The sequence below is a fragment of the Primulina eburnea genome, chromosome 7 (genome assembly GCF_022965805.1).
Source record: "Primulina eburnea isolate SZY01 chromosome 7, ASM2296580v1, whole genome shotgun sequence".
NCBI classification, from domain to species: Eukaryota; Viridiplantae; Streptophyta; class Magnoliopsida; order Lamiales; family Gesneriaceae; genus Primulina; species Primulina eburnea.
Window position 1 is genome coordinate 29,786,851 of NC_133107.1, and position 72,089 is coordinate 29,858,939.

The window sequence follows — 72,089 nt, forward strand, 5'->3', positions numbered from 1 at the left end:
CAATTGTTTAGCCCAATTAATTGGTCAATGACCCAACTTGGCTATGGGGCAATTTGTTTAGCCAAAATCCTTCAAGCCCACGAGCCACAGTCCAACGGATAAAATCATATAGTTCCAAGCCATAGCCCAACGGATAAAGCCCAAGAAGAGTTGCAGTTTGGTCCAAGAAAAGCACGATGCCGGGAGTTGAACCATGACCCAACGTGAGTGATCGTGGAATGCAGTTGAAACTTCCCTGTGGAGGGCGACAAAAACAGAAGGAGGAATCAGAAAGAAGCCCCGACAAAATCAACACAAAATCTACAGCATAATTTCTGCAGAATTCCATCAATTCTATGTTCATTTATTTCGTTTTCCAATAGTCAGTACTTGAATTTTGATGTTTTCCTCCGACTTTCTTGTAAAAATGTCGATCAAATTCATGGCAGCATAATGAATGTTGATGTTGTTTATGAATTGCACCTTTAATTTCAGTATATTCTTCATTTTATGTTCTTATTTTTGGAGACATTTCGAGGGAATTAGAACGAACGATCGAATCGAGAAACACAACGTTTGGTAAACGAAGTCAGATTATTTCACAAATTTGGCACGAACACGTGCCTGGCACGCCCGCAAATTTTCGTGACAAACAGGTAGATAAAACACTAAAGATTTAAAATTTAATAATTAAGAAATATTTTCTCCTCCATTTTTATTGTAATTTTCGGCCATCACCTTTTAAGGATTTAATTAATTTGTCAACTCATTTCCTTTGATATCTTTTCTTACGCTTTTCTTGATAGATAATTCCCTAAATTTTATTCACCACTAATTAATATTTAAGCAATATTTCTACCATGTTCATCTACCAATATTTCATCCCCATTTATCATAAAAAATCGGCCACCTTGATGAGATTTGATTTGGATTTACAACTCACCAATATTTGATATCATTCCTTAATCTTTTCTTGGAGATAATTCCTCACCTTTTTAATCACCAATAATGAAACAAATAAGCAATTTTCTACCTTATTTTGGATGAATAAAATCGGCCACCCCTTCAATCAAATAACTCCTCATTCCTTATCTACCAAACTCTAGGATAGGAAGTTGTGTCTTGCCATTATTCTCTCCCTTTTATCTTGCAACCTTCCATTTATTTTCCTAGACTTCCCTCCCCACCATTTCCACCAAAATTCAGTAGGCTTCAGAGAGAAAAAAAAAAATCGAGAGATTGCTAAAGGGAAAAGCAAGAGAGAAAAGTAGAAAAAAAAGAAGAACGCTCCGTCTCCTCCGCGCCGCGTCGTCGTAATCGTTTGTTTTCTTCAAAACAAAAATCCAAGGCATGTCTAGATATTTCTTTGCTCTTCAATCAAGTTATATTAACATTTTTAAACATTACATGATCATGATTTTATGGCAAAACCGAAATCAAGACAATATTAGTTTCGAAAACATGTACAGATTTTTGGCTCTTCACTTGTGCACCTCACGGTTTTGGCTTGTTTTGTTGTTTCAGGGTTGGTTCGATTTCCATGGGCTCAAGGCTGATTTTAGACATGATATAGTGTGTGTTAGGAAGGGAGATGTCCACTGGTTTCAGCCTCCCCCCCACTTGCATCACGTTTGACAGCAACTACCCAAGCATGTCATTTTGTGTCTCAAAATTTCTTTTTTCGGTTTGTACAAGGAGGTTCGAATCGTGGTTGGATCTTGGGCCTCTGACCATGGTTGGAACCCTTCCTTGACATGTCTATGACGTGACCAAGGTTCCCTTTCATGGCTTGGTTCACGTTCCCATCGGTCTTAAAAATAAACAAGAACATCCCCCATCGGTTTCGTCTTTCTGGTTTTTGGGTGTGTGAGTTGGTGTTCGGTTTTGTGGTGTTGCTTGGATCTTGGTTATCTCCTAGCCCTTAGCCATGGTTCATTCAATACCCCTTGATGTCTAGATCATGCCACGGTTGATCATATGGCCACTGGAACGACACATGACAGCAAGAACAAGCAAGACACCCCACGCGTGTGAGGAGTGTTCTCGGGTAGAACGTGTGAGTTGTTTCGGGTGTTGCTTGGATTGTGGCTGGCTTATGGCCCTTAGTCATGGTTCAAGCCATATCTTAGGATGTTGGTAAGAGGCTCCGGTCGGTCGTTCAAGCTCCAATGGCAAATAGCCTCGCAAACGAAGCGATGCAAGCGCTGCTGCTGTAATTTTTGACAGCAACTTGGTGCTTCGGTTTATAGGCTCGTTTGAGTTCTTGGTTGGCTTTTAGCCTATGGCCTTGGACTGAACAGTACCTCATCAAGTTAGGAAGGTCATGGTTTTGGTCGTTTGTGATTCGGTTAAGTTTAGAGGTCGTACGAGAATTTACGGTGCAATGTGCCAAAGTGACTCTCGAAAGAGCGTTTCATGTTTTGGCCTCCATTTACCAAATTTCGACTTGTACAATTTTTAGGAGCATTATTTCATCATTTTAGGTGTATTTTAATCATGACTAAATGATGGTTCGATGTTGGTTCGGGTTGGTACGGAGTCATGGTTAGAATTTAGTTGTTGGTCTAGTTGGCCCCGTTTTTGGGTTCAATTACGAAGTCATTCTCAAGTTAAGATTATTTGCATTTTTCTCATGTTAAAATTAGGTCGCAGCGAGCCTGGGAACAAACCAACTCATTCGGTAAAATAATACAGGACATTTAATTATATTACGTGCATAAAAATATAAAATGTTCATTTTTGAGATATATGCGATATTGCTTGTGGCCACCTCACGTTCATGAGATTTCAGCTTGTCATGGGATTATTACTTCATACGGTGGTCACTGACCGGTTCATGTTCATGTATTAGTACGGATATCAAGTCCAAGGGCTGTGATGATCTCTACCGCCCAGTATACTGTGGTTAGTTTGATCAGACGATTCATTTCACGTTATGGGTCACTTGCGTAGAACATATTCTCAACAGAAAATTATTATATGCTATTTCATGATACGGATCTATCGAGTAAACATTTCACTTACGATTTTCAGTTCAGTTATGCACGTATTTATAATTACTCATGACAAGATATTTTCACGTTATGCTTTACTTCATTATATCTTTACACGACATGAAATTTTATGATATATTTACTTGTTATCTACGATATATACATGCTGAGTCTTTAGACTCAATAGACTTGATTGTTGTAGTTACTGATGAGGTCGGGGCCGAGGGCGGGGACCAGTGAGTTAGCTTGGGTCGGCAGTAGTAGGAACCCGAGGACCTCATTTATAAGTTTATTTATCATTTTTATACAAACTCATTCTTACCATGATGAATTATTTTAGGTTGTTGTTTTGAAACAGATATTTACTTCCGCTGCTATTTCGATATTTAAAAATTTTATTCCGCTGTTACATTAAACATCAAAACTTTTATTCAGTTTATTTTATGCATGAGGCATTTTATTTATTTAAAGAGAAAATTTTAAATTTTCCCGCAAATTTCAAGTACGAATTTCGGGGCTCTACAGTTGGTATCAGAGCCTATGTTCTTGTAAAGGGTTGTACTACTACTGACCTCGAGAAGCTCACGAAGTCATGTTTTTGGTCTGTAAGTTTTAAATTTACGCATTTTGTTTAAAGCATGAAATATTTTAACAGCATGTTTTCATGAAATATTTTATGTCAAGATTATGATTATGCAGTATTTATTTAAATTTAAAGAAATAATAGAGATTATGCATGTTAGTTACTTATGAATTTAAAGAAATAATAGAGATTATGCATGTTAGTTACTTATGGCTTATGTATGGAACAGTATGCCTCCTAGACGCATTCTTGAGCGCACTAGGGATGATGAGCCTCGCCAGGAGGACGGTGAGAATCAGAGGCAGGAGAGAGATTTACCACCTCCACCTCCACCGGACATGAATGCCGAGATGTTAGCTGAGATGACTCAGTTCTTCGCACAGTTTGCAGGGAACAACGCTGTGACAACCAGGCCGGCAGGGCCCGAGGCTACGTATGAGCGCTTCATGAAGATGAGGCCGAAGGAGTTCTCAGGGACTTCCGATCCTATGATTGCCGAGGGCTGGATCAAGTCCATCGAGGTTATCTTTGATTTTATGGAGCTTGGGGATGCGGACAGAGTTCGTTGTACGACATATCTATTTGGAGGAGACGCATGCCTATGGTGGGAAGGAGCATCCGTAGCCTTGAACTTGGCTACTCTGAGCTGGACGCGCTTAACGGAGGTATTTTACTCCAAATATTTTACTGACGAGGTGCGTGCCAGGTTGACCATGGAGTTCATGACCTTGAGGCAGGGAGACTTGACTGTTACGGAGTTCATCCGTAAGTTTGAGAGGGGTTGCCACTTTGTGCCATGATTGCGAACGATGCCGGTGCCAAACTGAGGCACTTTCTGGATGGTTTAACGATGCCGGTGCCAAACTGAGGCACTTTCTGGATGGTTTACGGCTGATCTTGCACCGCGATGTTAGGGTGGCTGGCCCTACTACCTTTGAAGTCGCTGTTTCCAGAGCTCTTGCTGCAGAGCAAGATCAGATTGACATTGAGAAGGATTGCCAGGGCAAGCGACAAGTCCCCGTGCCACACCGCCCTCCTCCTCAGCAGCAGCCCCAAAATAAGAGGCCTTTCCACGGTCCACCCAGGAACAGAGGACAGCATCAGCAGGGGGGACGCGCCGATCCTATGATTGCCAAAGTCAGTCAGAGGATCGAATGCTATCTGGGTGATTGTTGATCGCCTTACCAAATCAGCTTACTTCTTGTTTATCAAGACGACTTTCACCATGATTCACTATGCAGAGTTGTATATCTGAGAGAGAGTCAGACTTCATGGTATTCCAGTTTCTATAGTGTCTGACAGAGATCCTAAATTCATTTCCGCATTTTGGAAAAGTTTGCATTCAGCAGTGGGTACGAAGTTGTTGTTTAGCACATCTTTACATCCTCAGACAGATGGGCAGTCAGAAAGAGTTATCTAGATTTTGGTGGATCTTCTTCGTGCTTGTGTCATGACTTTTCATGGAGTTGGGAGTCGAATTTGCCATTAATAGAGTTCACCTATAACAACAGCTTCCAGTCGTCTATAGGTATGGCTCCGTTTGAGGCACTGTAGGGTCGTAAGTGCAGATCGCCTGTTCATTGGGACGAAGTAGGGGATATATCAGAATTGGGTCCGGAGTTTATTCAGCAGGCTGCCGATATAGTAGTCAAGATCCGTGATAGGATGAGAACTGCTCAGAGCCGACAGAAGAGCTATGCGGATCAGAGGAGGAGAAATCTAGAGTTTGCCGTTGGCGACCATGTTTTTGTGAAGGTAGCACCTATGAAAGGTGTCATGCGGTTCGGGAAGAAAAGAAAGCTCAGTGCAAGATCCATCGGACCATTCGAGATCCTCAACAGGGTTGGAACGTTAGCTTACCGTGTTGCTCTTCCGCCGAATCTGGCCGGAGTACACAATGTGTTCCACGTCTCTATGCTGAGAAAGTATGTGTCAAAGCCTTCGCACATCTTTAACTTTGAACCGTTGCAGCTCACTCTAAACCTGTCTTATGAAGAAATACCAGTGCAGATCTTAGACAGACAGGAGAAGAAGCTTCGGAACAAGCTGGTTAAGCGAGTGAAAGTCAAATGGCTTAATCATTCAGATGAGGAAGCTACGTGGGAGTCTGAGCCAGAGATGAGGAGTCGGTATCCCGAGTTATTCGGTAAGTTTTAATTTCGAGTACGAAATTTTTTTTTGGGGGGGGGGGGGGGGAGAGTTGTAGAACCCGTAAATCAGACTACGTATAAGCCATGCATAATTACTATTATTTAAAATAAAATGATTTTTTATGCATGAGGATTTAAATTCTCTTCTTTAAAAGTTAATTATTTTATGCATTAGTTTAATTGTTATCTTTTAAGTTAAATAAGTGAGGCCGGACTGGAGTTGGAGTATTGAAATAAAATCTAATATTAAGAAAACATTCCTAGAATTTATTTAAGATAAATAATAAGTTAAATTAATGTAAAAGAATGTTTAAGGAATTATTTAAGTAATTTGAGGTGAGTAATAAATAAGTTCATTTATGTTCAATAATTAATTTATTAATTCACTAAAATATTTAATGGATAGATAAAACACTAAAGATTTAAAATTCAATAATTAAGAAATATTTTCCCCTCCATTTTTATTGTAATTTTCGGCCATCACCTTTTAAGGATTTAATTAATTTGTCAACTCATTTCCTTTGATATCTTTCCTTACCCTTTTCTTGATAGATAATTCCCTAAATTTTATTCACCACTAATTAATATTTAAGAAATATTTCTACCATGTTTATCTACCAATATTTCATCCCCATTTATCATAAAAAAATCGGTCACCTTGATGAGATTTGATTTGGATTTACAACTCACCACTATTTGATATCATTCCTTAATCTTTTCTTGGAGATAATTCCTCACCTTTTTAATCACCAATAATTAAACAAATAAGCAATTTTCTATCTTATTTTGAGTGAAGAAAATCGGCCACCCCTTCAATCAAACCACTCCTCATTCCTTATCTACCAAAATCTAGGATATGAAGTTGTATCTTGCCATTATTCTCTCCCTTTTATCTTGCAACCTCCCATTTATTTTCCTAGACTTCCCTCCCAACCATTTCCACCAAAATTCAGTAGGCTTCAGAGAGAAAAAAAAATCGATAGATTGCTAGAGGGAAAAGCAAGAGAGAAAAGTAGAAAAAAAAAGAAGAACGCTCCGTCTCCTCCGCGCCGCGTCGTCGTAATCGTTTGTTTTCTTTCAAAAAACAAAAATCCAAGGCATGTCTAGATCTTTCTTTGCTCTTCAATCAAGTTATATTAAAATTCTTAAACATTACATGATCATGATTTTATGGCAAAACCGAAATCAAGACAATATTAATTTCGAAAACATGTACAGATTTTTGGCTCTTCACTTGTGCACCTCACGGTTTTGGCTTGTTTTGTTGTTTCAGGGTTGGTTCGATTTCCAGGGGCTCAAGGATGATTTTAGACATGATATAGGGTGTGTTAGGAAGGGAGATGTCCACTGGTTTCAGCCTCCCCCCCCCCCCCCCTTGCATCACGTTTGACAGCAACTCCCCAAGCAAGTCATTTTGTGTCTCGAAATTTCTTGTTTCGGTTTGTACAAGGAGGTTCGAATCGTGGTTGGCTCTTGGGCCTCTGACCATGGTTGGAACCCTTTCTGTGGTGACCCGGACGCTAATCCAGTTCTTAATCATTATCGGGACTAATTAATCAATTATAAAACAGGGTCTAAATTTTTTTTTTAAAAATACAAAGCGGAAACGTAATGTAATTTACTCAAATTACATATTAAACATGAATATGCAAATCTTGTGTTATCTACAAGAATTCAACTAGGTTCAACTACACATCAGTGCTGAATCCTATGTTGCTCCGAAGCCCGGATCTCCACGCTATCTAATCTTCTCTCATCATCTTTTTGACCCTGATCCAGCCCCACCTGTTGTCATGCACACATACAAAACAAGACAACAGCCGGATAACTCCGGTGAGATATAAATATCCCAGTATAAACAATGTAAACATGCAATCATATAAAAGCATATACGAAAGCATATAAGAATTATTCATAACATGTCTCAAATCAGAAACATAAATCCATATCAAACATTCAATAATCATAAATGGTATAAACAATGTAAATCAACATGTCATATCAGACTCAACTCAATCGACGCGTCGTCTCAAACTCGACTCAACTCTAACCTAGGGATCCCGATGTCTGGATATAGGTAATTATATCGAATCTCAGTCGATAGGAATGAATCAATTCCTAAACGGCATCGATATAATTAATATCTCCAGTGTCTGGGCGAATCAGCCGCAGAATTGACGACTCAGTCAATAACCTGACGAATCAGCCGGTAATTAGGCGAATCAGCCAATAATCAGACAACTCAGCCTGTAATTAAGCGAATCACCTTAAGTTTAGACGAATCAGTCAATCACCAGACGAATCAGCCGGTGACTAGGTGAATCAGCCTATAATAAGACGAATCAGTCAATAACCCGACGAATCAGCCGGTGACTAGGCGAATCAGCCTATGAGTCAACGACTCAGTAATCAATACATACAGTCAGTATCTAAGCAACTCAATCAATGACTAGCGAATCAGCAGTCATTACATGCAGTGGCTATAAATCAATAGACTACAATCAACAATCTCATCAATTACAAGAATCAATGTAATAAACTAAGTATGTGATTTAGGGAAACTCGAGTCAAACCTTCCTCGAGTTGTGCAATCCCAACTCAACATTAATTTATACATTTCTTTCTGATACTCTGACCCTGTCGAAGTCTCGAACTCAAAGCCTGTCAATACTCAATGTCCAGTTGTAGCCTACGTCGATAGGAACTCGATATCAAAGTCGGATTCAAAATCAGACGGACGGATTTCTCGCAAAAGGCGTAAGGATTTTCTCCTTTCTTCTTCAGACCCTTTTCCTCAATTCTGAATTGTTTTCGAAGGAATTACAGCACTATATATATCAGTGCATGCATATCATGAGATGTCCTCATTTCCGCGCAACACGTCGCACCGCGGGTGCGGTAGGTGTAACACCGGGGGTGCGCTCATGCTTCGACAATCTTATCTATTCTGAAATTGCACGACCGCGGGTGCGGTCTTGTTTGCACCGCGGGTGCGGTCCTGCACCGTGGGTGCGGTCTTGTTCGCACCGCGGGTGCGGTCCTGCTTCGATAAAACTGACCAAGTTTCTGTCCATGCACCGCGGGTGCTGTACATGCAAGGGCGCGGGTGCAGTGTTGCTTCGGCAACACACTCTGAAATTCAAAATAAATGGCCACACATTATCTTAAATCGTGTCTCAGTTGGCCCTTTCGTAATCACGTTAAATTATAAATCAATAATCCTTGATTAACCGTGATAATTTCTCGGGCATTACATTTCTCCCCCTCTTAGATCTGAGTTCGTCCTCGAACTCATAAGTAATCAATTCAGATATGTCAGAAGATATGTATACAGAGTTTAAATCAGAAACTCATCTCAATAAATCTGTTCTGAGATCTCAATCTTATATCAAATTCTATTTCTCCAAATAGCTCTGATAAAGTCAATCTCGCAATACTGGTTATACAACATCTGTATATACTCATCTAACAGTTCGTAACAGCTCAACACCATCAACTGTTATTAAGTCAGTTTATCTCAATCCGAGATATATTCGATCTTTAATCTCAGTTACCAACAATCATCGTCCGACGTTGGCCTATTCAGTCTGATTATCATGAGCTATTTTCATTTTCTTCTAAATTAGCTTCATCTTTTCAGTCATATCTCTGATCATGTCAGGTCGAATCTCAGGACCCTCAGAGATATCATTTCAATAAAGAGGGAATCTGTACTTCTTAACGTACAACGTTTCTAATAGTGTCATTCTCATACTCATTTAATATCTGTTGTGGTATAAAACAAACTCAGTAACCCCGTCAATACCATATCACCAGATAACAGTTACAATCCATAACCCATATTCCATACAATCCGTAATTCAATCACAATTCAAATCTGTCTGGTATAAATCAATATACCCTAACAATTCATAACAATTCCATAATCAGTCCGTTTCTTAATCTGACTTCGATTCTATGATGTCTAATATGTCAAGAACATCATATATGAATTCCATTCAATTCTGACAATATCATAATTCTAAAACATGTCAAAACGTAGCAAAACTTACGTCAAGTTATAGCCTACGTCGATAGGAACTCAGTACAGAAGTCAGATTCAAAATCAGGCAGACGGATTTCTCGGAAAAGGCGTAAGGATTTTCTCCTTTCTTCTTCAGACCCTTTTTCTCGATAGTTCAATGCTTTTCGAAGGGGTTTCATGCTATATATACTCGTGCATGCATGCTAAGAGGTGTCACCATTTTCCGCACAACACGTCGCACCGCGGGTGCGCTACATTCCGGACCGCGGGTGCGCTCAGCTCTCGGCAGTCCTATCCATTTTTCCAGAAACCATGACCGCGGGTGCGGTCGCGTTAGTACCGCGGGTGCGGTCTTGCACCGCGGGTGCGGTATTGTTCTCACCGAGGGTGCGGTCTCCGTTTTTCCAAAAATTGCTACCCTACTGGAATTGCACAGCGGGAGCGGTATATTCCTGAGCGCGGGTGCGGTGTTGCTTCGGCAATACATGCTGAAATTCAAAATAAATAGCCGCACATTCTCTTAAATCGTGTCTCAGTTGGTCCCTTCGTAATCACGTTAGATTATAAGTCAATAATCCTTGATTAACAGTGATTAATTCTCGGGCATTACATTTTGGCAATAAATCCTGCCAATTAGTGTTAAATCAAACAATACAACTCTAAGCCTACGTTCTGGAATCTGGATACTCCACTCTGACTGTCCGTCAAATAGTGAATACTATTCAGTATTCAGATATAATCTAGTATCCAACTCTTACTGTACATTCTGTCAAATGTGCAAAATCAACCAAAATCACGGTTTAATATAATCAATTCTCAACACTCCGTGAAATCTAATCACTTTTCTGACAAAATCTCAGTTATATATCATATTTGTACATCTTCATGTACAAGTTAGCACTCGCAGACTGGGTCAGTCTGTCATTCCTAACTCAATCAATACTCAATTTCGAAAGAAATGTAGTAACTTCATCACGATATCCCTGGAAATGTAATCTCATTTCCATTCAGGAACCGACAAGTTACATAACCAATCTCTTGGTTTATTTTCTTTCTATCTTTATCTGTCTGTAGTTCAGACATTTCAGTCCAAACTCTGCCATATCTAATCTCATCTGTTTCTATCAAAACATTTTCTGCTATCAGGCTGCCTACTGAATCAAGTATTGCACCTTTCTAACAATCTATGTCATTTCACATTCGAGATATCAGACACAAACAAATCAGTTATTAACATACAATACAGTATTACTTACCTGATATTTTGATCGACACTCTGTTCTGACTATCGATATTAAGTTCTAAACATTCTAATCAACTTTTTGATCTGCTTAATGTTTCAAAATCAGCTCTGGTTTGGACGGTACAATATAATCTCCATTGTCTACAATCTGTCCCAAACACGTATTCAGAATGACATCAATATTCAATCAGATTCAAAACATGCTGAACTCATAAACCGCAACTGTCCGACACTGATGTCAACCTCAGATGACTAATCACGGTTTAACTCTGTTAAAATCAACGAATATAAATCATCTTCAGATATAACACATCCTGAATGCAATCTGTCTCAACCAGGATTCCAAATTTCAACAATTTCTAATATCAGTTCAAGACTAAAATCAATCTCTCTTATTGGAATCAGATCTGAAGTCTTATCAGAGAAAACATCGAGAACTTTCTTATCATTGGTAAATCAGCCAATGATAGACTCAACTTCAGTAAATCAACTGAATACATAAGGAGTCACTCTGCTCCTTTCTGTAATAATCGAGTCATAGCTAGTACGAATATCAAAAGAAGTCACAATCGATAATTCTTATCGTACAATATTCATCTCTTGATCATCTTAGATCTGATTCTCACCATCTCCTGGAATTAATCTATGGTAGCTCTGTACTTGATCAGCATATCAATATCAATAATGCAGTTCCAAAATCATAGAACACCAGTACAACACAAGCTTCCACACGATCTAACTCGATCTCATTCTCATCCTACTGTAATATACAAGATCTAACAGAAATCACTGATACAAGATCTTTTCCCAAAAGGAAAAGAAACAAATACTACAGTAAATAGGGATTCAACAGATAATGCATACATCATTGCAAATCTTTTAGAAATAGAAGTATGTGAAGCACCGGTATCCCTCAATACACATGCAGGAAAATCAAACAAATCAGTTACCTGCAACATCATCATCTGGTGCTTCCTGAGCCTGTTCCTCGGTCAAAGCAAATACTCTGGCCTGCTGTCTAGGAGGCTGGCCAACTGTCTGGCTTCCTCCCGGCCTCTGCTGTGACTGAGATGGTGCTGGCTGAAATGAAGGAACGGCAGCTGATCGTCTACTCCACTGTGCCGCTGGTCCCGATGGTTCAGCTCCCTGGAATCTTTGGGAACCCCTCTGTGGACATACTCTGGCAAAATGTCCCTGTTGCTTGCAGAAGTGGCAACTACTAAGTACTCCTTGGCATTGCTCAGTGGAATGTCTCCCTCCATAATTTCCACAGTAAACGCCGGTATAACTCTGCTGAGAACCACTAGAGCTAGAAGAACTACCGCCAGACTTCTTAAACTGCCTTCCTCTAGCTTTCAGAAAATCTTTCGTTCCACCACTGCTACTGCCACTTTCAAATCTGGGAGGTGGTTGATGTGGTCTCGACACTGGAGGAACAAATTCAGCTCCTCTCTGCCTTATCAGGCCTGCTTCAGCGCCCTTTGCTCTATTCATGGCATCAGCAAAGTTATTCGGTCGCCTTGTGTTCACCAATGTAAAAATATCAGGATTCAAGCCATTGATGAACTGATCAGCAACGGCTTCGTCATTTTCAGACACATGTGGAGAAAACTTCAACAAGGTAGAGAACTTGGTCACATATTCTTCAATGTTCAGCTGACCCTGTCTCAAATTGGCAAACTCCGCCCCCTTGTCTTTCCTGTACGACACTGGGAAGAATCTTTGATAAAACTCAGTTTTAAATACATCCCAAGTAATAATCGTACCTCGCTGCTCCAAGGCCCTCTTCATTGTTACCCACCAGCTTTGTGCAACATCAAGCAACTGGTGCCCAATCAATTTAATCCGGCGCTCATCACTGTACTCCAGTGAATCAAACAGCAACTCAATACTACCTAACCAACTCTCACACTCGACCGATGTCTCAGTACCTTTCAGAGTGGGTGGTTTGAATGACTGAAACCTCTTCAGCAAGGTTTCCATTGGAGTCGGTGTTACATCCATTGGAGGATTTGAGGTACTCCCCTGTTCTGGCATTCTTCTCGGAGGCATATCTGATAACCCAAAAGGGTTAGCAATTCCAACAATAATCCTGTTTCAATCCCCCTCGGATCATCTTACAGCTGATCCATTCCAATAATATACAATACCATATCAAAATCAGATAATTCAGGTAGCATATATTAAAACAGGAATCATGCTAGCAATCAAAAGCAGGAAAGAAAACACATTCTACCCCGCTCATTAGCTCCTATCTCAATCTAAGGGATCTATCGCTCTGATACCACCTGTTGTGGGGACCCGGACGCTAATCCAGTTCTTAACCATTATCGGGACTAATTATCAATTATAAAACAGGGTCTAATTTTTTTTTTTTAAAAATACAAAGCGGAAACGTAATGTAATTTACTCAAATTACATATTAAACATGAACATGCAAATCTTGTGTTATCTACAAGAATTCAACTAGGTTCAACTACACATCAGTGCTGAATCCTATGTTGCTCCGAAGCCCGGATCTCCACGCTATCTAATCTTCTCTCATCATCTTCTTGACCCTGATCCAGCCCCACCTGTTGTCATGCACACATACAAAACAAGACAACAGCAGGATAACTCCGGTGAGATATAAATATCCCAGTATAAACAATGTAAACATGCAATCATATAAAAGCATATACGAAAGCATATAAGAATTATTCATAACATGTCTCAAATCAGAAACATAAATCCATATCAAACATTCAATAATCATAAATGGTATAAACAATGTAAATCAACATGTCATATCAGACTCAACTCAATCGACGCGTCGTCTCAGACTCGACTCAACTCTAACCTAGGGATCTCGATGTCTAGATATAGGTAATTATATCGAATCTCAGTCGATAGGAATGAATCAATTCCTAAACGGCATCGATATAATTAATATCTCCAGTGTCTGGACGAATCAGCCGCAGAATTGACGACTCAGTCAATAACCTGACGAATCAGCCGGTAATTAGGCGAATCAGCCAATAATCAGACAACTCAGCCTGTAATTAAGCGAATCACCTTAAGTTTAGACGAATCAGTCAATCACCAGACGAATCAGCCGGTGACTCGGCGAATCAGCCTATAATAAGACGAATCAGTCAATAACCCGACGAATCAGCCGGTGACTAGGCGAATCAGCCTATGACTCAACGACTCAATAATCAATACATACAGTCAGTATCTAAGCAACTCAATCAATGACTAGCGAATCAGCAGTCATTACATGCAGTGGCTATAAATCAATAGACTACAATCATCAATCTCATCAATTACAAGAATCAATGTAATAAACTATGTATGTGATTTAGGGAAACTCGAGTCAAACCTTCCTCGAGTTGTGCAATCCCAACTCAACATTAATTTATACCTTTCTTTCTGATACTCTGACCCTGTCGAAGTCTCGAACTCAAAGCCTGTCAATACTCAATGTCCAGTTGTAGCCTACGTCGATAGGAACTCGATATCGAAGTCGGATCAAAATCAGACGGACGGATTTCTCGCAAAAGGCGTAAGGATTTTCTCCTTTCTTCTTCAGACCCTTTTCCTCAATTCTGAATTGTTTTCGAAGGAATTACAGCACTATATATATCAGTGCATGCATATCATGAGATGTCCTCATTTCTGCGCAACACGTCGCACCGCGGGTGCGGTAGGTGTAACACCGCGGGTGCGCTCATGCTTCGACAATCTTATCTATTCTGAAATTGCACGACCGGGGGTGCGATTTTGTTTGAACCGCGGGTGCGGTCCTGCACCGCGGGTGCGGTCTTGTTCGCACCGCGGGTGCGGTCCTGCTTCGATAAAACTGACCAAGTTTCTGTCCATGCAACGCGGGTGCGGTACATGCAAGGGCGCGGGTGCAGTGTTGCTTCGGCAACACACTCTGAAATTCAAAATAAATGGCCACACATTATCTTAAATCGTGTCTCAGTTGGCCCTTTCGTAATCACGTTAAATTATAAATCAATAATCCTTGATTAACCGTGATAATTTCTCGGGCATTACACTTTCTTGACATGTCTAGGACGTGACTAAGGTGCCCTTTCATGGCTTGATTCACGTTCCCGTCGGTCTTAAAAATAAGTTGTTGGTCTAGGTGGACCTGTTTTTGGGTTCAATTACGAAGTCATTCTCAAGTTAAGATTGTTTGCATTTTTCTCATGTTAGAATTAGGTCGCAGCAAGCCTGGGAACGATCCAACCCATTTGGTAACATAATACAGGACATTTAATTATATTACGTGCATAAAAATATAAATTGTTCATTTTTGAGATATATGCGATATTGCTTATGGTCACCTCACGTTCATGGGATTGCAGATTATTATGGGATTATTACTTCATCCACTGGTCACTGACCGGTTCATGTCCATGTATTGGTACGGATATTCAGTCCAAGGGCTGTAATGATCTCTACCACCTAGTATATTGTGGTTTAGTCTGATCAGACGATTCATTTCACGTTATGGGCCACTTGCGTAGAACATATTCTCAACAGAAAATTATTATATGCTATTTTATGACAGGGCTTTATCGAGCAAACATTTCACTTACGTTTTTCAGTTCAGTTATGCACGTATTTGTAATTACTCATGACAAGATATTTTCATGTTATGCTTTACGACATGATATCTTTACACGGCATGAAATTTTATGATATATTTACTTGTTATCTACGATATATGCATGTTAAGACTTTAGACTCACTAGACTTGATTGTTGTAGGTACTGATGAGGTCGGGACCAAGGGCGGAGACCAGTGAGCTAGCTTGGGTCGGCAGTAGTAGGAACCCGAGGACCTCATTTATCAGTTTATTTATCATTTTTATGCAAACTCATTCTTACTGTAGTGACCCGTTCCAGAATCACCTACTAATCAGAACTTAAGCATGCAAAATTAACATTTAAAACTGAATCAGGTAAACAGCGGAAAAACAATAATACAACCCAATCGAATCTGTAAGTACAAAATACTTAAACAACCAGATCGAACTAAATTCCAAGAACAAATACCAACAACTACAGGTCAACCTCTGCCAGCTCCCTGTCCACTCCCTCCTGGACCGTCTAACCTGAGACCTGCCCCATCGAATAGGGTGTCCAAAACAGAGATAAACCGAGGACGTGAGCATAAAACGCTCAGTACCGAAAGCATGAGTATACAAGACTATGACATGCATGTATGCAAAATGTACTGGATACCAGGATCTGGGTATAACGAAATACTGCTCAGACAAATGACGTCAAGGTATGTAGCACTCTGCGCCGTCGCACCAGGAGGTGGCTCCCATACCAAATGAACCTGTGGATATACCGGTGACCTGACCACCGTCGGCCAACGGGGTCCAACCATCCACACAAATGAGGGCTGAGCACCCTCTCAACAGGCTATCTCAAAGATAATCAGGCTCAACATGATTATGCAAATGCCGCATAATAAACCATGCATCATATGACAGATAATAATGCAACATATAAACATGCAACACATAGTAAAGCATACTCAATCCTGCTATCTCGGATAGTACTTTCGTACCTCAAACCAGTAGATCCTAGCAATCAGCCCTAGAATCAAGCCTACAATCCAAGTGATACCATATCACTAAACCACATCTAAAAACCCTAACTAGACTAATAGATACTCCCAAATCTCAAAGGGAACCCAGAACTATACCTGCGTCCGTAGTCAGCCCACTGATGCCGCTAGCCCCCAACTAGAGCACAGCTCCGCTACAAAACCAGTAGCTCCCCGCTAGTGCCCGAACCTCGGGAAAAGACTAGAAACCCATCAGAAACGACTAAAACGCTCTGGAACTCTCGGAATTGGCGAGTGAAAAGTGAAGCCTCGCGCTTCTATTTATAGACAACGATCGGACGATCCGATCCACTTCGGACGCTCCGATCCGGTACACTTCGGACGATCCGATCCACTTCGGACGATCCGAACATTGCATGTCTTCCACGTGTCCAGCCACCTGTCTTCGGACGATCCGAACCCTGATCGGACGATCCGAACTCTGACATGACATGACTCGTCTGACTCCGAACAGAACGGACGATCCGAACCCACTTCGGACGATCCGAACCAACTTCGGACGATCCGAACCCGGTTCGGTCCTTCCGATCCCACCGAAATACAATTAATCCAATAATTAACTCAAATTAGGCATCGGGATACTACATTCTCCCCCTCTAAAAAGGATTTCGTCCGCGAAATCGAGTCTGAAGAATGACAATTCTGAACAACAATACATTCAACTTAAGAATGAATTACAACTGAAAGCACAACTGAAATTACAATCATAACTGAAAATACTACAACTAGAACAACTCTGGATGCTCTGACCGCATGCGACTCTCTAGTTCCCAAGTAGCTTTTTCAGTACCTCGGCGCTGCCACTGCACTAAGACAAGAGGAATAGTCTTATTCCGCAGTACCTTATCCTTCCGGTCTAAGATCGAAACCGGTCTTTCCACAAAAGACAAATCCGGATTCAGCTGAACTTCTGTTGGATGCAAAACATGAGACTCATCCGCTACGTATCGTCTCAGCAAGGACACATGAAACACATTGTGAACACTAGACAGATACGGTGGCAAAGCTAATCTGTAGGCCAAATCTCCCACACATTCTAAGATCTCAAAAGGACCAATGAATCTCGGAGATAGCTTACCCTTGAGTCCAAATCTCAGAATCCTCCGAAAAGGTGATACCTTGAGAAACACTTTCTCGCCTGCATCAAAATGAAGAGGTCTGCGCTTGGTGTTCGCATAACTCGCTTGTCGATCCTGAGCAGTCTTGATCCGCTGTTTGATCACAAGAACTTTGTCCATGGCCTGCTGAATCAATTCTGGACCCTCGACCTGTCGTTCTCCGACTTCTTCCCAGAACAGGGGAGTACGACAACGTCGACCATACAATGCTTCAAACGGAGACATACCAATACTCCTATGAAAACTGTTGTTGTATGCAAACTCTATCAGTGGCAGATGATCCTGCCAAGCTGGCCCGAAATCCATCACACAAGATCTCAACATATCCTCAAGAGTACGAATAGTCCTCTCTGACTGACCGTCAGTCTCTGGGTGATATGCAGTACTCAAACTCAAGGTAGTGCCCAAAGCTTGCTGAAAGCTGCCCCAAAATCTAGATGTAAAACGAGGATCTCTGTCACTAACGATACTCACGGGCACACCATGAAACCGTACAATCTCCTGAATGTACAACCGTGCCATCCGATCGAAAGTGAAATCTCTGTTATACGGAAGAAAATGGGCAGACTTAGTAAGCCGATCCACTACTACCCAGATAGCATCTCTATTCCCCACAGACATAGGCAAGTGAGTCACGAAGTCCATCGTGATATGCTCCCACTTCCACTCCGGAATAGGAAGATTCTGTAACAAACCTCCGGGTCGTCGATACTCAGCCTTCACCTGCTGACAGACTAGGCACTTGGAGACATACTGATAAACATTACGTTTCATACCCTTCCACCAAAATCGAGTCCTCAAATCTTTATACATCTTGTTGCTCCCTGGATGAACACTCAACTTGCTACGATGAGCCTGGGACAAAATCTCCTCCCTCAAAGTGTCATCTTCCGGTACAACAACACGACCAGATAAGCACAAAAGACCCTCGGACTGATAGTGGAATCCAGAAGTATCATCTCCATCAGCCAACCGAGTTAATTTCTGAACCTTAGAATCAGACATCTGAGCATCTCTAATCCGAGAATACAAAACTGGCTCGGACAAAAATAGTAGCTATACGGATACTCTCTGTTCCCTTCCGATGCTTACAATTGAATCCCATCGAACAGAAATCCTGAATAATCCCAGATACAGCACAAGTCTGAAGAGCAGATAACCTCACCTTGCGACTAAGAGCATCGGCCGTGAGATTCGCAGATCCTGGATGATACTTGATCTCACAATCGTAATCCTTGAGTAGATCCATCCAACGACGCTGACGCATGTTCAACTCAGCCTGAGTGAACAGATACTTCAAACTCTTATGATCAGTGAAGATCTCAAATCGCTCACCATACAGATAATGGCGCCAGATTTTCAAAGCAAAAACGATCGCTGCTAATTCCAGATCATGAACAGGATAGTTTTCCTCATGAGGCTTTAACTGTCTCGACGCATAAGCAATCACATGCTCATTCTGCATCAGAACACACCCTAGTCCCTGTAAAGAGGCATCGGTGTAAACACTGAAACCACCAGATCCAGACGGTAAAGCCAAAACAGGCGCAGATGTCAAACGTCTGCGAAGTTCCCAGAAACTCTCTTCGCACTCTGATGTCCACTCAAATGAAACATCTTTCCGAGTGAGCTGAGTGAGTGGCTTAGCAATCTGAGAGAAGTTGGCAATGAAACGGCGATAATACCCAGCCAACCCCAGAAAACTGCGGATCTCGGCTACTGTCGTCGGACGCGACCAGTTCAATACCGCTTCCACCTTGCTCGGGTCAACTGAAACTCCCTCGCTAGAAATGACATGACCAAGGAATACAACCCTGTCAATCCAAAACTCACATTTACTTAGCTTCGCATAAAGCTGATTCTCGCGAAGTGTCTGTAAAATAATCCTCAAGTGTTGTGCGTGTTCTTGCTGATCATGCGAATAGATTAAGATATCATCTATAAACACCACAACAAACTTATCCAAGAAATCCCGAAATACCCGATTCATCAGATCCATAAAAACTGCTGGTGCATTCGTCACCCCAAAAGGCATAACCAGAAACTCATAATGCCCATACCGGGTCCTGAATGCAGTCTTCGATATATCTCCCTGATGAACTCGAAGCTGATGATAACCAGACCTTAAATCAATCTTGGAATACACAGAGGTACCTTGCAGTTGATCAAATAAATCATCAATCCGTGGCAACGGATACTTATTCTTTATCGTCGCACGATTCAACTGCCGATAATCTATGCAGAGCCGCATAGAACCATCCTTCTTTTTGACAAAAAGAACTGGTGCTCCCCACGGGGACACACTGGGTCGAATATACCCCTTGTCAAGAAGATCCTGCAACTGCTGTTTCAATTCTTGCATCTCCGATGGAGCTAAACGATAAGGAGCTCTAGAGATTGGTGCCGTGCCTGGCACTAAATCAATGCCGAAATCTACTTCCCGAACAGGAGGAAAACCAGGAATCCCCTCGGGAAAAACATCCGGAAAATCGCAAACCACTGGAATGTCACCGACACCGATACTACCTGCGGACGAATCAATAGCATAGATAAGGTAGCCTTCCCCGCCCGACTCTAAAGCACGACAGGCTTTCAGAGCAGAAACCACAGGCATCGGGGGTCGCGCTCCCTCTCCATAGAAAAACCAACTGTCGCCCTCAACTGGACGAAACTGCACAAACTTCTGATAACAGTCCACAGTAGCTCTAAACACAGTCAGCACATCTATTCCCAGAATGCAATCAAAATCCTCCATCGCAAGAATCATTAAATTAGCAGTTAAAACATTACCCTCAAACTCTAGAGGACAACCCAAAACTAGACGTTTAGCTAACACCGAATGACCCATCGGTGTGGAAACAGATACCACAACGCCCAAAGAAGTGAAAGGTAACGCATGACGCTTAGCAAATCTCGCCGATATGAATGAATGCGATGCACCAGTATCAATGAGAACGTAAGCAGGTAATCCACATAATAAAAACACACCTGCGATAACTCTCTCGTTCTCCTCAGCCGCCTGATCCTGGTTAAGAGCAAAGACCTGCCCTTGAGTACGCGGTCGGAGGTTAGAACCCTGAGTAGACTGTCCCTGCTGTGGTCTCTGATGAACTGAAGCCTGAGAACCAGATCCTGATCCTCCGCCCGTCTGTGGACAATCTCTCTTTATGTGGCCCATCTTACCGCACTTGTAACAAGCACCCGCAACCCTGCGACAACGCTCCGTCGGGTGATCCTTCCCGCAGTGCTGACACGGGCCCCTCTTCTTCCCAAAATGGTGAACTCCTCCAGATCCAGAGGAAGAAGAAGTAGATCCAGCCTTCTTAAATGCTTGGGCGCGGGGACCCAAAGAACTAGTAGGACGAGCAGACTGCATGGCTCGACCTCTCAACAAACTGCCCTCAGCCTGGCGACAACGATTTACAAGGCCCTCATACGATGTCGGATCATCGCAGACAACAACCCGATCATAAATCTCCTGATTGAGGCCCTGAAGAAAATGGTTATACTTGGCCATAGCATTGTCACTGACATGCGGAACATATGGAAGCAACTCAAAGAACTTCTGCTGATACTCATCAACAGACAAACTTCCCTGCTTCAGATTGATCAACTCAATCGCCTTGGTCTGCAGAAGAGCTGGCGGAAAGTAAAGCAACATGAAAGCGGCTCAGAAATCGGCCCAAAGAACTCGACCCTGTCGCTGAACTATCGGTGCAGAGGTAGACCTCCACCACTTGCGCGCACCACCCTCCAGCAAGAAATCAAGGGTATCAATCTGCTGCTCCGCCGAGCACTGAAAAGTCTTGAAGCAGCTCTCCATCCTCTCAAGCCAGTTCTCCGCAACATCCGGAGTCTCACCGCCCGAAAGAGGTTTCGGCCCCATCTGCAAGAACCGATGCATACTAAAACTCCGAGGCTCATCACGACGGTGTTGACGACGTTCTCGATGCTCTCGACGACGTTCCCGATCGTCGCGGTCTCCCCAGCGTCCAACGCTGCCATGACTACTAGCATCGTCGTCAAAACCAGACATCTCTTAGCTACAAAAGTTACCAGAGATTAAACCCAAAAGAACAGTTCTAAATCCCAAAATCTTAATGCATGCTCTGATACCATAAATGTAGTGACCCGTTCCAGAATCACCTACTAATCAGAACTTAAGCATGCAAAATTAACATTTAAAACTGAATCAGGTAAACAGCGGAAAAACAATAATACAACCCAATCGAATCTGTAAGTACAAAATACTTAAACAACCAGATCGAACTAAATTCCAAGAACAAATACCAACAACTACAGGTCAACCTCTGCCAGCTCCCTGTCCACTCCCTCCTGGACCGTCTAACCTGAGACCTGCCCCATCGAATAGGGTGTCCAAAACAGAGATAAACCGAGGACGTGAGCATAAAACGCTCAGTACCGAAAGCATGAGTATACAAGACTATGACATGCATGTATGCAAAATGTACTGGATACCAGGATCTGGGTATAACGAAATACTGCTCAGACAAATGACGTCAAGGTATGTAGCACTCTGCGCCGTCGCACCAGGAGGTGGCTCCCATACCAAATGAACCTGTGGATATACCGGTGACCTGACCACCGTCGGTCAACGGGGTCCAACCATCCACACAAATGAGGGCTGAGCACCCTCTCAACAGGCTATCTCAAAGATAATCAGGCTCAACATGATTATGCAAATGCCGCATAATAAACCATGCATCATATGACAGATAATAATGCAACATATAAACATGCAACACATAGTAAAGCATACTCAATCCTGCTATCTCGGATAGTACTTTCGTACCTCAAACCAGTAGATCCTAGCAATCAGCCCTAGAATCAAGCCTACAATCCAAGTGATACCATATCACTAAACCACATCTAAAAGCCCTAACTAGACTAATAGATACTCCCAAATCTCAAAGGGAACCCAGAACTATACCTGTGTCCGTAGTCAGCCCACTGATGCCGCTAGCCCCCAACTAGAGCACAGCTCCGCTACAAAACCAGTAGCTCCCCGCTAGTGCCCGAACCTCGGGAAAAGACTAGAAACCCATCAGAAACGACTAAAACGCTCTGGAACTCTCGGAATTGGCGAGTGAAAAGTGAAGCCTCGCGCTTCTATTTATAGACAACGATCGGACGATCCGATCCACTTCGGACGCTCCGATCCGGTACACTTCGGACGATCCGATCCACTTCGGACGATCCGAACATTGCATGTCTTCCACGTGTCCAGCCACCTGTCTTCGGACGATCCGAACCCTGATCGGACGATCCGAACTCTGACATGACATGACTCGTCTGACTCTGAACAGAACGGACGATCCGAACCCACTTCGGACGATCCGAACCCGGTTCGGTCCTTCCGATCCCACCGAAATACAATTAATCCAATAATTAACTCAAATTAGGCATCGGGATACTACACTTACCATGATGAATTATTTTAAGTTATTGTTTTGAAACAGATATTTACTTTCGCCGCTATTTCGATATTTAAAAATTTTATTCCGCTGTTACATTAAACATCAAAACTTTTATTCAGTTTATTTTATGAATGAGGTATTTTATTTATTTAAAGAGAAAATTTTAAATTTTCCCGCAAATTTTCAAGTACGAATTTCGGGCCTCTACATTAATACACATGTAAGCATGGTTACGAAAATATCATGGTGATGATTGAAGAACGACGACGAATATGGCATAGTTTTATACACATGTAAGCATAGTTTAAGAGTTTAATACACATGGCAGGTTTGTTTTCTTTCAAAACATGTTCAAATAAATATTATGGTGTTATAGATGTTTGAAAGAAAGAAATATGGAGTGCCTTTGCGTATTTTACGTACGAATTAATGTTGACGATTGAAGAACGACGACGAGGAGGGCCTTGGCTTGAATGTCCCTTGAAGCTTCGAAATTTTCTCTTCAAAATATGGGGTGTGTGTGTTTGTCATGTAAATTGAGAGAAAGGAGAGTTTGTGTTGCACAAGGGAGTAGGGCGTGCATATGGTAGGTTATGGGGTTTATTTTACGTATTAAATAGTTAATTAGACACTAATCAAAGCCTTGACCTATTAACCATGTTAATTAGGCTCATTTGTTCCATTAGTGTTTAATTAAAATATTTTGCTTATAAAAGTTTGTTAATTTATTAGTCGGGTTGCCAAGACGTTCGTGTTTTTGTTGAAAATGCAACACAGATAAAAATTACGTCCCGACGTATTAAATGACCTCAAAACTCCTTATTTTCAAAAATAAGAAAAAGCCTCACCCTTCATTTAAATAATTAAAAACAATTATATAATAAAAACATTTTCTATATTTCAGCTCTTGATCTCCGTTCCTCGATTGCAACTCGAATAACATTTAAAAATATATTTTAATGCAACCATGTAGAAAAATATACTTTAGATATGTCAAAACGCACAACATATTTAATCTATGCAATCAAAATATTTAATTAAAATACAAGTGAATTTAATAGCTTGCACGCATGTGGTTTACGTGGACCTTTAAATTTTCGAGGCGTTACACAAGCTACTGTAACTTATGGAGAATATTGTGTTTGAATCACCTTCAAGGGTGTCAAAACTGATCCTTCACATTTACACATACGTACATGTATAGAAATATCATTATTTAATTTCTTAATTAATTGTTAATAAATTAATTAATCGATTCTAGACTTTTCTAAAAGATTCTATGAGAACATAATAGTATTCATCACTACTGACATTATTATTTAATTAATAAATTTTAAACTTACTAAATAAATAATTGTGAACTTATTATAACCCCGATCTACGATCTACGATCGGACAACGTCGATGTACCAATGGTACAAATCTTGTTCATTCAATGAAAACTGAAAATTTTGAAGATCAAAATTTCAATTGATCTATTTTTGGCAGTTGTAAGTTTTGTGAACTCCTTCATCAAAACAGATCTAACTTCCACAACTTTCAACTTATGAACTCCTTTATAAGAAATATGTTTGATTTCCATCAAACTAAAATTGTCAAATTCAACTCCTTGAACTTGTGGTTCAGAATAACATTTATTCTTATTCGGGTTTACCCTAATTAGCATATTTTTTTCATCAACCCATTGATCAAGAATGTCAGAATTCAAGTTTGATTGCACCCATCGAATAATGATAAGGGGGTCTAGTAACATCGCCTCATGATCCCCTAGATATAACTGATAATGTTAGCAAGAATCTTAAGTTATGGTTAGTGTACAGTACAGTCCCGTCAACTCATATATCTCGATCGAAAATACAATCATTGGTATATCGAGAGTTGCATATAAATTCGATAATGATGTATGTATTTTTGAGTAATAATAGTGATATAATATGTGCAACTGAGGAAAAACCTTTTCAAAATTTACACGAACTACATCCAACCTCATCACCTGATGACTCTCCATGGAGTCGGTAAACTGATCAAAGTGCATACTTGTACGTAGAGCTTCTACGTTATCCGAGTCAAATGACTAATGGTGTACAACCATAATCGCAGACTATTCCACTCGATAAGTTATAACCAATTTGACAGTTTGAGGGAGGGTTATTCAGTGCATCATCATATGATCACCTTTTTGTGTGAATGAACATATTCATGTCATTACCAATGAAACATTGTGTTTATACCACATATTACAGTCTCGAGTTCAAGCGAACTTTATCTTTATTTTAGTCAGCTGATTCAATTAAGAACTTGTTTAGATTATACGTGTAGAGGCCCGAAATTCGTACTTGAAAATTTGCGGAATTTTTTTAAATTTTCTCTTTAAATAAATAAAATGTCTCATTCATAAAATAAACTGAATAAAAGTTTAATGTTTAATGTAACAGCGGAATAATAGTTCAAATATCAAAATAGCAGCGGAAGTAAATATATGTTTCAAACAACAACTTAAAATAATCCATCGTGATAAAATGAGTTTGCATGAAAATGACAAATAAACTGATAAATGAGGTCCTCGGGTTCCTACTACTGCCGACCCAAGATGGCTCACTGGTCCCCGCCCTCAGTCCCGACCTCATCAGTACCTACAACAATCAAGTCTAGTGAGTCTAAAGACTCAGCATGCATATATAATGAATAACAAGAAAATATATCGTAAATCTGGCGTAACGTAAAAATATCATATCATAGAGCGTACGTCGTGCCACGAATAATTATAAATACGTGCATAACTGAAAAATCGTAAGTGAAATGTTTCCTCGATAGAGCCTGTCATAAAATAGCATATCATAATTTTCTGTTGAGAATATGTTCTACGCAAGTGGCACATAACATGAACTGAATCGTCTGATCAGACTAAACCACAGTATACTGGGCGGTAGAGATCATCACAGCCCTCGGACTGGATATCCGTACCCATACATGAACATGAACCGGTTAGTAGCCACCGGATGAAGTAATAATCCCATGATAAGTTGCAATCCCATGAGCGTGAGATGGACACAAGCAATATCGCATATATCTAAAAAATGAACATTTTATATTTTTATGCACGTAATATAATTAAATATCCTGTTTTATTTTACCAAGTGAGTTGGATCGTTCCCAGGCTCGCTGCGACTTAATTCTAACATGAAAAACATGCAAATAACTTGACTTGACCATGCAAATAACTTAACTTGACCAACGCTTCAAAATCGAACTAAAAACGATACTATTACGCCCAACAAACTCAATATTTAACCATGACTCCGTAGCAACCTGAACCAACATCGAATCATCATTTAGTCATGATTAAAATACGCATAAAATACTGGAAAATAATTACCAAGGGCTGTAATACACGAAAATTATGCATGGAGGCAAAAAATCGTGTAACGCTCTTTCGAGAGTCACTTTGGCACATTGTACCGTAAATTCTCGTACGACCTCTAAACTTAACCAAATCACGAACGGACAAAAACATGACCTTCCTAACTTGATGAGGTACTTTCCAGTCCAAGTCCATAGGCTAAAAGCTAACCAAGAACTCAAACGACACCTCTGAACCGAAACCAAAGCTGCTGTCCAATAAAATACAGCAGCAGTGGCCGCGCTTCCATGCTTCGTTTTCGAGACTATTGGCCATTGGGGCTTGAACCACCGACCAGAGCCTCTTACCAACATCCTAAGGTGTGGCTTGAACCATGGCTAAGGGCCCTAGGCAAGCCACAATCCAAGCAACACCAGAAACAATTCACACACTCCACCCGAGAACCCACCTCACCCGCGTGGGGTTTCTTGTTGAACTTGTTGTCTTATCTCATTCCAGTGGCCATAGGGTCGACCATGACATGATCTAGACATCATGAGGTATTGTGTGAACCATTTCTAAGGGATAAAAGCCAACCCAAGATCCACACCAACACCATGACCGAACACACACACGCAGAAACAAAAGGGGTCGATGGGTGCTTGTCTTGTTTTGTTTTGAAAACCGACGGAGCCATGGACCAAGCCTTGAAAGGCCAACTTGGTCACGTCTTAGACACCCCAAGGAAAGGTTCTAACCATGGCTACAGCCCCTAGGACAGCCAATATCAGAAGCTTCACCATAGACAATAAACAATCAAATCGAGACACAAAAATGACATGCTGAGGAGTTGCTGTTAAAACGTGATGCAAGGGGGGAAAGGGGCTAAAACCAATGGACAACTCCCTTCCTAACACACCCTATATCATGTCTAAAAGCAGCCTCGAGCCCCTGGAAATCACAAAAACATCAAAACCGTGAAGGCATAGGTGAAAACCGAAAATTCTGCACAATGTTTTTTTTTTCTTTTTCGAAAGTTCTTGACATGATTTCGGTTTTGTCATGGATCAAGCACATTTAATGGTTTAAAAATAGATATATAACTTGATTGAAGAGAAAAGGAATGGTATATGCATGCCTGGAATTTTTGTTTTGAAGAAAACAAAAGATACGACGATGCGGCGCGGAGGAGACGGGGTGTTCTTCTCTTGTTTCTACTTTCTCTCTTATTTTCTCTCAACCTCACACGATTTTTCTTCTCTGAAAATGCTCTGAATTTTCGAGAATGATGAGGGAGAAAATGTCTAGGAGAGGAAGGGAAAGTCTACCAATTAAATGGATTGGAATGGCAAGATAAAATCTTTCTATCTAGAGTTTGAGAGATAAGGAAGTTGCTATGATATCAAGGGATTTGAGGAGGATATGGGAGAGGTGTTGGCCGAATTCTAGTCTAGGTTCAAGGTAGAAAATTGCTTATTTGTTTAATTATTGAAGATTAAATGGAGAGTGAGTTATCTACCAAGAATGGATTAAGGAAATGAATCAAGTGGTGAGTTGTCTACTATTTTAAATCTTTTAGGGGTGATGGCCGAAAATTACTAGATAAAATGGGTATGGAAATTGCTTAATTAATAATTATTGAGGATTTAAAATTGAAGGAATTTTCTATGCCATGAAAGGATTAAGGAAAGATATAAGAATGGAGAGTTGCCAAAAGTTTTTAAATTTAAATGTGTAGTGGCCGAAAATTGTTTGATAAAGGAGGGAAAATATTGCTTAAATATTGTATTTTAAATCTTTAAAATTTTATCTACCCATTAAATATTTTAGTGAATTAATAAATTAATTATTGAACCTAAAAGAATTTATATACTACTTATCTCAAATTACTTAAATAAATCCTTTAAACATTTTTGTACATTAAATTAACTTATTATTTATCTTAAATAAATTCTAGGAATATTTTCTCGTTATTAAAATTTATCTCATTACTCCAACTCCAGTCCGACCTCGTTTATTTAAATGAAACGAAAAAACTAAGCACATGCGATTTAAAATAAATAACCAAGACTAAATAAATTTAAAATGCCTAAAAAAATAAAGAAATCATTTTTAATTTAAATACTAGAAATTATGCATGGCTTAAACGTAGTCTGATTTAACGGGTTCTACAATACGACACACTTCTTAATGAGTTTCAAGATCATACATTGAGAGATAGACCTCATGATACCTTTTTCATATTCAATAATTTTATCTATGCAGCTTACATGAGTATAAAAATAAATTGAATGTCATAATTGGATAAAATCGCAAAATATTATTAAATATAAAGATTCTTTTTATATAGGAGTCTACAAAAAACGCAAACTACAAGTTGGCTCGTTGGACACTTACTCTAATACTATATGATACCCCCGTAAGAGCTCGAGTCATGGATGACCCGAAATATCAAATGGATTCCCAAATCCGAGTAAGTCTGCAGGTGGATTCTTCTGGAGCCGGGCAGGTGCAAGCCCATGCTCTACTCTCCGGGCAGTCATAGGCCCGGGCTCTTGTATAAATCTTCAGGGAGGCATTCTACCCGACCACCTCGATATGAGCACCGCACTCGAGTATACTAGCAGAATAGGATGTGGGCGACTGTCCCATCTCTGACACCGTGCCGATGAGTTGACATGTCAGAATATAGGGTGTGCTCAGCCGTCCTACTATAATTAGTAGGTAGCACGGAGAACGAGGTCATCATTACTTCTCATACTATAAATACCAGGTTCTCTCTTTACATTTACATTGGATTCATTCACACCAATATCACAGCCATCACTTGGCTACATTGGTTTTATTGCTTGAGTACCCTGCTGACTTAAGCATCGGAGTGGTCACGCCGGACACCCCTCCGGCGCCCATTCACGAGTTCCGTTCATTGTTTGCAGGTCACGATCGAAGCCATCTACCTTGTTCATTTTCCTAAACAACACTATAAATTCTTGATTTGATCCGGTAGAGCACCCGACCCTGCTCATCCATTTCACCCGGATCGCATCATTGGCGCCGTCTGTGGGAAATTGAGCTCAAGACGTAGATATGGTTTCCATTCAAAAATAAGCCCAACTCTGCTTGGCAAACATACAAGTCCGACCAGCTCGGCACTCAGATCTTATATGTGGATTTTATATGGGCTCAAAGTTCAGCAGCTATCCCGGATTGAGGTGGAAGACCATTTGTTGTGCACTCAGCAGCATACAGCTATATTAGTCAACTAATATAGCTCAACCAGAGAAGTTTCACTCTACCGAAAATGAATTCGGATTCAGTATTTCCAGGTTAGTGATTTGGTTTTTAATAAAACTAATACAGCAGGAGAAACAAAATCTATTAAGTCAAGGAGACACGAGGCCCCGGCACATTCTTATTAAGTCCGGGAGGTACGAGGCCCCGACACGTTCTATTAAGTCTGGGAGGCATCAGGCCCCGGCACATTCTGTTAAGCCCGGGAGGTATGAGGCCCCAGCACATTCTTTAAAGTCCAGGGCTCCGTACCTTGGCTCGGGGCTTCGTACCTCGACCATTCATGAAGGCCTAGGCTCCGCGCCTTGGTTATTTATAAACCCAGGGTTCTCAAACCTGGCTCGGGGCTCCGCACCTCGACCATTCCCAAGTCCCGGGACAAGCTCCCCGGCCCAAGGCTTCGCGCCTTGGTTGTTTATAAGCCCAGGGTTCTCAAACCTCGCTCGGGGCTCCGCACCTCGACCATTCCCAAGTCCCGGGACACGCTCCCCGGCCCAAGGCTCCGCGCCATTGGTTATTTATAAGCCCAGGGTTCTCAAACCTGGTTCGGGGCTTCGTACCTCGACCATTCATGAAGGCCGAGGCTCCGCGCCTTGGTTATTTATAAGCCCAGGGTTCTCAAACCTGGCTCAGGGCTCCGCACATCGACCATTCTCAAGTCCCGGAACATGCTCCCAGGCCCAAGGCTCCGTGCCTTGGTTATTTATATGCCCAGGGTTCTCAAACCTGGCTCGGGGCTCCGCACCTCGACCATTCCCAAGTTCCGGGACACGCTCCCCGGCCCAAGGCTCCGCGCCTTGGTTGTTTATAAGCCCAGGGTTCTCAAACCTGGCTCGGGGCTCCGCACCTCGACCATTCCCAAGTCCCGGGACACGCTCCCCGGCCCAAGGCTCCGCGCCTTGGTTATTTATAAGCCCAGGGTTCTCAAACCTGGCTCGGGGCTCCGCACCTCGACCATTCTAAAGTCCCGGGACACGCTCCCCGACCCAAGGCTCCGCGCCTTGGTTATTTATAAGCCCAGGATTCTCAAACCTGGCTCGGGGCTCCGCACCTCGACCATTCTCAAGTCCCGGGACACGCTCCCCGGCCCAAGGCTCTGCGCCTTGGTTATTTATAAGCCCAGGGTTCTCAAACCTGGCTCGGGGCTCTGCACCTCGACCATTCTCAACTCCCGAGACATGCTCCCCGGCTCAAGGCTCCGCGCCTTGGTTATTTATAAGCCCAGGGTTCTCAAACCTGGCTCGGGGCTCCACATCTCGACCATTCTCAAGTCTCGGGAGACGCTACCCGGCCCAAGGCTCCGCGCCTTGGTTGTTTATAAGCCCAGGGTTCTCAAACCTGGCTCGGGGCTCCGCACCTCGACCATTCCCAAGTCCCTTGACACGCTCCCCGGCCCAAGGCTCCGCGCCTTGGTTATTTATAAGCCCAGGGTTCTCAAACCTGGCTCGGGGCTCCGCACCTCGACCATTCTCAAGTCCCGGGACACGCTCCCCGGCCCAAGGCTCCGCGCCTTGGTTATTTATAAGCCCAGGGTTCTCAAACCTAGCTCGGGGCTCCGCACCTCGACCATTCCCAAGTCCCGGGACATGCTCCCCGGCCCAAGGCTCCGCGCCTTGGTTATTTATAAGCCCAGGGTTCTCAAACCTGGCTCGGGGCTCCGCACCTCGACCATTCTCAAGTCCCGGGACATGTTCCCCGGCCCAAGGCTCCGCGCCTTGGTTATTTATAAGCCCAGGGTTCTCAAACCTGGCTCGGAGCTCCGTACCTCGACCATTCCTAAGTCCGGGAGATATGAGGCCCTGGCATCTTATGCAAAGGCCGGGAGGCACAAGGCTCCGGCATCTTATCTTAAGTCCATGAGACACGAGACTCCGGCATTTCATCTCATTTCTGGGAGACATGAAGCCCCCCCGATGCTTTTATAGAACAAGATTGATTATCTCTTTGGGAATCTAAGCATGACTGATCGGGACAGCGAGTATGACTCTAGCCCGACTATTTAAGGAATGTGTGATGATACCCCCGTAAGAGCTCGAGTCATGGATGACCTGGAATATCAAATGGATTCCCAAATTCGAGTAAGTCTGCAGGTGGATTCTTCTGGAGCCGGGCAGGTGCAAGCTCATGCTCTACTCTCCGGGCAGTTATAGACACGGGCTCTTGTATAAATCTCCAGGGAGGCATTCTACCCGGCCACCTCGATATGAGCACCGCACTCGAGTATACTAGCAGAATAGGATGTGGGCGACTGTCCCATCTCTGACACCGTGCCGATGAGTTGACATGTCAGAATATAGGGTGTGCTCAGCCGTCCAACTATAATTAGTAGGTAGCACGGAGAACGAGGTCATCATTACTTCTCATACTATAAATACCAGGTTCTCTCTTTACATTTACATTGGATTCATTCACACCAATATCACAGCCATCACTTGGCTACATTGATTTTATTGCTTGAGTACCCTGTTGACTGAAGCATTGGAGTGGTCACGCCGGACACCCCTCCGGCGCCCATTCACGAGTTCCTTTCATTGTTTGCAGGTCACTATCGAAGCCATTTACCTTGTTCATTTTCCTAAACAACACTATAAATTCTTGATTTGATCCGGTGGAGCACCCGACCCTGCTCATCCATTTCACCCGGATCGCATCACTATATATTGACAAATGATAATAAAAATAAATACAAAGTTGTAAAAAATCGAAGCATGATAAAGTATCGAGATATTATATTACAGCATTACTAGTTTATCTATGTTTTGAAAAAAAACGAAGTTAAAAAATAATGAAAATAGCGGTGTAAGATTGAGTAGTTAGCGTCAAGATGCTGGCTATGGAATCGATAACATATCAAGCTTTTAAGCAGTTTGGTCCTACGTACCCAACCCACCGCTAGAAAAAGGAAATAAATAAAATGATGGGTAAATAGTCATATTTATTAATCTATAAATTATTATTATTGTTGTGAAAAAGTAAAAATTTATGGTAAAAAGTAAAAATCTCAAACTCTCAAAATTTACCAAACTACACACTTTATAATATTTTTCTCTCTACTCAATTGTGATTTTCTTCACAAATGAGAGATCTATTTATAGAGTTTCATTACACATAATCCAAAAAATAAAATACATCATTACCTACATCATCACACACAAATTTCTAACTTTACAACTCTTATTTTCAACATTCAAATATTCAACTATTACTTTTTCAATATTCAAATATATTATTTCAACACTCCCCCTTGTGATGATGATCATGATACGATGATGTCTTCATTACGTGTTTTGTACTGCCTCGTTAAAAACCTTACTTGGAAAAACCCATTGGGATAAAAACCATAGTAAGGGAAAAAGAGTGCAGTCACGTAAACTCCCCCTGATGTTGACATAAACAACTCTTCACAAATTTCGTAGATTGTGCATCCCAATATTATATATGTGCTTTCTGAATATTGACGTAGGTAGTGCCTTTGTGAAGAGATCTGATGAGTTTTCACTTGATTGAATGTGACGAACATCAATACATTTATTCTTCTCAAGCTCCTTGGTGAATGCGAAGAACTTAGGAGGAATATGTTTAGTTCTGTCGCTTTTTATGTATCATTCTTTCATTTGAGCAACACATGCAGCATTATCTTCATATAGTATCACAGGCTTCTCATCGAATGATAATCCGCATGAAATTTGGATATGTTGGGTCATTGATTTTAACCAAACACATTCACGACTTGCTTCATGTAGTGCAATAATCTCGGCATGATTTGATGAAGTTGTTACGAGCGTTTGTTTCTGTGAACGCCAAGATATTGCAGTGTCTCCACGAGTAAATACATATCCAGTTTGGGAACGTGCCTTGTGTGGATCAGATAAGTATCCAGCATCAGCATAACCAATTATACTTGGATTAGCATCTTTTGAATACAAAAGTCCCAAGTCTGTCGTTCCTCGTAGATAACGGAATATATGTTTAATTCCGTTCCAGTGTCTCTTTGTTGGATATGTGCTAAATCTTGCCAACAGATTCACGGCAAAAGATATATCAGGCCTTGTACAATTTGTAAGGTACATAAGGGCACCGATGACACTTAGATATGGTACTTCTGGACCAAGAATATCTTCATCATCTTCACATGGACGGAATGGATCATTTTCTATGTTTAATGATCTAACAACCATTGGAGTACTTAAAGGATTTGCTTTATCCATATTAAAACGTTTAAGGATATTTTCTGTATAATTTGTCTGGTGAACAAACATTCCACATTCTTTTTGTTCAATTTGTAAACCCAGACAATACTTGGTTTTTCCAAGATCCTTCATTTCAAATTCTTCCTTCAAGTATGACACAACTTCTTGAATTTTCTTATTCGTTCCAATGATGTTTAAACCATCAACATATACAGCAATAATTACGCATCCGGATGTTGTTTTCTTAATGAAAACACAAAGGCATATTGAATTATTTACATATCCTTTTTTCATCAATTGATCACTTCGTCGATTATACCACATTCGACCTGATTGCTTTAACCCATATAATGATATTTGTAATTTCACAGAATAACATTCCCTGGGTTTTGAACTTTGTGCTTCAGGCATCTTAAATCCTTCAGGGATTTTCATATATATATATATTACTATCAAGTAATCCATATAAGTAAGCTGTAACAACATCCATAAGACGCATTTCTAAATTTTCAGATACTGCCAAGCTAATCAAATACCGAAACGTAATTGCATCCATCACAGGAGAATACGTTTCTTCATAATCAATTCCAAGCCTTTGAGAAAAACCTTGTGCAACAAGTCGAGCTTTATATCTTACTATTTCATTTTTCTCATTTCTCTTTCGAATAAAAACCCATTTGTATCCAACAGGTTTTACACCTTTAGGTGTAAGGACTATAGGTCCAAAAACATTACGTTTATTTAGCGAATCCAATTCAACCTGGATGGCATCTTTTCATTTTATCCAATCCTGCCGATTTTTACATTCACCAAAAGATTTTGGTTCATGATCTTCATTATCATTTATGATGTCGATTGCCACATTATAAGAAAATATATCATCAATTTCTTCTATATCTTTTCGGTTCCATATTTTTCCAGTATTAATGTAATTGATAGAGATTTCATGATTCTCGTCAGTTTGTGGTTCTGACAAAACATTTTCATCATCATGTGTTTCTTCAGAAACACCATTCTCTATTTTGTGATCATCATGTGTTTCTTCAGAAACATCATTCTTTATTTTGTGATCATCGTGTTTCTCTATGAATTTTCTTTTTCGAGGATTTTTATCCTTGGAACCGACTGGCCTTCCATGCTTCAGGCGTTTAATGACATCATGAGTATCTTCCATTTGTTTCTTTGGAATTTCAATTTGAGCAGGGGCATTTGCAGCATGTATATATGATTTAGTTACCCCTTTTGTGTCTGCAAATGCATCTGGTATTTGATTTGCTATTCTTTGCAAGTGTACAATTTGTTGTACATCTTTTTCACATTGTTTTGTTCTTGGATCCAGATGTAACAATGATGATACATACCATGTAATTTCCTTTTCGGTATGTTTCTGTTCGCCCCCTAACATTGGGAAGATTTCCTCATTAAAATGACAATCAGCAAAACGTGCTGTGAACACGTCGCATGTCTGAGGTTCAAGATATCGAATTATTGATGGACTATCATAACCGATATAAATTCCAAAATTTCTTTGAGGTCCCATTTTCTTTCGTTGTGGTGGTGCAATAGCCATATACACCATACATCCAAAAATTCTCAGATGAGAAATGTCTGGTTCTTTACCAAATGCAAGCTGCAATGGGGAGTATTTATGATATGCACTTGGTCTGATGCGAATTAATGAAGCAGCATGTAAAATTGCATGTCCCCATATAGAAATAGGGAGCTTTGTTTTCATAATAATTGGTCTAGCAATCATTTGCAGACGTTTAATCAATGATTCATCCAATCCATTCTGTGTATGTACATGAGCAACATGATGCTCAACAATGATTCCCATAGACATACAATAATCATTGAAAGTCTGGGAAGTAAATTCACCAGCATTATCAAGTCTAATTTTCTTGATTGTATAATCGGGAAACTGATTCCTCAATTTTATTATTTGAGCAAGTAATCTTGCAAATGCAACATTTCGAGTTGACAATAAACATATATGTGACCATCTGCTGGAGGCATCAATCAATACCATAAAGTATCTGAATGTTCCACATGGTGGATGGATTGGTCCACAAATATCATCCTGAAAACGTTCAAGAAACATTGGTGATTCAGTTTGGATTTTGACTGGTGATGGTCTTATAATAAGTTTTCCAAGAGAACATGCTTTACATTGAAACTTATTATTCTGAAAGATCTTCTGGTCTTTCAGTGGATGACCATGTGTATTTTCTATAATTCTTCGCATCATTGTTGAACCAGGATGTCCCAATCGATCATGCCAATTGGTTAATATCGAAGAATTATCAACTACCATGTTTGATTCAATGAGACTTATATGTGTATAATGCAATCCAGTAGGGAGCATTGGTAGTTTTTCAATCACATATTTCTTTCCTGATTTATATGTGATAAGTCACATATATTTCTCATTCCCTTCATTCATTGTTTGAGTATCATACCCATGGGAATATATATCATTAAAACTCAACAAATTTCTTTTCGATTGTGGTGAATATAAAGCAGCATTGATCAAAAAATTTGTACCATTAGGTAACAAAAATTGTGCTTTACCACATCCTTTAATCAAGTCTACAAGACCTGATATTGTATTCACCGTTGTTTTTGTTGGTTTTAGTTCCAAGAAATATCTTTTATCTCGGAGGATAGTGTGCGTTGTACCACTATCGGATATACAAACTTCAGTTTTGCTCATATCATTTTTCATATTTGAACTTCAAAAAAATATGCAATGAAATAAATTACTGACAATATATATTTAAATATAACACATATCATAATTATACAATAAAACATTATTCTATGAATACATGAAAAATAAATTATTGTACATTTATATTCTACCATTATATTGTTCATTTTCAGAGAAATCGTTGAGAAAATCTGCACCATCAATATTGTTCATTTCTATCCCACCAACATATTGATCATTTCCAGATAAATCATTCATAAAATCACCAGCATCAAAATGAGTTGAATCACTCAAACGGTCACTGCGTTTAATGAAGTTGGTCTCCTTTTCTTTCCCCTTTAATGATTCTTTATAAAGTTTACAAAGGTGCTCAGGGGCTCGACAAACTTTGGACCAATGTCCTGGAGTACCACATCTGTAAGAAGAACTTTCATATCTTTTTGAGTGATTTTCATTAACACTTGTATTCTCATGATGCCTTTTCTGTGGATGGTTTGGGACGCTCTTTTGAGATGAGTTATAAAAATAATTATCTCTATTATTTTCAAAACCACGACCGCGTCCACGACCACGACCAATTCCACGTCCACGTCCACGTCCATGACCTCGACCTCGACCAAAATCTTGTCTTTGAATTTGATTTTGGTTCCGAGGTTTAAATTCATTTTTACTTACAGCATTTACTTCTGGAAATGCTGTTGATCCAGTGGGTCGGGACTGATGATTTCTCATTAATAGCTCGTTGTTTTTTTCCGCCACAAGAAGACAGGCGATGAGCTCAGAATATCTCGCAAATCCACGTACTCTATATTGTTGTTGTAGAGTAATATTTGATGCATGAAACGTGGAAAATGTTTTTTCAAGCATCTCAGATTCTGTGACCTCATGTCCACAAAATTTTGAGCTGCGAGATTATTCGATACATCGCTGAATTATAATCACTGACTTTCTTAAAATCTTGGAATCTTAACATATTCCATTCATCACGGGCGGTCGGAAGTATAACTTCCCTTATATGTTCAAATCTTTCTTTCAATCTTTTCCACAAAGCCATGGGATTTTTTTCAGTCAGATATTCACATTTTAATCCCTCGTCGAGATGTCGACGTAAAAATATCATGGCTCTTGCCTTTTCTTGTGACGAAGATATACCATTTTCTTTAATGGTCTCGCTTAGACCCAATGACTCAAGATGCATTTCTACATCGAGAGTCCATGACATATAATTCTTTCCCGTGATGTCGAGCGCAACAAATTCGAGCTTTGTTAAATTTGACATGGTGGTACTAAAAAAATTACGATGCATTTTATTAGTTAATAAATATTGCAATACAATGTAACGGATAAACAACAAGTACAAGTATTTGTAGAAATAAAGAAAACGCACGAGGAGGATATTCTCCGATAAATACAAGACTCGTGAGTATGATAACTAAAATAATTAAAAATATCCTTGAGAAAGCCATCTTCTTTTTTCTTCGAAAAATTTGATGATGAATAATTTTTAGAGAAGAAGAGAAAGTTGGAGTGATTGAATGTGTTTGTGAGATCATATTTATAGGGCAAAAACTAGCCGTTTTTTACCATTTATGACCGTTGGTGTACAAAAAAAATAAAGGTATGTATTTGTATAATTTTATGGTAATAATATGGTATATATGATATTAGACATTTTTAAATAATTATGTATATCATATCATAATATTATAATGAGTGTCATAATTTATTTTGTTTAAAAACCTTATAGGCTTTTATACTTGTCGTATCCCTTACCGGGAGTGTGGGATGTCGTCTTAACATCCTCCCAGGATTTATAACAAGTTTATGAAAAATTTATTTTTATTATTTCTAATAATAACATTATATTGTATATTAAATAAATACACAATAAATAAATAACAGTAAAATAAATATTATTACTTTTGTTACCTTTTTCTTCTGTTTGGAGCTTGGAAAAGTATGTAGGACTTTTAGAGCTTCGTGCTGATAACGTGTTGTGAAAAAGTAAAAATTTATGGTAAAAAGTAAAAATCTCAAACTCTCAAAATTTACCAAACTACACACTTTATAATATTTTTCTCTCTACTCAATTGTGATTTTCTTCACAAATGAGAGATCTATTTATAGAGTTTCATTACACATAATCCAAAAAATAAAATACATCATTACCTACATCATCACACACAATTTTCTAACTTTACAACTCTTATTTTCAACATTCAAATATTCAATTATTACTTTTTCAATATTCAAATATATTATTTCAACAATTATTATTATTATTATTATTATTATTATTATTACTTAAAATTAAATTTCATCTACTATCTATCGAACATCGATATAACTAACCCAAGTCGGAGTTCAAAATAGTGTTAAACAAATCATCCTCATTTATTCAGAATCAAGTAGCCAAAAATTTAAATAAAATTTTCTAGGGGCATATTAAAATATTATTGTTACCTTAATTTGTACAAGAATCTTGTAAACTATTTTGATATTTACCGTATTTCCTTCTACAAGTATAACAAAAATATGATGAATAATTGGACATGGAAATAAAACATATTTGATAAATAATAAATTATTATGAGTATTATATTATTTTATAGAAAAAAAAAAGACACATGATGCAAGTGCCCGTGATAGAAGGTTTAGCAGTGGCATGAGATTCTGCAATTGGACAGTGACCTCTCCCGAGTTGTTTGTGTTCTAACTAATAATTAACTAAAGTTTGGAAGTATGTTGGTTAACTAATTATTCTACTCGTGATACTCGTTTGGAGTTATATATATATATATATATATATATATATATATAAGTGTTATTTTTTTAGCAAAACAATCGAAATGTGATGTTTGAACTACTTTTTCTATAGTTCAAAATATTTGAATCGCCCTACTTCTATCAGTTATAACTTTTAATAAAGCGAGAAGTAATCGACCCAACATGTTTGTATCTTATTAGACAACAAGATCTAAAAAACACACTGGATGCAAAAGTGTAGGAATTATTTTCCTTAAAATTATATGATAGGACTCAAAACTAGTATATATAATAAGAAAACGAACTCACCACCAAGTTTAAATCCTTTGATATATCTCAACGAATTCCGTTTCATTGATTTCATTTCCCTCATTCAATTCTCACGGAACGTCTTTTTTAACTCAACAATGCATTAACCATTTAATTACCAAATAAAATGGCAATAAAGAAAAACCCAACATTAAGGCAACATAAAGTCCAAACAAACCCCCTTTCATTTAATGCTACAAAATAAATACCAAGAAAACAACATCATTATATTAAATCTCAGTGAACAAATGCATAGAGCAACAGCGTAAGGTGAAACAAGAAAGTAACATACAAAATCTAATTCATTTTCGTAGGAGAAAAAAATTATGAATATGAAAGGTGGTCATGTGATTTTATTTGGTTTTGTTGTGTTGCAAATGGCATTTTTTAGTGCAAAATCAGAAGCTCATTCTCCATCACCGGCCGAGGGTTATAAACCTGCACGGAGCTACATAGTATATTTGTCGGAACCAACGACTAAAGGAGAATGCCCCAAGGAACGTTGCCTCAGAATCTTGTCTTCCGTGTTTCCTAGGTTAATTTTCCGTCCTCGTTACTATTATATTTTACACAAAAAGACGATCTCACGAGTCAATTTTGCGATACATATTTTTCATTGAGAAAAAAGTGTTACTTTTATTATAAATATAGACATGTTTCACGAATAAAGATACGTGAGACCTTCTCGCAAGAAATCTACTGATATTTTATCGAACTTTTTTCCGACAAGACATGAAACTCGGGACTAACCAAGATTTCAAAATTCATACATTGAAGAAATTATGCATGATTTTCATTTGTTGAAATGAAAATTTAAAAACAAAAGTTTGGTTGATTTTCTATTGTACGTCTTGGGAATATGAAGTAAGAAGGCAGCGGAAGAAGCGCTGATTTACGCTTACAACGTTATTCCTGGTTTTGCTGCCACCATGACCTTTCATCAAGCCACACTCCTCAAAGGTAACGTATTCATCTATTTTTTGTTATAAAAACTGCAAATGTATTTATTAATTTTTTTTGTTAGACAGATAAATTCAATAACATAAAATAGGTAAAGTTGATCGATTTATGTACTAATTTTTTGGCAGAGCAAGCAGAGGTTGTGAATGTGGTGAGAGATAAAATGTACCATTTGGACCTTGTCAAGGGAAATGGAAGATTCACCCAACCTGAGCTTGGAGAATAACTTTGACCCCATCAACTTTCCCAAATTATTAATTTAGCCCTTTTTGGAAATAATAAAACAACCCTTGTAACAAATAACAATTATGAAAAATGAAATATGTGTTATATGGATTTATGTTCGGTTCAAATCCATGGCTGTTACGTATGGCTTCTGTTCCAATCGAGTACACATAATCCACATTTTAGGATCATATATTTTTACTGAATTTGATATCCTTTTTTTTTAAATATAGATTTGGAGGAAAGGTTTAAAATTCAAACCTTCCTCCGATACACCGTATAGTACTTTTCTTGGTATGGTAGCTTGAATATATTGAATATAGGCAGTAGTACTTAATTGTCAATATATTATTTAAGAAATTAAAGCTAAAAAATAAGGAACTAAAAAAAAATAAACTCAAAAGAATGAAAGAACGAGTAGACACAAGTGACTAAAGTTTTATAGGATAATGACAAATAAATAGAGTTTACAAATTACAATCACAAGACTTGGGACATTTATTCACAAACTACCATATTCCAACATTTGTTTCTTTTTCTATAAAAGGCCTAAATCCTTGCCCGTTCCTGCCAAAATAATAAAATTATTAATAAAGTACAAAAAAAAAACATAAAAAAACTTTTAAGTCCACAGATTACTTGAGTTGGCATCAATCATAGCATAAAAAGATACTAAGCTTTTAAAGAAATATTCAAGATAAAACATCAACTTTGTCGTGCATCTGGGTAAACGAATAAGGATGGTGGCGAGAGAAATGTCTCTCGACCTACCTTTACAATGCCTAGGACTGAAAAAGAGTTACAGTAGCGATATATCCATTCTTCATCACCTGCGGACGTTAGAATAGAGGAAAAAACATTAACAATGCCACAGAAACACCATGAAGTTCGAGACACGGGATGTACCTCGAAAGCAACATGTGGATATCCATATACAAAGGTAGACCCAAAAGGATTACTGGTGGAGCCTTGAGTTTGAATGGCAGCACGACCACAATCACCAAGAATTTCCTGTAGAATATCGCACTTACAGTACTCAATTGAACGAATGTAACCCTGTCCGACTTAATACAAACTGTAGTGTGCAAACAACCTTAACTTGCTCCCACCGCGTGCTGGGTGTGATAGCACATTTCGATGCATTCACATCCTGATCAAGCGACCCACTGACTGAGAATATGAAACAAAAGTGTAGAGCTTAGTTTCATCCATTTCCTTTACAGCCAAAAATTTGAATTTATATATCATCCAGAACCTACAGTCAGAGCTGTGTATCACAAAGTTGCACTTCATGTATGAATTGAAATCCGCGTGCCCAGGATAGTTGGTGTGCAAGACAAACTTTTTGATTTTATGAGTCTGCAAAATCGCCAAAAACATTCTTGCGTCTTATCCATAGGTTCATGCAGTTGGTAGAGAAAAAAATCGTAAAGAAAAGACTCACGTGTCCATCAAATAAAATGTCCATGCCACGGGTAAAATAATTGTAGAAGTAATCACCGCATAGAGTTGTTCTGGGCCGAGGATCTGAAGCAGAATGAATCACCATTTGGTCTACCTGTATCACATACAAATATACTTACCGTGATACCAAGAGCAGTCATGTTCACCAGAAAATGAAATCACACTACCTGTTTTTGATGAATACCACAAGGGCGCCCTAATTCAGTCCAAATATCCTGTATAAGAAATGAAGAGGAATGAAATACATGCAATCTGCAGATGACCGTAAGCACATGAAAATGGCATCAACATAATCTCATATAAACAAAAATATATAAAAAAAGGCCCATTTAAGAGAGAAGAGAATCAGCTCCTGGCGTCCATTTTCTTTACATGTACATATTAATGCCACTGGCGACAAGGATGTCATGCCAGCGAGAAACTGAAAGTTTATGACATAGATAATGTCGGTTGCTAAATATAATGAATGCCATCTTGTATGTACAACTACAAATAAAAGGTAACCCATATCTATTTATATCAATTAACTAAATAAAGCATGCCTTTAAAACAAATTTGGATGAACACCAATTTATAACACTTTGCTGTACCATCATAGTCATACAGAATACAATCAACAACAAAATGTGAAACAATATGAATTATCAAACTCTGAATGGAAAACAGCAAATAAATGTTTTATAGTTTGATCAAGTCAAAGAGATAAAGTTCTTAAATGAAAGCAACATAAGAAACCACATCACGGACAACTAGCAGAAAACAAGTCAATTTTCATTGGACATATATCTTAATCAAGATGTGCTACACCTCATTCTTCCAGAATTTTTTTCTGTTCACCATCAAATTGAGGTTCCCTTTCTGGCGTCCACTATATTAAAAAGATAATGGCATGCCGTGCTTGAGTTATAAACCATAAAAAGAATCACCAGTAGCAACAAAGGACATGAATGACTAAGAATTGTTTATAAGATATGGCGTTGGTAAGTCGAAAGTTAATGACAAGTCAGGCAATCGACAGCGTAGCTTTTTGTTTCAAAATTTCAGACCTGTGGTGATGCACCAAAAGGTATGTGCTGTCCACCAACTGCAAACCACAGTTCTTCCCCTAACTGCAAAACAGAGATGTGAAGTGTACATTTCATCAAACTGCATGCCAAATGTAAGCTGAGACATACATCGATTGCATGTAGCAGTTACTCCACATCTTACGAATAGATTAACCACGAAATGCAAATGACAATAGAAAATGCTTGCCTTAACTCGCACTTCTTCCATGTAGAGGCTGTCAGCTGGTAATGGAGGTACACATGCCTTCACCATTGATGCTCCAACACCAACCTTACTATCTGTAGAAGCATCATAAATAGAGACGCGGCAAGTAACTGGAGTCGTGCCATCTGGAAACTCCAAAGGCAGTCCAGCTTTCAAATTGGTGGTGGAGCAAGAATGAAGAACCATTTAGAGTCGTTCATGGGGTATACGTCCAAATAAATAGAGAGATCAGAGAAGTAAAAAAGAATACCTTCCCTATCATGACAGCATTCTGCATATTGGGAGGGTATTGGGAACGCAAAGGACAAACCCTACAAAATCAAGATATTTAATTTGTCACGAGATAAAACTGGAAGAACAAAATGTGAAAACAACTAATAAATATGATCTGTTCAGATATCAATCATACATACAGGGTAAAATAAAGTGTAGACACCCCTGTCTTTGTCGTAAATTCCAGGATACGTTGGCCCAAAAAGAGCATAGATAGCAACAAAAGTTGCAAGAGTAGATGGTCCACTGGAAGTAAACTTGAATGTCAAACAACACTGATTAAACAAGAACGGTGAAATATAAAAGTTAGAGGCACAAGTCCATACCCGACCAATGAAGTGGCATACCGCATTTGAAGACGTTTGACATCAAAAATTTCAACAAGACGCAACCTCTGATAGGTTAAACGACAAAAGTAAAGGCATGTTAAATGCATCGCTAGTAAAATGTTTATATATTAACAACAACAGCACAAAAACCACTAATGTAACCAAAACAAAGAACAAACAAATAATCAACTTCAAGAAAACTACCTGTGACCAAGGATCAAATCTCAAGTGGAAACCATGATCGGGGAAGCTAATAACAATGTCAAGCCTCAAAGGATCCTGGAAAACAGGGATAAAACTAAGAGCTTCACTGCTATTTTAGAAGATATTATGCTGGCAGTTCAGCAGACATATAGTTCCTTGAGAACTTTTGAATTTTATAACGGACATCAGATATGATTTTGATAAGATCATACACTCAGGACATAGAATATAAATGCAATAATTTCGTCGATTTTATGCCATTAGGCTTGTTATTCGAGTATTGTAAAGCTATCATAGTCCTAAATTTGATAAGTACAAGAAAAAAAGAAAACAGACATAGAAGGACACATGAACGCAAAGGCATGAAACTAAAGTCAAATCTAAATCAAGATAGCCAAACCTCATCATAATACTTGACGTGCACAACGTCATAAATATTGGGTTGCTGCTCTATTTGTGCAAAGGCTTCGGATATGGGCATTCCTGACACGAGAACCAGTAAATCTTTTTTTAAATGGAGGTTTCTGAGTAACTGAAGCAGAAGTTATTGAGAATTTTTTGTTGATTGGAATAGCAAAAAATTCAACCGAGCACAGAAACCCTAGCACTGTGCCCCAATCCCAAAAATTTACTCCTGGGCCAACAATATTATTGATAAAAATGATTACCAAGAGAGAAAGGGCCGATGCCAAGACCAGGACGGAGATCGAGTACGATGGAGCCCATGGCGGTGCCATTGCACCTGCGTCTACTTCTCTGCATATTGGCTCTGATGGGAAATGAATGGGGAGTTTGATCAACAACAGCCACAGCAGGATTGTGTTTGGGTGACCTAAATAAGATGCATACCATTACCATTTAATGTGAAAAACATCGTTGATAAAAATGATAATTTAACCAAATACAAAAATTAATTAAATCAAAAGGTAAAAAATATGTAAGGTAGTAGTGTAAAATAGAACACAATCTTGGCCTATCTATTCGAAAAATATCAAAATCCTAGTTCAAAATTTTCCTAAACTCGATTCAAATGAAACATAAATAGTTTTAAGACAAGAGTAGACATCTTCATCATGACGACTAAGTTTTTTTTATTTAATCAACAACAATGTCATGTAATATGGTCTTAACTCAAGTAAGAAAGCTTAAGAATCCAAAAAAAAAATATAACTTAATTGTAAATCCCATAACATAAGTTTAGAATATATAGCCCTAGTTAGAAATATAACAAAAACCGGAAAATTTCTTCTCAAATGTTCAGTTAAAAACAAAATATTTCTTCTCAAATTTTATTTCAGACAAATCATAAACCCAAACAAATCAAATGCACTGAAAAAAATAACTATTCTAAAAGTTTCAAGTCAGGTGTGTTAACGAACCACAACAATATTATAAAAATAAGGGAATTTGAGTTCGAGCTTGATTAATAATAATATATTCGAATTCAATACGAAATTTGAAAATATAACTAATTTTTGCTCTAGCTGGGTTAGAACTGAATTTCGAGTCAAGTCCAATTTAAATTGTTTGAAACTTGATTCGAGCGAGTTCGATTCGAATAATTCAATTCATAGTTTGAGCCAATCCATTGCAGAAGGAAAGAAAGTAAAAAAACCGTAATTCGAACTACAAATGCCATTGATTTGGATGAACACCAAAATTTAGAAATCTTAACCCGCACTTAGAACACGATTCACACGCGCCACGACGCACACTTACACATTATGAAATTTGTTTTATACCATAAGCAAACCTAGAATCAATTTCGTGTTAATCAAATCAGAACCATCTATAACGATGTTGGCCAAATAAAAACTTTACAGAATAAAATCGAAAGCATGATTCCCTCCAAAGCTCAAATTTAATGGCAAAATATGGAAGCGAAAACAAAATAAACGACACAGAAAAAAAAAACTAAAATTTTTTACAGATCATTCTTCGTTCACTGTGATTAAAGTTGTAACTTACGATTCTATGCGTCGCCCTGAATTCGTTGTGCAATAATCAACGATTCAGCGGTAAATCAAGAGTCTTTGTTTGAGAGAGAAGCAAGGGGCGAGCGATGCTGTGCTGGTGAAGAAAATGGAGGTTAGAGAATCCATTGGTTTTATATGGAAAACGTAAAATTTCACTTTGCTCCCATAAATCATTATTTCAGCACCCAAATATTTTCAGTTTGGGGATTCAAGAATCAATCATTCTGTGCTATTTTATTAAGTGTGAACTATTTAAAATAATTAATTTTGATGTCATGGTTTGTTTTCATAATTATAGATATTAGTAAAATGTTAAAATTTGAATATAAGTTATATGTAGTTTAACGGATAAAATCTTTGTATTTTGGGTTTAGGTTATAGATTCAATTCTTACTGAGGTCATTTTTTTATTCTTTTATTTTTAAATTTATATATCAAAATTACAGTGTAGTCTTTCACTATTCTTATAATTATATTTTGATCTTCATTTAAATATAAATCAAATGAATTATAAAAAATATTATATAAGCACGCAAACAACGCGTGTGTCGGTACATTAGTATAATATAATTGGGTGGATTCTATGTGGCATCCAAACTTTTTACAGGTTCAATTTTATTCGATCACTCCTTGTATATCATTTGATGTAAAATGTGGGTCCATTGCAAAAATATAGAGTCACCTAATCATTTTATTTGAGTTATGCATAAAAAAATATTATTTTATACGAATTTTTTACTTATTATAATAAATATAAACAAATTTAAATTGTCTCACAAGATAACAGGTCATTTTATTTGAATTATCATTAAAAAATGTATTTTTATAGAAACTTTTTTACTTATTATAGTAAATATAAACAAATTTAACTTGTCTAACAAGATAACTAATATGCTTGGTTAGAAAGAGTACAACACTTTAATGATCTCTTATTTGGATTATTCATAATAAAATTATTACTTTTGAATATTACTTTTTATTGTGAATATGGGTAGGATTGACCCGTCTCACAAATCTATCTCACAGATAAAGATTGTGATATCGTCTCACAAGATACCTACTCCACTTTAATTTATCGCCCCGTCAAAGAGCGAGAATGCACCTCGATGGAAGCAGGTCCCGTGCGGATTATTTCCGTGAGGTGAAGCACCAAGTTCAATTTCCCACTTGCCTATATATAAAGGCAGCCTCAAGTCCTTCAGACACGCAACACATTCTCCTACATTCTGATAATTTCGAAACTCTGCTCTGCTTCATTATCTCGGCTGCTGCTCCTCCGTACGGCTGCTGCTCCTCTGTCGCTACTCTACTCTTGTGATAAAGTTCAGGTACATTTCAGTTCGCCGTAGTCGTATCTCGTGCTTAAGGTACTGCTGGTTGTTCCGTTGTATCCTGGGAAACAGACGTCCGAGTTCATCCTCGAAGCACATCTCGCAGGGGACTAATCTGTTTTAAAGATACTGTATCTCATACAGGCCTCGGTTTGCTTTACTTTAAGCATTGTTCTGCTGTTTTGTTAACATACTAGCTCGCTGGTTTTTAGTGTACCTTTTTGTCTCCGCATATATTTTGGATAACAACATCCACTACCGTAAATCTAATGACTACATGTTCAATTGTTTGCATGTTAGCGATGATGATATCAACTATGATAATTTTATACCATCGCATCCCAGAGATTATATTAAAATATTAAATTTTTATTTAATTAAATTTATGATTATTTAAACACCAAAATAAAATTGTATATAATTAAAAAAATTAAATTTACAAATAATTAAAATTTAAAAGATTACACATAATTTTAAAAACAGAATAAAAAAATAACACACATAAATATCTAAACACCCAAAATTAAGAGGCCTAGTACCAAAGTTCAGTAGCTGGAGCACCAAAAGTCAGTAGCTGGAACACCAAAGGTCATTTCAGTTACAACACCAAGGGTCAGCTGAAATACCAAAGGTCTTGGTCCATAATTCCAATTTTCGAAAATAAAAATAGCAAAAGCCAGGTGAACCTTAGTGGGAAATTTTACCTTGATCGGTCCGACATTCGACGCACTCAGGTCGCGCTCGTACGCTTGCACACAAGTCAAGTCTTTTTCCACTGCAAATCAGGCCCATGATTTGCACCCCTCTGCGCCTGTGTGCGCGAGAGAGAGCCTCTTGACCAATCATTGTTACACCTCCATAAAGTGCAACTCAATATAAGCTCACCAATGTTATGTCCATTTTCCAATGTGGGACATTTCCCACTTGCCTTCTACTAGGCCTTGCTTGCTTGTCCAATTTCTCATTCAAAGATCAAGTCCAATAAGCCAAGCCTCTAAGTCCAACTGATGTGCCGTAGCATTGAATGAATGAACAACTAAATTGATTGAAGATGAAATCACACATGAATCTTTCTTTAAAATAATTTGGTAAAAATTGGCAATTGTACATGTAATGCCATCTACTGAAAAAATTACAAAGAACTGTCTGCTACTGGTATTAGAATCACTTCAACCAGGTTGATGAGAAGATATCGTTGAAATATCGATATCGTTCAGTCTGATCGATATGATAATTAAATTATTTATAAAAATTGAAAATTTGATGCGATAAAATATATGTTGTTTGATATGTTTTTAATATGATGAATTAATCTCGTTAAGTTTTTTGTATGACCGAAATACCCCTATGCTATTTCTTTTTTCCTACTTTTTTTAAAATTTTAAAAAATTAAATTCCAGTTAATTGAAAATTACTCCTGCAAGTCCACACATATATTTTACTTTCCAAATAAATCCATTTATTACTTTTTTCCTAGAAAAATTTCATCAATTTTTTTCCCTTTTTAGTTACCATCAAAAAGTGAAAGAATTCCATAAAATTTGAAGAAGACAAAATATAATTAACCAATAATTCCTTCAAATATCGGTCTTATAAATCTGAAATGCTTTCAAAAGGACTGAACTTAAACGAAAACGGCTTTCATGAAGTGTTTGCAGCGAGCAAATTAGTTTAGTACGACCTGAGTGGTTTTCAATGACCAACATAAATGGGCAAATATGTAATTTCATTAGCTCACAAGAAAATGAAACCATCGTTAAAACACATTACTCACCACCATTTTATTTGAATTGGAGGGAATATGATATTTTAATGAATAAAAGAGAGTGGATTTAAGGGTATTTTAGTCTTTTCACTCTTAATTTTTAAAAACGGTAAACTGCTCATAAATATCTAAAATCAAACCCAAATTTGCTTCCACTCCCTATGTCAGTATTAATATGTTTTAACTCCCTGACATCTCTTATTATGTGTTTAAGATCCCTACTTGTTAACAATTTACAATGATGCCCTCGTTATTTTTCTAAAACCCGGAAATACCTTTATGGAAATCATTCTCCAGAAACCGAAATGGATCGGCTCTCATTATCCTCGACTCTTAGACACCCATCTTTCCCCATTGTCGATGAAAATCTTAGGAAAAAATTGTGGCCAAATCCTTTGAACGACTAAACAAGATTAAACTTTGCACCCAATTTTTTTTCGTTGTCTGAAATCTCTCGTCACTTTTGGCTTTAATTTTCTATGTAATAGAATTTGCTGGAGTTGGGTCATCATCGAATCTTGTGTTTCTTGGTACCTGCAAGTTCAATAACCAACTCTTTGTGATTTCGATTTTCAGTGGGTGTAGTTTGTTTGATATTTTTGCTAGTCTGGAGAAAAAAAACGAGGAGATTAATCCTCAATCCACTACTCTGCAATACCTAGCTCCCCAACATAAGATGTACGTGACGTTGAACGATGATGATGATGTGCTTAATATGATCCATCGTCATATGTGGATGAAGCTTACAGTGATTGAACTGTTGGCAGAGAAAAAAGAACAGATTGGAGGTGGAAAATCTGTGGAGAGGTAGTATTGTTATTTAGTTCTATTTTGTATATTGTGTTTTGTTGGTATGTTTTTTGTATTCATATTGCACTTTATTTTAGTGATAATCCTGAAAGTTAAGAATACAGTGGTTTTGTGTTGTATGTTTGTTAGACTAATTCAAGCAGTAGTCTATTTTGTGTCATTATTTCCATTTGAGTAAGTAAACTGATGCCAAAATTTTCAGTATCTATTGTAGTACTAATGTTTTTCATTAGAGAACTTAGTTTTTACCTATTTATTACTGAATATATGGTTATGATATTGGTAAGGGTTGAGGAAGATGACACACATTCCAGTAGTGATAACGAGCTCGAAGATGCCCCCGTACAAAATTCCATTGACGCTTGGTTTCATTGCATCTGAGGCGAGGGGCAAATATTCAAGGATACTGCAGAATGTAGAATCTATATTAAAAGTATTCGATTGCTACCAGACGTTCATATTTATATAAAAAATGATCGAGAAAAGATTATCGCTATTTGTAGTGTAAAAAGTTGTAATGGAGGATTTATGTTTCTCGACATAAAGCAGACAATCTATTTGGGATTAGAAAATGCAATTTACAACACTCGTGTGGAGAGGATAATTTACGTAGTAGAGGGCATCCTAGAGCTGATGCAACTTGGGTTGCTAATGTATTGAAGGATAAATTGAGGGGAGAGCCTTCTTATCGTCCTTGTTCAATGATGAGGGATTTACATAGTGACTATGGAGTAGAGATAGGTTAAGGGGAAGGAAATAGCGATGCATGATATTCACGGTTCAGAAAAGGGCTGCTACAATAGATTGAGATGGTATTGTCAAGCTATTAGAGAAAAAAATCCTGGCAGTGCTGTTGAATGTGAGATAGATCCGGTAGATAATAAGTTTAAACGATTATTCATTTGTTTTAATGCATGTGCAGTTGGTTTTGCTACTGGTTGTAGACCGTTGATATTTTGGATGGAGCTCACATAAAAAATAAATACAAAGGAAGTATGCTACTTGCTGTGACGAAGGATGCCAATGACGATCTTTTCACTTTAGCAAATTCTGTAGTAGATGCGGAGAATGATTCTAATTGGGAATGGTTTTGTTATCATCTGAGATGTGTCATACTTACGCATCATACCATGGGATTCGACAGATTCACTATTTTCTCAGACAGAAATCCTGAGATTATCAAGGCTATCCAAATTTTATTTCCGGGTAGTCATAATGTGTATTGTTTGAGGCACTTGGTCGATAATTTTGTGAAGACAGATAGTAATTAATTAATGTTTTTTTGTGTATTATATTATTAAATAGTTTTAATGTAGGTATGTACTGTTATTAGAAAAAAAATATTAATTGTCTTTCGGTCATTACAAGTTTTGCGAAGTTATCCTCTAGATAACAAAAAGCATTGGTCGTCGGTATTCAAAAAAGCTGCCTATGCCCCATCACAACATGAGTTTTCACAGCACATGAATAATATATTTGAGTCAATGCCACTTGCAATAGCATTTATTCAAAAGTCTAAGCCTGAAAGCTGGGCTAATGCTTTGTTTCGTGGAAATCGTTGGGGTGTTATAAATAATAACATCGCTGAATGTTGGAATAATTGGGTTAAACCAGCTTGTTATCTCCCTGTTGTTTCTATGGCTGACCATATACGTGTGGAAATAATGAATATGATGCACCGACGACGCGAAGTAACATTAGGCATGGTGAAAGAATTAAGCCCAGCAAAGGAGAAGGCTGTTATGAGTACATTGAATCTCGCACCTTGAGAGTGTACCGTTCATGTGGTTGGAAGTTTGAAGTAGTTGATGGTGATAAAACATGTGTTGTTGATTTGAATGAATGGACTTGTTCATGTAGAACCTGGCAGATCCATATCCTCCCTTGCAAACATGCTTGTGATGCCATAGTATCGAAGTCAATGTTGGTATACGCCTTATGTGATAAATTTTTCAAAACTGATATGTATCGTCAAACATACAAGGGCATTATTAATCCCATACCGATATTTGACATGTATGAGTTTAATAGCGATGAAGGATAAAGCAACAATGGAGGTCGTGTGTTCTTACAGAAGGATGAAAAGTGAAGTGAAGATAGTTGAGAAGAGAACTGAACCGAAAATTATTGTTGTGGTCTACGTTCAAAACTTTTCAGAGTCAAAATTTGTGAGTCAAAGTTGTGTACAGCTGTTGTCACTGACAAAATAGTAGAGTGAAGGTGATGTTTTTGTTTTTTGACTATGGTGAAATGTGTAATTATGTCATTCTGAATGGTGCTACATTTTTAAAATGTAGTACTAGATAATAATCACTGTGGTGCTTCTTAAAGGTCTTATTGTCCCGTATTTTGGCTTTTATTTAATAACATTCATTCCCAACTAACATATCGAATCATGTTACATGAGTATTGATTAATGTTACGAGGTGCTCAATTTTAGGCAAATGATACCACAGATTGGTTACTGAGGTGCTCCATAATATACAAAGTGTATTGTATTTCTGTTTCTTTGTACCAATACAATGAGCAATACATAAATACATCATATGACCATAAACAACGTATTACATTAATAACAAGTCAACAAATATTTGAAATGATTACATAAATAATACTCGCCTAGTTTATTTTCTGCTGATGAGTTGTGAGTGATATGGATAACAAAATCTTACTGGCAAACATAAGTATTTGAAAATAAACCATTCAGTATTGTCAAAGAACATAAGTATTTGATAATAAAAAAATCAGTTTTGTTCAAACACTGTAACATATCAATTGTTTTATTATTAATTAGTTGAATAGCATCTCACGACCATCAACTTCGAACAACAGTTAAGGTAAAATGCTCCATTGAATACTTCATCAAAGTAGTTCATGCTCACTATTTAATTTCTCAAATTCAGTAAAACCCACAACTTTCTTGATATTGTTCAAATTGTTCAAACTGAAATCAAGAAAAATTCGAGCTTAATCAATTATTAACAAAAAATGTTCAAATTGGTTATTTTATGAATTAAAGTTGAACTAAAAAAAATTTATCGTGTCATCAACTCGACATAAAATTATAATAATAAAATAATAATAATTTTTGGGCTCGCCTGGCATGTCTTTGGCCTTACATAAGGTATGGCTCTGGGTGCACAACTAGTACATTCACGCGTGGACGTCGACGTGGTGTACGAGGTGCTCAATTTTAGGCAAATGATACCACGAATTGGTTATTTAGGTGCTCCATAATATACAAAGTGTACTTTATTTGTGTTTCTTTGTACCAATATTTTACGAAGTGAGGACATGGGTGCACAACTAATACATGCACGCATGGACGTCGACCTGGTGTCCGAGGTGCTCAATTTTAGGCAAATGATACCACGAATTGGTTACTTAGGTGCTCCATGATATACAAAGTGTACTGTATTTGTGTTTCTTTGTACCAATATTTTAAGAATTGAGGACATGGTGCACAACTAATACATGCACGCATGGACGTCGACCTGGTGTCCGAGGTTCTCAATTTTAGGCAAATGATATGATATGACTCGTTTTTACGTGTTTTTAGTGTTGGTTTTGAGTCGCATTCATGCATCATATTAGTTTGTTTAGTTTAATTTAGCATTCATTTAGCATTATTTAGTATTTGGCTGATCTCGTGTATTTTGTGGTTGTTTTGTAGGAAGTGGACCAAAAAGTGGGATTTTATTTGCATAGCATCGAAGAGGTCTCGCTAGGGCGGTCAAAAGTGACCGCCCCAGCGAGCATATTGGCCCAGCCGAGGAGTTTCTGCGCGAGTCATTCGCTAGGGCGGTCAAAAATGACCGCCCCAGCGAATCCATCGATGTGAACGAGAATATTTTGCGCGAAGCTCTCGCTAGGGCGGTCAAAAGTGACCGCCCCAGCGAGACCAAAGACACGGCCAGGAATTTTAATTCGAGAATCACTCGCCCCAGCGGACAATCCTGACCGCCCTAGCGAGCGACGCAATCCGGGAAGATTTGTTTCCAAGTTTTGTGGACTCTATCTTAGACCATAACCTAATACACGAGAGAGGTGCCGATTTGGAGACTATTCTGATATTTTCCATCACTTTTCTTGGGAGGAAGGCTAGGAGCAAGAGAGACTTTCGAAGAACTCGAGAATTCCAAGCGTCGCAGCCGTCATCCATCGTCAACCTTTGTATTTTAATTATTCAGTTTTTATTTCTTGCATAGATTGTTGATTTTTATTATGAATTTTGTTGGCTAAACTCTATATTTGTTGGGATTTGAGGGGATCCTACCCCGTACTCGTTGTTTAACATTATTTATCGACGTTTTTATGAGTGATTTGTTTATGCTTTTGTGCTTTCTCATTTCAATTGAAGTCTAGCTAACTTCCTTTGATTATTTCATGTTGTTAATGATTTCGATAGAATAATTGACAATAGGATCGAATAGCATAGACCACGGATTTACAATTTTAGTAGATATACGGAATTGGGTACGTGTCGATAGTGATAATTCACCCGGATGAAAGCTAGCGGATTCCATAGAACGTAATGCAATCGTGAACTGTTAAATAATTGAGGATACTTGATTACTGCATGTTTATGATTAGTATTAATATAGCTCGACAGAGTATATTAATTAGTCTAGGGAATTCCGTCGAATGCACGAGTAAAAGTCGAGTATAATTATTTGAACACGAGCGGTAGGTGAACTGATAATTCCCAACAAATTCGCTTCTCATTTGATTTACATCCAATTTAATCATTGATTTCTTGATTATTTGTTCTTGCATTTTAATCATTTTAGTTATTAAATTCACTTTAGTTTAATCACCAACTCAATCTATCGTTGCTAAAGAAATTGAAGTGAAAATAAGAATAGTGTAACGCAGTCCTTGTGGATCGATACTCGTATTCACTTACGTTTATTATAACTTGACTATCGTGCACTTGCGATATTTTAAATCGAGCTTTCATTTATAAAACAAATTTTGGAACTATTCACTGTGCAAGTTTTGCTCGATCAAGTTTTTGGCACCGTTGCCGGGGACTGTTGATTCACAATTTTTCTATTTTTCATTTAAATTCTTTAGTATTATTTATTTTATTGTTAGTTGATACTCCTATTCTGTTGCAGATTTTTCTTGTGGTGCATGCGAAGATCACTCGAAGTTAAGCTTGAGCCTTTTGACCCTGAGATCGAACGCACTGCTAGACGCCGAAGACAACAGCAAAGACTCAAGGAACAAATGGATAGGCACGAACAAGAGCAGGAGGCGGACCGCCAAAATGAGAGACGGATTGAGATGCCACGCCGTATACCGATGATGGATTATGCACAACCGTCTCTTGATGGAGCACGTCCAAGCATCGTGAGACCAGTCATCCGAGCTAACCAGTTTGAGATCAAGCCAGCTATCATTCAGATGATTCAAAACACTGTTCAATTTGGGGGAAGTGCACTTGACGACCCTAATTCTCATATAGCTGATTTTCTTGAAATTTGCGATACTTTTAAGTTTAATGCTGTGTCTGATGATGCTGTTCGTTTGCGTTTATTTCCATTTTCACTAAGAGATAAAGCTAAGGCGTGGTTAAACTGTTTGCCTGTAGGGTCTATCACTACATGGGAGGATATGGCGAAGGCATTCCTGATCAAGTACTTTCCTCCGTCGAAGACTATGAAGCTGAGAGCCGACATTACTACTTTTGCTCAATATGAGCTTGAGTCACTTTACGAGGCGTGGGAGCGATACAAGGATTTATTGAGGAGATGTCCACACCATGAGCTACCTCTTGGGTTAGTTGTTCAAACTTTTTACTACGGTCTGCTTACTCCTAACCGTACCATGATAGATGCTGCTGCCTGTGGTAACTTGCTGAGAAAAACGGCTGAGGAAGGATATGAATTATTGGAGGAGATGGCTGCTAGTAGCTATCATCCTCATTCCGATAGGCAGAAACGAGGTGCTGAAGTTAATCAAGTTACTGATTTGTCTGCGGTGTCAGCACAGTTAGAGGCTTTGAACAGAAAGATTGATGGGATGAGTGCGAGTGGATCGGCTATGCGTCTGCAAGAGATTTTCTGTGATAAGTGTGGAGGTGAGCATGACGTGCAGGATTGCCAAGATGGAAATCCATTCTATGTGCCTGAGGGAGCAAAACACGTGGGCTTCCAGAACCGTCCTAGAAATGACCCTTATTCAAACTCTTATAATCCGGGATGGAGGAATCACCCAAACTTTTCGTGGGGAGGTCAAAACAACCAAAACCGCCAACAAAGAGGTTCACCACATGGGATGCACCAAGGATTCAAGCCAGAACCGCCTAGGGAGGAGAAGTCAAATTTAGAGCAAATGATGACTAAATTTATTTCAGCAACCGAGACGAGATTTCAGAATCAGGATGCATCCATAAAGGGGTTAGAGAATCAAATTGGGCAGTTGGCTAAGTTAATTGCTAATAGGGAGCAAGGAACTTTGCCAAGCAACACGGAGACTAACCCGAGAGAGCAAGTGAAAGCTGTGGAATTGCGTAGTGGAAGAGCACTCGAGTCTAATGAGGAAAGGACCAAGCATGGTGAGGATGAGGTGGAACATCAAGGAGGTAAGTCTTCTAACTCTACATTTACACCTACTGCACCGAATAAAATTGTTATCCCTCCACCTTTCCCCGCAGCAATGAAGAAAGCTAAGTTAGATGCACAATTTGGTAAATTTCTTGAGGTATTCAAAAAACTGCATATTAACATTCCTTTTGCTGATGCCTTATTGAATATGCCAAGTTATGCAAAATTCTTGAAAGATATCTTGGCGAATAAGCGGAAGCTAGAAGATCATATGACTGTGAACTTGACTGAAAATTGCTCCGCTTTAGTTCAAAACAAGATGCCTCCAAAGCAAAAAGATCCAGGGAGTTTCTCTATACCTTGCATTATTGGTGATATTAATTTTCATAAAGCTCTATGTGATCTTGGTGCGAGTATTAATTTGATGCCCTATTCTGTGTTTAGGAGACTGGGATTGGGTGAACCCAAGCCAACTAGGATGTCATTGCAGCTGGCTGACAGATCTGTCAAGTATCCACGTGGGATTATCGAAGATGTCTTGGTGAAAGTGGATAAGTTTATTTTTCCTGCAGATTTTGTAGTACTTGACATGGAGGAAGATTTAGAGATGCCTTTAATCCTAGGGAGACCATTTCTGGCTACAGGGAAAGCACTGATTGATGTTGACGAGGGAAAATTGAGACTGAGAGTTGGAGAAGAAGAAATTATTTTTGATGTCTTTAATACTCTCAAGCACACAATGCACAATGATAGTTGTTTTCGTGTTGATGTCTTAGATTCTCTCGTTTGTGATATTGTGCAGGATGGATTGCAAGAACCATTGGAGGCCACTCTCACTACGGAAAAGCAGGAGGACGAGTTAGACGAGGAAAAGATGGAGATGGTAGCTCACTTGAATGCCATTCCACCTTGGAGAAAGCAAGTGAGGCTTCGACTAGAGGAATTGGGAGACAGAAAATATTTAATGCCTCAAAAGTCGAGCCTAGAGGAGCCACCTACTTTGGAGCTCAAACCACTACCTCCACATCTCAAGTACGTATATCTAGGAGAAAATAATAAACTGCCTGTTATTATTTCTTCTTCTTTGACAGATGATATGGAGAGTAAGCTCTTAGAAGTCCTTAAGGAGCATAGAGGAGCATTCGCTTGGAAAGTTGCGGACATCAAGGGGATAAGTCTTTCGATCTGCATGCACAAAATTCTGATGGAGGATAAATACTCACCTCTAGCACAACCTCAAAGGAGACTCAATCCAAAGATGCAGGAGGTCGTAAAAGCTGAAACGATCAAACTTCTGGATGCAGGTATTATCTATCCTATCTCTGATAGTGCGTGGGTAAGTCCTGTGCAATGTGTGCCTAAAAAGGGTGGGATTACTGTTATTACCAATGAAAAAAATGAGTTGATTCCCACTAGAACTGTTACGGGTTGGCGTGTGTGCATGGATTATAGGAAATTAAATGATGCAACCCGTAAAGATCACTTCCCCCTGCCATTTATTGATCAAATGATTGAACGATTAGCCGGTCATGAATTTTACTGTTTTTTGGATGGATATTCGGGATACAATCAAATCACAATTGAACCTGAGGACCAAGAGAAAACTACTTTCACTTGCCCTTACGGTACTTTTGCGTTTAGACGTATGCCCTTTGGTCTATGCAATGCACCTGCTACATTTCAAAGATGCATGACCGCTATTTTTCATGACATGATTGAGAATTTTCTTGAAGTTTTTATGGATGACTTCTCCATTTTTGGCTCTTCGTTTAATGAATGTCTAGAAAATTTGAACTTGGTGCTTATTAGATGTGAAGAGAGCAATTTGGTGTTAAATTGGGAGAAGTGTCATTTCATGGTGCAAGAGGGGATTGTGTTAGGGCACAAGGTGTCAGAAAATGGAATGGAGGTCGACAAAGCCAAGGTGGAAGTAATCAAAAATCTACCACCTCCGTCATCAATCAAGGGAGTCCGCAGTTTCTTGGGGCATGCTGGTTTTTATAGGCGTTTCATTAAAGATTTTTCTAAAATTGCTAAGCCCTTGTCCTCTCTATTGATGAAAGATGTTGAGTTTAATTTTGATTCTATTTGTCTGCAGGCATTCGAGATACTCAAGGAGAGTTTGGTGACAGCACCTGTTCTGACTGCCCCTGATTGGGAGCTACCGTTTGAGGTGATGTGCGATGCTAGTGATACAGCTGTTGGTGCGGTGCTGGGTCAAAGGAAGAACAAGGTATTTCATACCATCTACTACGCAAGTAAGACTTTAAATGATGCTCAATTGAATTACGCTACTACTGAAAAAGAATTACTTGCTATAGTATTTGCTTTCGAGAAATTTCATTCATATCTTGTTCTGTCTAAAGTGATTGTGTATACAGATCATTCTGCCCTAAAATACTTTCTTGCTAAGAAAGATGCGAAACCTAGGTTAATTAGGTGGATTTTACTATTGCAAGAATTTGATCTCGAGATTCGAGATAAAAAGGGTGTAGAAAATGTGGTTGCTGATCATCTGTCTAGGCTTGAGGATGTTAGAATTAATGGCGTTGATGCTGATATAGATGACTGGTTCCCTGATGAGCAATTGTTTGAGGTGAATGCGTGCCCTTGGTATGCCAATTTTGCCAATTTTCTTGTCACCGGCACACCCCCCCCAAATTTATCATTTCACCAAAGAAAGAAATTCTTTTCTGACGTGAAATATTATTTTTGGGAGGAACCGTTTTTGTTTAAAATCTGTGCAGATGCCATGATAAGGAGATGTGTAGCGGAGGAGGAAACCAGTCAAATTCTGAACCACTGCCATGACCGTGAGGTAGGTGGTCACTTTGGACCCATACGGACGGCATCTAAGGTACTTGAATGTGGCTTCTATTGGCCAACTCTTTTTAAGGATGCTCGTTTGTATGTTCTCAATTGTGATAGATGCCAACGCACAGGTAATATTTCCAACCGTCATGAGATGCCTTTGAATAATATTATTGAGTGTGAAATATTTGATGTGTGGGGGATTGATTTTATGGGTCCTTTTCCTGCTTCTTTTGGAAAGAAATTTATTTTGGTGGCAGTGGAGTATGTGTCGAAATGGGTGGAGGCAGAGACTTGTGCCACGAATGATGCACAAGTGGTGTTAAAATTTTTAAAGAAACACATTTTTAATCGATTTGGTACACCGCGTGCAATCATAAGTGATGGTGGCACCCATTTTTGCAATAAAATTTTTGATAAACTGTTGGGCAAATATGGTGTCACCCACAAAGTTTCCACTCCATACCATCCCCAAACTAGTGGACAAGTTGAAGTGTCCAATCGAGAGATTAGGAGGATTTTAGAAAAGACGGTTAATGTGAATCGAAAGGACTGGTCCATTCGGTTAGATGATGCTTTGTGGGCTTATCGTACTGCGTTCAAAACACCTATAGGCACTACACCATATATGTTACTTTTTGGTAAAGCATGTCATCTACCCGTAGAATTAGAGCATAGAGCATATTGGGCGACCAAGGCACTAAACTTTGATTTTGCTCTTGCAGGTGAGAAACGATTGCTGCAGTTGAGTCAGTTGGATGAGTTCCGAGATACAGCTTATGATCTTGCCCTATCTTACAAGGAACGCACCAAAAGAGCCCATGATAAACACATTGTAAGAAGAGAATTCAAAGTGGGTGAAGCGGTGTTGTTATACAACTCTCGTATTACGACTTTTTCCGGGCAAGCTGAAGTCCAGATGGTCAGGACCATTCATCATAGCCGAGGTGTTCCCATCAGGTGCAGTGGTGTTGCATGATGGCAAGGAAGGGACGTTTACTGTGAACGCCCAAAGATTAAAGCACTATATTGGTGGCACAATTGAGCCACAAATTGGAGTCACTCGGCTCCATGACAGTCGTTGAGGACATGGGTGAAAAGTCGAGCTCTAGACTATAAATTGAGAACTACCTCTACTCCTTATTTTGATTTTAATTAGATTTTTTTTTAGCATTCGCATCATTTGTATTTAGGTAGTTGCATGGCATGGCATTCATTGTTTTTATTTATTTTTTTTTCGAGAGTATCTCGCTAGGGCGGTCAAAACCGACCGCCCCAGCGAGCCGTCGTTTTTAAATTTTTTTTTTTTTTTTCACCGAATATACCTCGCTAGGGCGGTTATTTTTGACCGCCCCAGCGAGGCGTCGTTTTTTTAAAAAATGTTTTCACCGAATATACCTCGCTAAAGCGGTTACTTTTGACCGCTCCAGCGAGGCGTCGTTTTTAAAAAAAAAATTTTTCACCGAATATACCTCGCTAGGGCGGTTATTTTTGACCGCCCCAGCGAGGCGTCGTTTTTTTTAAAAAATTTTTTCACCGAATATACCTCGCTAGGGCGGTCACTTTTGACCGCCCCCGCGAGCACTCATATTTTTTAAATTTGTCTTGGCGAGAACCCCTCGCTAGGGCGGTCAAAACTGACCGCCCCAGCGAGCACGCGTATAAAAAATAATTGGTCACCGCAAACCACTCGCTAGGGCGGACACTTTTGACCGCCCTAGCGAGTCGCGCAGACTATAAAAAAATTTTCTCCCCTTTCTTCTCCACTTCGAACCCTACCCCTTTCCTCTCCAATAATCGGCGCCTCCTCCATCTTTTACGCTCAAATCTTCTTATTTTGTGATAATTTCAGGAAAAGACTCGATCTTGGACGCTACCCTCCACCGGGACGCGTTTACACTACAATTTCTTCTACTCCGGTCATCTTCCAAGGATTCCGGCGAGCTTCTCCGGCGAACTTCAAAAATTTTCCGGCGACTTCAGACTCCTTGCACTCCCATCTCGACATGGCACCTAAACGGTCTAAGGTAACTCACGGCGCCTCTAGTTCTCGGGCTACTCCGTCTATGTTTGTGAATGATAATGCTAGGGATAGATATGCACATGCTAGACTACATAGGAAGCCTATCCCGGAGCAAGGATTTAGCCCGTCTATTATCCATCATTTTCCGCCATTCCAAATTGAGGGACGAGGGTGGACTGGTTTTGTGGCACAACCGAACGCAGCAGTGGTTCCGGTCGTGCGCGAATTCTATGCCAATGCTCCGGAGGGGAGTGGGCATAAGGCATCTGTGAGGGGACGTCTAGTCCCGTACGACTCCAGGACTATCAATGACTTGTTGGGTTTGCCGTCGGTGGATGACTCGGTGTTTCAAGCGTGGGTCCTTAACCCGGATTACGATTTGATTCTTCAGACGCTCTGTTATCCGGGCGCCACGTGGAAACAGCCGGGGACGTATACGGTCTTTCTGGAAAAATTTTTGAGAGTGGATGCGGCAGTGTGGTATACCTTTTTGTCGAAGAGATTAATGCCGGTCGGGCATACGAGTGATGTCCAACGGGAGCGGGCGGTTGTTCTGTATGCCATCCAGACTGGGATGGTGATTGATGTGGGCCGACTCATCTTTGGACAGCTCAACATGTGCATAAACAGCAGCAATTTGGCGTTTCATTTTCCGACGATCGTGACTGAGCTTTGTGCCCGAGCGGGGGTGATATTTGCCGATGATGATGAGTGGCTACCACCGATGAGAGCCATTGATGACGCTCTTTATCGATCCAAGAGGGAGAAGAGGCAGGCAGAGCTGCCCGAGGATGTATTTTTCGAGTATGGGGGCGCCGCTCACCCACCTCCGGCTTTACTACATGCACCACCACCTCCGCAGCCACGCCGCCGTGCCATGCGAGATCGCATCAACGAATTGGGCGCTTGGGCCACATATCAGACTGAGTATCAGGCCGTGAATCAAGCTCATATTCAGAACGTCGAGTACTTGGTACAGGGGATCTCCACGCATTTGGGCATCGACACATCCGGCCGGCCTCCTGTACCCGCATACCCGCCACCCTTCCAGTTCCAGTACCATTATCCTATGCCGCCACCAGCTGACGAGGGAGTCCGACCACCTGAGCATGACGAGGAGGAGGACTTCTGATCAGGGGAGTTTACTGTTTCCCCTTTCTTTTTTATTTGTTTGCTTATTTCAGTCCTTGCATTTGCATTCATGCGTTTTTATGTTTGTTTTTAGTCTTTGTTTCGTTTTGTGCTATGAGGACATGGCACAACTCTAGTATGAGGGGGTGGGTAGTTTGTTTTGGTTGTTTAGTTATTTGTTTTAGTTCATTGCATTTCTTTAAGTTTCGTGGCATTTTTTTTTTTTTAGTTGGTGTCGTTTATGGTGAGAAGACATAGTTTATGAGCCAATGATGATCTTGAATTGATAGTTTACAAAAATGTTGATTGGGTCACTTCGTGAACGGTACTCTGAATTGTTGAAGCATAAAGTTTGGTACAAAATTTGAACTTTTGAGCACATTTGCGTGGGGACTAGGATTTTGTAGGAATAATGGTGAAATTTGAAAATTTTGTTTGGTTAACTTGAAAGGCACCATTTATGAGTTGATTTAGCATGCAAACCCGTGAAAATAAGTCGCTAATAGTGACCTTGATTGAGAAAAGTTGATTTGCCTTGAACTTTACTTGTACCTCCTCTCCAATGCACTAATTAAAAGATCAAACTCCCAACCGGCTATAATCCAAAGTGATATCATTCTTAGCCTAGGGAGTACATGTGTGAAAATTGTGCATTCAAAAAAAAAAAAAAAAAAAGGGAGAAAAGAAAATAAGGAGATGTAAGGTGAGGGGGAGCCTAAATAAAAGGAATGAAATTCTATTCCTAGGCTAAAAGTTGGAGATGTAAGGAGACGAGGAAAGTCAGACGCAAAAGTCTTGACGATTGCACAATGAAAATGATCGGTGTACTCCCAACTTTTTAGCCACTTGAGCTTATTTCCCTTCCTTTCGACACCCCTATCTGCTCTTAAAAGTTGAATAAAGTTCACTTTATGGCTAGTGATAAATGGATACGGGAATGCATGCTAGTGAGACTTGTATTGAAGTGCTAATTAAGTGACTCGCATGATTTGATAATTGATCTATTTGACGTACGAATGACTAGACCCATCACGACACACACACACGTTCAAACTAGTGTTGATATTTATGTGTAGATGAGAAATGAGTATTCGTTTGCGATTTGACTTGACTATGATTGATAGTGGGAAAGTAAACTGAGGCATGAACATAACCGTTGTCGACTCACCATTGACATTTACTTGTGTTGGTTTTTCTTGTTTGAGTTTGTTTGTTTTTGTTGAGTTTGTTTAGTATCTCGTGCTTTAACCTATTTTACTCGAGGGCGAGCAAAAGGTTAGCATGAGGGGGTTGATAGGACTCGTTTTTACGTGTTTTTAGTTTTGGTTTTGAGTCGCATTCATGCATCATATTAGTTTGTTTAGTTTAATTTAGCATTCATTTAGCATTATTTAGCATTTGGCTGACTCGTGTATTTTGTGGTTGTTTTGTAGGAAGTGGACCAAAAAGTGGGATTTTATTTGCATAGCATCGAAGAGGTCTCGCTAGGGCGGTCAAAAGTGACCGCCCCAGCGAGCATATTGGCCCAGCCAAGGAGTTTCTGCGCGAGTCATTCGCTAGGGCGGTCAAAAAAGACCGCCCCAGCGAATCCATCGATGTGAACGAGAATATTTTGCGCGAAGCTCTCGCTAGGGCGGTCAAAAGTGACCGCCCCAGCGAGACCAAAGACACGGCCAGGAATTTTAATTCGAGAATCACTCGCCCCAGCGGACAATCCTGACCGCCCTAGCGAGCGACGCAATCCGGGAAGATTTGTTTCCAAATTTTGTGGACTCTATCTTAGACCATAACCTAATACACGAGAGAGGCGCCGATTTGGAGACTATTCTGATATTTTCCATCACTTTTCTTGGGAGGAAGGCTAGGAGCAAGAGAGACTTTCGAAGAACTCGAGAATTCCAAGCGTCGCAGCCGTCATCCATCGTCAACCTTAGTATTTTAATTATTCAGTTTTTATTTCTTGCATAGATTGTTGATTTTTATTATGAATTTTGTTGGCTAAACTCTATATTTGTTGGGATTTGAGGGGATCCTACCCCGTACTCGTTGTTTAACATTATTTATCGACGTTTTTATGAGTGATTTGTTTATGCTTTTGTGCTTTCTCATTTCAATTGAAGTCTAGCTAACTTCCTTTGATTATTTCATGTTGTTAATGATTTCGATAGAATAATTGACAATAGGATCGAATAGCATAGACCACGGATTTACAATTTTAGTAGATATACGGAATTGGGTACGTGTCGATAGTGATAATTCACCCGGATGAAAGCTAGCGGATTCCATAGAACGTAATGCAATCGTGAACTGTTAAATAATTGAGGATACTTGATTACTGCATGTTTATGATTAGTATTAATATAGCTCGACAGAGTATATTAATTAGTCTAGGGAATTCCGTCGAATGCACGAGTAAAAGTCGAGTATAATTATTTGAACACGAGCGGTAGGTGAACTGATAATTTCCAACAAATTCGCTTCTCATTTGATTTACATCCAATTTAATCATTGATTTCTTGATTATTTGTTCTTGCATTTTAATCATTTTAGTTATTAAATTCACTTTAGTTTAATCACCAACTCAATCTATCGTTGCTAAAGAAATTGAAGTGAAAATAAGAATAGTGTAACGCAGTCCTTGTGGATCGATACTCGTATTCACTTACGTTTATTATAACTTGACTATCGTGCACTTGCGATATTTTAAATCGAGCTTTCATTTATAAAACAAATTTTGGAACTATTCACTGTGCAAGTTTTGCTCGATCATGATACCACGAATTGGTTACTTAGGTGCTCCATGATATACAAAGTGTACTGTATTTGTGTTTCTTTGTACCAATATTTCAAGAATTGAGGACATGGGTGCACAACTAATACATGCAAGCATGGACGTCGACGTGGTGTCCGATGTGCTCAATTTTAGGCAATTGATACCACGAATTGGTTACTTAGGTGCTCCGTGATATACAAAATGTACTGTATTTGTGTTTTTTTGTACCAATATTTTACGAATTGAGGACATGGGTGCACAACTAATACATGCATGCATGGACGTCGACGTGGTGTCTGATGTGCTCAATTTTAGGCAAATGATATCACGGATTGGTTACTTAGGTGCTCCATGATATACAAAGTGTATTGTATTTGTGTTTCTTTGTACCAATATTTTACGAATTGAGGACATGGGTGCACAACTAGTACATGCGCGCATGGACGTCGACGTGGTGTCTGAGGTGCTCAATTTTAGGCAAATGATACCATGAATTGGTTACTTAGGTGCTCCATAATATAAAAAAGTGTACTTTATTTGTGTTTCTTTGTACCAATATTTTACGAAGTGAGGACATGGGTGCACAACTAGTACATGCATGCATGGACGTCGTGTGGGGACCCGAACGCTAATCATGTTCTAAATCATAATTATGACTAATTAATCAATTAGTATAAACATGGTCTAAATTTTATTTAAAAAAAAATGCAAAGCAGAAACATAATGTAATTAAATTAAAATTACATATTAAACATAAACATACAATTATTGTATTATCTACAATAATCTAACTAGGTTCACTACATATCAGTACTGAATCCTAAGTTGCTTCTGAAGCCCGGATCTCCACGCTATCTAGTCCAGCCTCCTTCTCTTCTTTACCCTGATCCTATTCAACCTGTTGCCATGCACACATACAAAACAAGACAACAGCCGGATACTCCGGTGAGAATTACATTCTCAGTATAAACCATGTATACATGCAGTCATATAAATCATATAAAAGCATATAACAAACATTCATAACATGTAACAGAATCAGAAACATGAATTAATATCAAGAATAATTCCTATTCTAAACATATACCAAAATTAGGAACACCGATAGGCGTGTACCATATTCAGGAACATAAATTAACATCAATCGATATAAATCGATATAACTGTCACTTAAACTCGTGACTCTACGTTTTAGACTAGACTCAATCCTAGCCTAGGGATCCCGGTTTCCAAATGTTGGCATTCCATATCGATCACCAGTAATAGAAGAAATTCCGATTCTATCCACATCGATATGGTATCGATCACCAGTATTAGAAAAAGCTCTGATTCTATCCACATCGAGATAGTATCGATCACCAGTAATAGAAGAAGCTCTGATTCTATCCACATCGATATAACATCGATCACCAGTAATAGAAGAAGCTCCGACTATCCACATCGATACGGTATCGATCACCAGTAATAGAAAAAGCTCTAATTCTATCCACAACGATAGCCAAACATCCGGTGACAGCTTTTGGCACTAACGCCAATACACTATCTTGTGACATCGTGCAATGTGCCCATGGCGATCCCGCCACTATCAGGTACTTCTGTCACAAGATTACTCCTCCACTACCTGCTATCTATCAATCAAGAAGACAAGCATATCAATTCATTTTTTGCAAATGTCTATGCAATAAAATAAAGTATGTGATTTAGGGAAACTCGAGCCAAACCTCACTCGAGTTGTGCAATCCCAACTCCACATTAATTTATACATTTATCTTCTCGGTCTGATGAAGACGAAGTCCCGAATTAACTCTGTACATACTCAATTTGATAATGACAATCGAATAGGTATAATATCAATACACAACTCAATTCAATACCTGTTCTGATCAATATTCAAATCGAAATATATTCTGATCAATATCGAATCAAGATACAATCTAATCCATATTGACGATATAACGATATAATCGAAATTACTACTGAATCTGATCCATATTAATCTCCTGATGTTTCGACGGAATAATAATACAATCTCGATAACCCCATCAGTCCCAACATCACAGATATAATACCAGACTTCGTAATCAGTATCAGTAGGAATCATACTCTCAATGATGATATAATTATGATATCGAATCTCAATCAAATCGACTCCGAAAATCATAACAATTACATAAACAGTCTGTTTTTCAATCTGATTTCTAACATGACAAGAACATCATTCTATGATGTCTAACATGACAAGAACATCATATATGAATCCTATTCAATTCTGACAATATCATAATTTCAGAACATGTCTAAACGTAATAAAACTTATGTCCAGTTGTAGCTGTCGTCACTAGGAACACGGTACTGTACTCGGATTCGAAAACAGACGGACGGATTGCTCGTAACTTCAATTTCACCCGAGCTTCCCTCGGTTTTTCCTCTCTAAATTCTGAAGAACAATTTGCTTGTATATACATATATATATATATACACGTTGCTCCTCAAAAGACAAGTGGCTTCTTCTTGTTCTTCATGACTGGCGCATATGTGCACACAATTCCGCGCATATGCACCGGGAGCCTTATCCGTGCTACCAGACTGCTCGCGCATATGCGCGCACTAAAATCGCGCATATGCGCGAGACCTACTGTCTCCGCATACATTAACTCGCGCAGATGCCCGCCTTCTGCCGCGCATGTGCGCCAACCTTTCTGCCCTACTCGCGCATATGCGCCGTTCACGTCGCGCATATGCGCCGAGCACTTCCTTAGGCTACTGGACAACTCGCACATATGTGCGCCCACACGCCGCGCATATGCGCGGGGTCTTTTGTCCACTTCGCGCATGGCTCGCGCATCACGTCGCGCATGTGCGCGAGCACACCTCCTTGCACATAAAATTCGCGTCTTTTCTCACCTTTCCCGGTCCACTCCGTTCCGTCTACAATTACCTTGATTAATCAATAAATCATTTCAGATTAATCTCATATTACGGTAATCAAATTATCGGGCCTTACATTTGTAATGCCCAAGAATTAATCACGGTAATTAGTGATGATTGATTTATCATTTCATGTGATTAGGAAGGGATTAATCGGGACACCGAGAAATGTATTCAGAAATAAAATTATGAAAAATATGAGCATGCAAGACCGCACCCGCGGTAAGGGGAGGACCGCACCCGCGGTGGTGCTACGGGAATTTGAAAGAATCGATACAGTAACGAGACCGCACCCGCGGTGTTAACGCGACCGCACCCGCGGTGCAGCAACGACCGCACCCGCGGTGTTGCGTGTTGTACGCAAATGCTGCCACTTCGCCTTACGCATGCACGGCTATATATATAAGCATGCAAGTCGGTTTTCAAAGGAAGAAAATCGAGAAAGGGTCTGAAGAAGAAAGGAGAAAATCCTTACGCCTTTTGCGAGAAATCCGTCCGTCTGATTTTGAATCCGACTTCGGTATTGAGTTCCTGGCAACGTAGGCTACAACTGGACGTAAGTTTTACTACGTTTTGACATGTTTTAGAATTATGATATTGTCAGAATTGAATGGAATTCATATATGATGTTCTTGACATATTAGACATCGTAGAATCGAAGTCAGATTAAGAAACGGAATGATATGAAATTGTTATGAATTTTTTGGGGTATAGTGATTTATACCGGACAGATTTGGATTATGAATGAATTACAGATTGTAATGGATATGAGTTATGAATTGTAACTGTTATCTGGTAATATGGTATTGACAGGGATACTGAGTTTGTACCGTTATGCCGTTGATTTTGAATTAAATCCAGATTCATCAGATTGTTATTGAGTTGAACGGTATATTGACATGAGATTATTGATATTGTCATTGCCAGACAGGCTGTGAGTTCAGGACATCGACTGAGCCAGAAACCGACGAAAGAAAGGTATAAGTCAATGTGGTATTGGGAGATCGACTTGAGTCGGATTAGACTTGAGTTTCCCTAAATCACATACTTTACTTTATTGCATTGATATTTGCATTGATTTGACTGATGTACTTGTTCTCTGGAATTAGAGATAGCAGGTATCAGATGAGTTATCTTGTGACAGAAGTTCCTGATAGTGGTGGAATCGCCACGGGAACATTGCACGATGTCTCAAGATAATGATATTAGCGATAGAGCTACAGTCCATGACGGATAGGTCAGGACACCGGATGTTTGGTTATATCGAGTAATAGGAAATGGGAATTCGTCTATTACGGAATTCGATATAGAATACCAGGATATTGGTTATATCGAGTAATAGGAATACGGTTCCTTCTATTACGGAATTCGATATAGGAATACCACATTTGGAAACCGGGATCCCTAGACTAGGATTGAGTCTAGTCTGAATTGTAGAATTGTAATTATGTTTCAGATTTGGATACATATTACTGTTACCTGATTACATGCTTTATATTTGTTTATATGATTGCATGTTTCGTTGATTTATACTGGGATTTATTCTCACCGGAGTTATCCGGCTGTTGTCTTGTCTGTATGTGTACATGACAGCAGGTGGGACAGGATCAGGGTCCAGGAGATGAGGAGAGATCGTGATTAGAGTGGAGGCTCCGGACTTGGATTAGAGATAGGGTTGAACATTTGACATTAGTTGTTAAACCTTAGTTTATTTTGAATGCATGCAGTACAGGACTTGTATTGTATTTTGTACTGATATGTATATATGTCTTGATTTCACTACGTTCCGCATTTTAAAAAGAAAAATTTTTAGACCCTGTTTTATAATCGATTAATTAGTCCCAATGATGATTAAGAACTTGATTAGCGTCCGGGTCCCCACAACAGGTGGTATCAGAGCGATAGATCCTTGAGATTGAGATAGGAGCTAGTGAGCGGGGTAGAATGTATTTTCTTTCCTGCTTTTGATTGCTAGCATGATTTACTGCTTTATAATGCATGTTTATCTGTTTATCTGACTTGATTTGATAACATGTGTTATTGAGAATGAATCAGAGCCGATTCTGGATCAGCAGTAAGATGATCGGAGGAGGATTGAAATAGAACTTTGGGTTGGGATTGCTAATCCTTTTGATATCAGATATGCCTCCGAGAAGAATGCCAGAACAAGGGAGTACCTCGAATCCTCCCATGGATGTGACACCTACAGTAATGGAGAAATTGCTGAAAAGATTTCAGTCATTTCATCCACCGACTTTGAAAGGTACGGAGAACTCTGTGGAATGTGAAAGTTGGTTGGACGATATTGAATCGTTGTTTGAATCTTTGGAGTACACTGAGGAAAAGAGGGTGAAACTGATAGGACACCAGTTGCATGACGTTGCTAAACACTAGTGGATCACGACGAAACGGGCATTGGAACAACGAGGTACGACCATTACCTGGGATGTGTTTAAGACTGAATTTTATCTACGATTCTTTCCAGTATCTTATAGGAAGGATAAGGGAGCCGAGTTTGCGAACTTGAGACAATGCCAGTTAAACATTGAGGACTACATGGCCAAGTTCTCTACTCTGCTTCGTTTTGCTCCCCATGTGGCTGGAAGTGATGAGGCCGTTGCTGATCAATTTATAAATGGCCTAAACCCGGAAATCTTTACCTTGGTGAATACCGGGAGACCCAATAAGTTCACCGATGCCTTGAATAGAGCCAAGGGAGCCGAAGCAGGTCTGATGAGGCAGAGAGTGGCTTCGTTTGTGCTTCCAGTATCGGGACAGCAACAACCACCCCCTCGATTTGAAGGTGGCAGTAGCAGGAAGAGGGATTTCTTGAAGGCTAGAGGGAAGCAATTCAAGAAAGCTGGAACTAGCTCGTCCAGTTCGAGTGGCTCTAGACAGACCGGTCAGGGCCAGAGCTATACAAGACCGTACTGTGGTACTTGTGGAGGGAGGCATTCCACAGATCAGTGCCGAGGAGTAATTGGCAGCTGTCGTATTTGTGGACAGCAAGGACACTTTGCTCGAGTGTGTCCCCAGAGGAGTGCCCAGGGATCGCAGGCAGCTGAGTCATCGGGATCAGTGGCTCAGGCAGGTAGACGACCATCTGCCGTTCATACTTTTCAGTCAGCACCGCCTACTCAGTCACAGCAGAGGCCAGGAGGGAGCCAGACCGCGAGCCAGCCTCCTAGACAGCAGGCCCGATTGTTTGCTTTGACCGAGGAGCAGGCACAGGATGCACCTGATGATGTTGTGGCAGGTAACTGTTTTATTTCTGGTTATCCTGCATATGTATTGATTGATACTGGTGCATCGCATACTTTTATTTCTGAGAGGTTTGCATTGAGTCGTGCATTACCAATTGAGTCATTGTCTGCGGTAGTGTCTGTTTCTTCCCCGTTAGGAACAAGTTTGATATCAGTGAAATCTGTGAAACCTTGTATACTGCAGTACGATGGACATACGATTGAGCTAGACTGTATTGTGCTTGGTTTATCTGAT

At 39.2% G+C, this 72,089-nt stretch overlaps 2 protein-coding genes and 1 non-coding gene across 4 annotated transcripts; 1 reads left to right on the top strand and 2 right to left on the bottom strand.

The window, feature by feature from the left end:
* The first annotated feature begins 40,048 nt into the window (after positions 1-40,048).
* LOC140836208 (subtilisin-like protease SBT3.4) lies at positions 40,049-41,035 on the top strand. The gene is made up of 3 exons (XM_073201598.1): positions 40,049-40,300; positions 40,631-40,725; positions 40,854-41,035. The coding sequence occupies exons 1-3, from the start codon at positions 40,092-40,094 to the stop codon at positions 40,949-40,951; spliced, it is 402 nt and encodes a 133-aa protein (XP_073057699.1). The 5' UTR covers positions 40,049-40,091; the 3' UTR covers positions 40,952-41,035.
* Positions 41,036-41,368: 333 nt separating this feature from the next.
* On the bottom strand, positions 41,369-46,659 carry LOC140837401 (PHAF1 protein At3g51130-like). Of its 2 annotated transcripts, none has more exons than XM_073203536.1 (16): positions 46,461-46,659; positions 45,161-45,324; positions 44,893-44,975; positions 44,493-44,567; positions 44,286-44,353; positions 44,100-44,205; positions 43,937-43,997; positions 43,669-43,835; positions 43,461-43,523; positions 42,582-42,629; positions 42,395-42,508; positions 42,210-42,309; positions 42,044-42,120; positions 41,857-41,961; positions 41,722-41,780; positions 41,369-41,517 (listed from the first exon to the last, which is right to left on the bottom strand). In XM_073203536.1, the coding sequence occupies exons 2-15, from the start codon at positions 45,252-45,254 to the stop codon at positions 41,733-41,735; spliced, it is 1,209 nt and encodes a 402-aa protein (XP_073059637.1). In that variant the 5' UTR covers positions 45,255-45,324; positions 46,461-46,659; the 3' UTR covers positions 41,369-41,517; positions 41,722-41,732. The 2 variants fall into 2 exon arrangements, with proteins under 2 accessions (XP_073059637.1, XP_073059636.1); XM_073203535.1 differs by having other exon boundaries at positions 43,636-43,835.
* A 9,382-nt stretch (positions 46,660-56,041) lies between these two features.
* On the bottom strand, positions 56,042-56,148 carry LOC140837560 (small nucleolar RNA R71). The gene has a single exon (XR_012119388.1). It is a non-coding gene; the product is annotated as a small nucleolar RNA R71 (small nucleolar RNA).
* Between the last annotated feature and the right edge of the window lie 15,941 nt (positions 56,149-72,089).

Coding starts and splice junctions, on each gene's coding strand:
- LOC140837401 (XM_073203535.1), bottom strand. CDS start 45,254: ATGCAGAGAAGTAGACGCAGGTGCAATGGCACCGCCATGGGCTCCATC. Junction 44,568..44,892: donor ACGTCAAGTATTATGATGAG/GTTTGGCTATCT, acceptor CCTGTTTTCCAG/GATCCTTTGAGGCTTGACAT. Junction 43,524..43,635: donor ATTGTCATTTGCATTTCGTG/GTTAATCTATTC, acceptor TCTGTTTTGCAG/TTAGGGGAAGAACTGTGGTT.
- LOC140836208 (XM_073201598.1), top strand. CDS start 40,092: ATGAATATGAAAGGTGGTCATGTGATTTTATTTGGTTTTGTTGTGTTG. Junction 40,301..40,630: donor TTGTCTTCCGTGTTTCCTAG/GTTAATTTTCCG, acceptor GGGAATATGAAG/TAAGAAGGCAGCGGAAGAAG. Junction 40,726..40,853: donor TCAAGCCACACTCCTCAAAG/GTAACGTATTCA, acceptor ATTTTTTGGCAG/AGCAAGCAGAGGTTGTGAAT.